General features: G+C 35.9%; 5 pseudogenes across 2 annotated transcripts; 2 read left to right on the top strand and 3 right to left on the bottom strand.

Annotated features, from left to right (window-relative positions):
• Positions 1–30,378: 30,378 nt before the first annotated feature.
• Positions 30,379–33,623, bottom strand: LOC114193661 (uncharacterized; annotated as a pseudogene). Its single transcript, XR_014984007.1, has 3 exons — positions 33,486–33,623; positions 32,819–32,922; positions 30,379–32,482 (listed from the first exon to the last, which is right to left on the bottom strand). The product of XR_014984007.1 is annotated as an uncharacterized LOC114193661 (transcript).
• Positions 33,445–35,072, bottom strand: LOC114193662 (pentatricopeptide repeat-containing protein At5g15300-like; annotated as a pseudogene).
• A 3,482-nt stretch (positions 35,073–38,554) lies between these two features.
• LOC114193086 (amino acid permease 3-like) lies at positions 38,555–52,648 on the bottom strand (annotated as a pseudogene). Its single transcript, XR_014983940.1, has 13 exons — positions 52,412–52,648; positions 52,191–52,242; positions 52,068–52,112; positions 51,487–51,694; positions 51,201–51,383; positions 50,652–50,779; positions 48,163–48,309; positions 47,748–47,981; positions 47,476–47,569; positions 39,824–40,038; positions 39,572–39,711; positions 39,045–39,289; positions 38,555–38,975 (listed from the first exon to the last, which is right to left on the bottom strand). The product of XR_014983940.1 is annotated as an amino acid permease 3-like (transcript).
• Positions 52,649–60,867: 8,219 nt separating this feature from the next.
• LOC114194049 (putative receptor-like protein kinase At1g11050 pseudogene) lies at positions 60,868–62,894 on the top strand (annotated as a pseudogene).
• A 9,043-nt stretch (positions 62,895–71,937) lies between these two features.
• LOC146884157 (uncharacterized) overlaps positions 71,938–72,089 on the top strand; it is a 13,240-nt pseudogene continuing 13,088 nt past the window's right edge.

Here is a 72,089-nt window from a genome sequence, read left to right as displayed (position 1 = left end):
TTCTCTTCTCCTTCATCTTTCTCCTTTGTCGTCTTTCTCTTCTCCTTTGTCTTTCTCCTTTGTCTTTCTCTTCTATCCACCACGAGACCTTGATGGTGTTGAAGGCAACACGGCCACCACAACGCAACAGTGACGGGATACAGAGCCACGATATGACTACACCACAGGGACAACGTAGAGCCACCACATCGCGACAAACAACGATGATTCTGATGAAGGGCTACCACCACGACACATGTTCATTCCTAATTCGACGTTTCAATCCCTAATTTTCAATTTGTAACCCTAATTTCGTGATTTCCCCATTGGAGTTGAAGGTGTCGCTGTGATTGATTGTTGTTAGATTGAGTTCCCCCAATTGGACTAATTTAGATTTCCTCCAATTCGAATGCTGTGAAAATTCATGTTTTTCTTTAGTAAGTAATGTGTTTGACAGATTGTAATGGTTTGCTGCAAAATTCTAATGATTTGGATATTTCCGTTGCACATTAAAGGATTGTGTTATGTTATGTTTTGGATATTTATGTTGCACATTAAATTCTAAGTACCACTTGTTTGTTCCTCGCTTCTGCGATCTAAAAGGCTGATGATGTTTGTTAAGGATTGTTTTGTTTTGAAAAAAATTAAATAATGATTCACTTGTGTCAATTTTTTGATTCGAGCCTCCACAATTCGAAATTTGATAAATAAAACGTCAAAGTTGCCAGGCTGGCCCGCTAACCCGTCAGTCTGTCAATCCACGGGCCGAATTAAATAATCGAACCCGTTTTTGTTTGTTGGACCAACCCGCTCGACCCGTTTTTTGCAGGCTAGAATTAGGCTGGCCAAAACGGACCGGATTAACCTGTTTTGACATTTTTAATATATACGAGTCAACCACTGTGGAAACTTTACAATTCTAGTTCTCGAAGATGATGGAATTACGGAAAGATAAAAGAGGAAGAAAAAGAGATCCTAATGTATCTATACACATTTTTTTTTTAATTTTAATTTAATTCACAAAACTAATTTTAACCACGCAGTGACACACATTATATTCAATAGAACGCCGTTTCATCATTTAGTTGAAGGGACTAAATCTATTATTTTTTAAAATTAGAAAACCATACAAAATCAAATTCAAGTGAGGTAAATTCTATGTTTACATTATAAGTAAGAGAAACGTTGTCTAAAACCAGCACCCGCTGCTATGTTTGTGGTAACACAATATGCTTTGTTCAAACAACTATCTTATCATCCCAAATATTGATGTTGCAATAATGGTCAGACAACAACTGAGGAACCTCTTACACGTGCTAGCCCAAATTGTCACAACACTCCTTTAGAAAGATAAGGGCATCACTATGAGCTAGAACTGGAAAAGAAAAAAAAACCAACCCCGTGTATTCAAAGAAAAATTGAGTGCAACGTAATATTTGTAAATTCCTGAGTATATTTTAAATTTTAGTTTCAGTAAGATAATTTTTTTTTTAAATCCATTTTGTAAATTCTATAAAATCATAGTTCATCATAAATTTATTATTATTAAAATGAGATTTTTCTTTTATATTACAAGTTCAGTATATTTATTTTATTTATTTAAAACAAATGAAAATATTTTAAAAAGAAAAGTTTAACCTAATTTGAATAAAATTCAAATTAACTATATGCATTTTGTCTATATATATAAATTTTCTGTATGCACTTAGGTTCAAGTTAACAACATAATATGATAAAAGGATTGTCTATATATATATATGAATGTTCTACGTAAAATTTAACATTCATATTATATAGTTGTAAATTAAACAATGAAGTTATAGACATTTGTACTTAATATTGTCTTGAAACTAATAATAATTTTTTATTATTATTATTATTATTATTATTATTATTATTATTATTATTAAAAACTGTAGTTGTAATCATGTGACACTTGTGTGTTAGAGTGGTAACTCTTTTAAGACAACTTTAAGAAAATGTAGTTTTATAAGTTCGAGGTTTAAATAATTATGTGATATATAAAAGTGTGAATTTTGGATATAATGTGAAACACATTATACTCTTGTTATAGGTTATTATGTTTCTCAACAATATCATTTGTGCCTATTAAAATTGAAGATGCTAAAAGCTAGAATATCAAAATGGTTGTTATAAAAGTCCAACAGTTATTTTAAGAGACAAATCACCTTATTATGGAAGGTTGAGGCGAAGAGTAAAAACTAATAGTGTTTAGATTATGAATTATAAAGAATAATTCATTCTTATAAATGAGTTATTTGAATAACAAACTCAAAAATAATTTGAAAATTAAAAAATTTATAAGAAAAATTGATTACTTAAAATTAGATGATATTATTCTTTTTCAACTTGACATTATTTGGAACATTTCAATTATCATTTTTTTTTCTATAGAAAATTCTCTATTTGGTTAAAGTCGGAGTGTCATTGACTTTTTGCGATTATTATCAACATAAATATCTTTTGAAATATATTTTACAGATAACTTCTTCTTTTTTCTGGTATAGGTTAATGTTATTTTTTAATAATGGTTAACATCATTTATTTTTGTACTATTACTAAACAATTTTTTCTATTAACGTTAATTAAAATTATTTTTAAGAGTTAGTCAAAATATATTGACGAAGAATAAGTTAAAGTTAATTTTTATCACTAACAAAAAAATCATTTTTTTCTCATTTTTTTACTATAATTAAATTATTTTTATTTGATGTTATTACAAAATGTATCAATTAAAAATAAGTTATTTTTTAATGTTAATCAAAATTCTTTTTTTTTTCACTCAAATCATAAGTATTATCTGACAATAATTTCTATATTGGTTTGTATCCGAAACAAATAATTTATCTATACACAAAAATTAAAATTTAATAAATTTAAATTGCATTATTTCACAAAGCATTTAATTCAATTTTAGTGTATTTAAATTTTCTAAAATTTATATAGTTTCCTATATGGTTAAAAATAACATTTCCCTGTATCCTACAAAAAAGTTCATTAGATTTGTTGTTAAAAGCTAATCCAAAGCACTAATCTACTTCCAACATGAAGGAGCAGTGAATTAGGATATAATGTTTTGTATGCAATAAAATTTGGTTTGATTTTTAATATAAAGGTACAATAGATCCCTTCACGCAACATAATCAAAACACATAACCACAAGAAAACAAAGATAAAGAAGAGTAGTCCCATAGTTTTCAAGGCTCAACCTGGTCTCTCTTCTTTATCATATTTTCTAATCTAATGTCATACGAATAAAGTTTTTTTTTTTTCAATGTTTTAGATTTAAATATGTTTTTTTATAAGTTTAACGTAAAATTACAATTTCATGTCTCAACTATCTTCAAACTTTAAAAATAATAAATGTAATCATTTTAATGTAATATTTCAACCCGAATTTCTTCTTCTAAACCAGGCCACACCAATTCCTCCGGGTCAGCATTTCGAGGACCCTTGGCGGATTCCTGTGAACCACAAAAGGACTCCAACGATCCACAGCGTGACTTTGGTGTAAGTAAAAATTATTGCATTCCTTGCTTTCCTAGTGCTTCTGTATTGTTGAAATATTGATTGAATGAATTTGTGAAGTTAACGATTTTCTTATTCTGTTTGTGCTTACCAGTAATTTCCCTTCTCTGTCTGTGCCTAGTGCGTATATATATTATAATTGTTGGTATTACTAATGGTTATTTATGCCATTTGTTTTTTGCTATCGGTATTCCTTTACTGATTGTTGGTGCTCAATGTATGCTATGTTATTAAATGTTTTTCTAAATATATTTGTTGCGTTATGTTATTTTTTCTGTTTAATAATACTCATAAATGTTGACCGTATTTTTAGGAAGAATATCTGAATTTTAACTGCAGTTAGGAAATTTCACGAAACTAGTAGTGGGTCAGTTTTTTTTTTTTTTTCGTTTAATTTGTTAGTCCTAAGAGGTATGTTAATGTACTCTGCTATGAAGTATTTAACATAATACAAGGGGAAATTTGAGAGGAAAAACAGAGCCATTATGAATATGGTTCGGTCCATGTTGATAGGGATATGTGTTCCAAAAACTTTCTGGCCAGAGACAACTAAGTGGTGTGTTCATGTCCTAAACAAAAACCCTACAACAACAGTGCAAGATAAAACTTCTGAAGAAGCATGGAGTGGAGTGAAGCCATTTGTGGATTATTTAGGGTGTTTGGATGCATTGCTCACGTCCATACACTAGACCAACTACACATTAAGTTGGATGGTAAAAGCAAGAGATGTGTTCTTCTTGGAGTTAGTGATGAATCAAAATCCTACAGATTGTTGTGTTCGAAGAAGGAAAGTCCTGGAACTAGAAGAAATTTGACGACACAAACCAGTAAGAGAATTTGAATGATAATGAGGCACAACAGCAGGATGTTGAGGAGAATGAGCTAAACAATGCAAAACAGGTAGCACAACAAATTGTAGAGCAATCTGCATAACCACCGAGTGCAGGTAATGCTGGAAACAACCGTTCTAACTCTAGTGATAATGCAGCTCAAGGGAGGACCAGGAGATATAGAAGAGAACATATGAAAGGGGAGATGGTCTATCAGATAATGAAAATAATGCTATGATGGTGACAAAAGATGATCATGTGACTTATGAAGAAGCTACCAAGAGTAAGACATGGAGAGATGCAATGAAAAAGGAGATGGAAGCTATAGAGAAGAACAATACTTGGGAATTAACAAAATTGCCAACAAGTATTGCCAAAATGGACACTATACGCATTTTATTATCCCTATCTGCTCAACACAGTTGGAGTATTTATCAACTTGATGTGAAAATTGCATTCCTTCATGGAGAACTCAAAGAAGAGGTATATATACAACAACCCATTGGCTTTGTGAAATTAGGTGAAGAAGAAAAGGTTTACAGATTAAGAAAGGTATTGTATGGGCTTAAGCAAGCACCAAGAGCATGGTACAACAAAATAGAGACATACTTTCTACACTAGAAATGATGAAAACATGTGCAATGATTTTAGATAATCTATGATGCTAGAATTTGACATGTCGGATCTAGGGAGGATGAGATATTTTCTTGGTATAGAAATCTTGCAAAACAATCATGGGATCTTTATGTGTCAAAGAAAGTATGCTAGAGATATTTTAACATGATTTGGTATGCAAGATTGCAATGTAGTAAAAAACCCAATTGTGACGGGAATAAAGCCATTCATAAATGATGTGGCACCTAAAGTGGATGCCACACAATTCAAACAAGTAGTTGGAAGTCTAATGTATTTCACAACAACTAGATCAAATTTAATGTTTGGAGTCTGATTAGCATATTTATGGCCAATCCTATAGAGACACATCGGTTCGCGACCAAATAGATACTAAGATATTTGAAGGGAACAACTTAGCTTGGTATATACTACAAAGAGGAGGAGAATACTAGAATAGCAGCATACATAGATAGTGATTTTGCTGGAGATATTGATGATAGGAAAAGTACATCAGGTTTTGTATTGTTCTTAGGGAGTGGAGCAGTATCATGGTCATCGAAAAAGCAACTAGTACTAACATTGTCTACGACGAAAGCTGAATACATAGCAGTTGCCTCTTGCGCATGCCAATGCATATGGATTAAGAGAATCATGGAGACTATCAATTTTAGTGATGATCATATGTTAGTTCTATGTGATGACAATTATATAATTCAATTATCAAAGAATCCAGTTTTCCACAGAAGAAGTAAACATATAGACGTACACTTTCATTTTTTAAGAGATGTTGTTAAAGATGGGAGCATTGAACTGAAGTATTACAATTCACAGTCTTAAATCGCTGATATTATGACTAAGTCGTTGAAGCTGGATCAGTTTTTAAACCTCAGAAGTATGTTGGGTTTGATTGAAGCATCAAAAGTAAACTAGATGCCAAGCAATTAGTTTAAGGGAGGGATTGTTAGTAGATGTTTTTCTGAATATATTTGTTGCGTTCTGTTATTTATTCTCTTTAATAATGGTAAGAAATGTTGACCGTGTTTTTAGGAAGAATATCTAAATTTTAGCTATCAGATACTGCAGTTAGGAAATCCCACGAAACTAGTTATTGGTCAGTTTTTTTTTCCGCTTAATTTGCTAGTCCTAAGGGTTATATTAATGTACTCTGCTATGTAGTATTCAAGATAATACAAGTAAGCATTTTCATAGCGGAAATTGATTCTTGCAGAAATGTTAATCTTTCGGAACCACTTACATGTTTAGTTCAAACTTCAATAACTTTCAAGAATCTTGCTCTAGATACCAATTGTTAGATTTAAATGGTGATTTAAGTCAAGAAGGGTGGGTTTGAATTGGATTTTAAAACTTTTTCAAAAGCTTAAAAACTCTTTTGGTTGAATTAAATAGACCACAAAATTCAAATACAAAAGTTACAGAGTAGTACATTTTCAACCGGTAGAAAAATAAAACACCGGACTAATTTGTTCTTGAGCCTATGAATCAATTGATTAAAATTTCAAATCAATCGGCTAAAATCCTGGGAAATTATGCAAAATGCTGAATTCACAGATTTAACTCAAACAAAAAACTTTTACACACAAGACTTGTTCCAGCAAAGAACGATTTACTTGGTTTTCTTGAGTTTTTAAAGTGAATAAAAGTGAGTGAGATGAAGGGAAGCGGATGACACAATTGTTTTATACTGGTTCACTCAATCACAGAGCTACATCCAATTACCAGGACAACCTGAGCCTGGTTTCCATTATATTAAAAAATTTTACAAATCACACACCAAGATTACACTTTTGAACAAAGAAACACACCAAGATTTTTGACTCACACAAAAATCTAGCCTAACACCTTGCAAGAATCACACTCATAAACTTGGACTCACACTAGGTAAACAACCAGAGCCACAAGAACTACAAAACCTGATGGTGGCTCTCCCTAGCCAACCATACACGAGTTCTTCAAGGTAATCCCAAGCCAAAATGCCTCCAAGATCAACCAAGATCTTCAATTTTCACCTTGCAGCTATGTAATGTAGAGAGAGTTTTCTAGTGATGAATGTCAACTTTTCGCCCTAAAAAACTCAAAATCGTGCCTCTGCTCTCGAAAACACAACTTATATAGTCTGGTCTTAAGTTAAATCAATCAGTTCAATTTTTCGTACAATTTGTTGATTTTACTTGACTTAAGTGAAATCAGTCGATTGGAAAATAATTCAACTGATTGAATACATTCAAACTAGATATTATATACAACAAACCTTTTAACCTCTTAAAACTCATTTTAACAGATTAAAAAGAATACACTAAGACTAACAAGACATCTAATTTATGTCATAAAGCCTACCAACATGATATAACATGTAATGACTGCATTTAACACATCATTTACAAATTTAATACAATTGAAACATAATCTTCAAGCGGATCTTCATCAATCACATGAGATCTTCATGCACTTGCCTTTATCAAATCTTTGCTTCAGGCTTGCTTTTGCCTACAATTTCCCCTTGGTTTGATGAAGCCAACATCCCCGAGTTGAATTGATGAGCTAAGATCCATTGAGAAACCTAAAAAAGATTTTGCATACAAGATACCAACATACAAATACATATCCAAGCAAAAACACATAAGCATTCAGATCCAGTTTGTAGTATTATTAAGTTCCAGTAGATTTAATTCTAGGTTTTCCATTTTACCCAATGTTACTCATTTTTAACTCAACTTTTCTCATTTTTCTTCCCCTTTGGATTCATCAAATTAAAGATAATACATATATCATTTTGGAAAGAGTAAAATTTTCATTAATGCATCAAATATAGATACTATCAGAGCATCTGATAGTGTATACAAACACTGTAGAAACAAAATAGAAATAGAAAATACAAATGAAGTTGAGACTGATATTATCAGTCGATTGAAAGCGAAAAACAACTGATTAAAATACTGGAACAGACGAAAAAACACACAAATGCAACAGTAATATGTAATGTATGACCTATGAGTCATCCCCTTCACTCATCCCTGGGGTTGTCTCTATTGTAGACAGTGGAGAGAAGGTCATGAACATTATGGAGTTGATCATCCAAGTCTTGAAATCTTGTTGTGCAATATGCATGGTGTGCATTTTGTGACATGTTTAAGTCTTGAAGTTGGTTGAGAACCACCCTTTCAAACTGGGAATATGCAGGTCCAGTGTTCTTAGGAGGTTGGTAGATCTCATTGGCCATGGGTTGTGGATCATCTTCTCCTTGGTTTGTTCCACTAGTTTTAGCCTCATGATCATTTGCTCCAACTTCAATGTTTGCAGCTTCTTCTCCTTCAACCAGCCATGGGTTGCCTATCTTGTGCATATTGAGTGTAGAAACATGGTTCAATAGGCCAGTGGACTCCTCAATCTCTCATTCCAAATCAACACCAAAATGCTCAATGAACTTGGATATGAGAACCACATATGGAAGCTTGAAATTAGTTAGCCTCTTGAACTTCAACATATGGTCACGGATGGTGTATGTCCAATCAACTACCATACCATTTTGGATGCAATACATCACCACCAAGTCACCTTCATTTAAGGTTGCATGATTGCTCCCCCTAAGCATGATAATATTGGTCACCACCATGGCTAGCAACCTTTCCTCCACACGAAGCTTTCCCACGTGGAAATTTTGAGTTTGCTCACCTTGATTGTTCACACATTGGTTGAAATATAGGACCTTATTGAATTCATCCATTGTAATAGTTTCTCCTTTGCGAACTTGTATACCTCTTTGCCTTAGGCCAGCCACATCCTTCCGTGTGTTTTTTGATCTCCATATCAACACCCTTGACACTTGATTTTAGGATGTCATTGCTGAACTTGAGGTTGGCATAGAAGACCTTCACTAAGTCCGAATATATCTTGCCCGAAAGTTTAACAAAAGTCTTTAATTTTTTAGACTCGAAGTGTTGCTCTAGAGTCCCAAAGTTCTCTCCCCTCAGCCATGACAGACGCAACACCTTAGGAAGGATCATTTGCTTCCTAGTAATCTCAATCAAGAAGGTTTGGATCCTATCTTCATACCCTTTGAACCATGCTTCAAGCCTTCCATGATTTAAGGCAGTGAGAGAGGATGGTGTAGGTGGGGTGGAGTTTTCTTCATTTGAATGGGTTGTTCTCTATCTGCGAGGCATGTTGAATCTAGGTCTGGCTCTTACTAGTAGATATAAGTGCCAATGCATGATGCTTATGCACGTATTTATAGAATCAACGTGTTAAATTTTGAAATCAATCAATTAATTTGCACAAATATTATGGATTCAATTCAGTATAGGGAATCACAACCAATTAAATGTAATGGAATTTGTATCAAAGCATTCAATAATGTGTTTCCCATGCGTTCTATGTTCTATCCACTAAAAAACAGTTCACAACACATGCATGGACATTGGAAATTGTAACATCCCGACCAGATATTACAGATTTAAATAATAAAATAAAGAAATAAATAATAAAACTTCATTTATTATAACTTATGTTCCCAAAATGCAGGAAAATTAAAACCTTATAGTAGTAATAAATAATCTTAAAATCTCTACTATTACTCAAACATAAAATCCATAATAAAAACCAAGTTTAATAATATAAAATATTACAACTGTTCCAAAACATAATAAAAACTTTGATAAAAATTTTCCCCCAATACTAGCCCCGTTCCGCTTCTAGACCTCACCAGATCCACCTGCAATATAATCTGCTACCGTGTACCGCGTACACGATCATCGCCAAACACAAGCAAATAGGTTGAGCTAACAGAATAAACATATAAATAAACCATATATTTTCATCAGATAGTCACACAAGTACACCAAAGGAATTTCTATCCTTTGATTCCATAACACACGGTCATTACCATGTCAACCGTGTTCTACGTCTTCTAGTGACTACCTAAAGATGTCTTGCTGCCACACCTATCGGCCACAACCGATAGAGCATGTGCGGGAAACCATGCTACGGATCACACACCGTAATGCTAGATGGAGTTCCGAAATACGAATATAATTCATAACATCCCAAGACTACCAAACTCGTTAGCTAATCAGTAAGGAGGGCAATCCATCTGGACCCTTCCGTACTGGCTACAACCAGCACACTCACACCGGCAACACTTGCCAACCCGAGCTCAACTCAAAGGTTCCTTGTGTTTATTCGCCATCCTAAGCTCAACACGAGGGATGCCATTTTGAGCTACACTTGAGGAATGCCACGTGCTTAACCCCTATCCCGAGCTCAACTCAAGGGATACGTTCTAAGCCATAACTCAAGGAACACCAACAAGCCGACCTTTAACGCATTACTAAAGCTTTGTAGATCACGCACATCAAGAGTAAGAACACCAATACTGTTGCAGTAAAATCGCCTGGCGAGGGACACGTACCGCCAAGCGTTGCCTGCTTCCAGACCGCCTAGAGGGTATGATGGGTTGAACCTTTGCTCTCATTAAGTGTTTAAATTTTGGGGATTTAATATCATTTTTGCTCTTAAGAATTGTATTTAGTTGCATACTTTATTATTGGATATTCTTGAGTTTAATAATGCAATTGTAATTTAATTTAAGTCCTTAAGAGTGTAAATTGTGAATATTTCAAGTCATAAAATAAGTCCCAAAATCAGAATTTTGGAGAGGAATAGTTTAGGTGCTAAATGCACCCCCAATTTTCATTTTGACACCCCCTTCTACAATTGGGATATCTATTTCTGAAAAGGAATATTTCTGGAGCTAAATGCACCTTCAGTTTTCATTTTGTACACCCCCTTTTATAATTGGGTTATAATTTCTAAAAGGGATATTTCTGGAGCTAAATGCACCTCCAATTTTCATTTTCACACCCCCTTCTGCAAATAGCCATTTAATTATGAAAAGGAATATTTATGGAGCTAAATGCACCTCCAGTTTTTATTTTCCACACCCTTCCTGGAATTAGGTCTTCTGACTCTGTTTTGCATCCCTTATTTTTACTAATTTGCACTCCTAATATCACTTATCCTCCACTCAACTAGATTACGCCAGGTGGCAATCCTTCATTTACTAAAGTAACCAATTAAAGTTTGCCACGTCCTCAATCCTCCACTCATTAACATAACCACTTACAATTTGTCACGTCATCAATCCTCCACTCACTAAAATACCTAACAAAAACATGACACCTCATCACCTTCTCTTCATCACACCATCAGAAACCCTAACCCTAATTTCTTCTCCTTTCTTACCCTCACCATGCCGCAGCCGCCGCACCTAAGGCCAACCGTCACTGCACCGTCGTCAGCTTCCTCCTCCGCGCCTGCAACTCGCCGGGATAACCTCCTTTCCGTCAAGGTCATCTACCATAACCCAAATGACCTCCATTTCTTGTAAGATTCGAGAGAATTAAATAATTAATTAAATAATTATTTAATAAATGCGGGTAATAGGAGCCTTTATGGCATTTAATACAAATATTTTTGATGTGGAAAAATACTATCTCAAGTGGTTGAGAGTACTTTGATTGTGTGAAAGGACTTGGGTTTGAGTCCTATGTATGCTAATTGTATGTTTTTTTAATGGTGCAATTTTTTGTTATGTATTGAATGGGATTAGTGATAATGTTATTCTAAGATTAGAGGAATTATCACGAAACATGACTTGGTTGAATTGGTTGTGCCTTGACTTTGTAATTGCAGGGGTGTGTGTTCAAACCTTGCTCAGAACGAAATTAACCCTTTTATTTTTGCTAATATAATTGCAGTATGAATGTGAAAGGGTGGAAAACCCTAGAGGCAGCCAAGGGAGTTAGGAAAAAACAGCCCATAATGGTCTATGAAAGGCAATTATAGACATTAAAAGGGCATTTTCGTTTTTTTTTTCATTAACCACAAATAGGGATCATATAAAAAGGCAAAATAAACAATTAGAATGGTTTTTGAGACTAAGAACTGAGATAGTGGTGAGGAGCACGAGTTCTGAGTGGAAAAGGGGTTTTTATAGAAAACTTGTGTGTGCCTTACATATGTGAGAGCTGAACTGTGGTGAGTAGCCAAAAAGGGAGGCTTTGGGAATCTTAAAGCAAAGGTTAGAAGATAATTAGGAGCAAGGAATTTCCAGGTAAGGGGATCTATTTTCGTGTATTAGGTTATGTATATGATTAAGAGTTCTATTCTCATAATTTTATGCTTGCTTGCCATGAATTCTCGTGCCTATGTGTTGTGAATTGGAAAGATTGTTATTTGGATGTTTGTTGAACAATACCTTATACCTTGGTATGAATATGATAGAGGTATTATTTGTGTTGTATGATATGTTATGTTCAATCACAAAATTGGTGGTCAAATTAGGTTTAAATAATGTCCATACGACTTGTGCATTGTTTTGGATTGCTTGGTAATGTTTGAATGTGGTTTGGGTATGGTTTTTTTGGTGTTTTTGTGCGTAAACAGAGGAGATGTCTGATATTTTCGCTCAGGCGAGTGAGGCTCTGCTAGGTGAAAATAGCAGAGACTCAACTCTGAAACTGCTCGAGCGTTTCGCTCAAGCGGAGATCCCAGGTTTTGGGTGACAAACCATCTCGCTCAGGCGAGAGTTACTCGCCTCAGCGAGAAATCGTGAAGTTTGTGTGGTGATGTTGATTCGCCGCCTAGGCGAGGGAAAAGTGTTCTGGACAAGGTGTATTCTCGCCTAAGCGAGAATTCATACACTGTCACTGTCACCTACTCGCCTAAGCGAGAAAGCCTAGCTTAAGCGAGTCAGGCTTGATCGCTTGAGCTAAAGCTTCTAGCCTAAGCGAGATTTGTGGTTTGTGGGTGTGGTTTGGATGCATTGGATGTGAACTTGGGTCAGGAGGTGTTGTGCAATGAGCGGGTAAGTTCATGGATGGTGGTGAACACGTGATGAAATGGGCGGGGAGGTTCATATCCAGTTACTCTCATGTGACGATACGAGCAAGGTAGGTTCGTATGGTTCAGCTCACACTTGAGAGATGTTGCGTGCGGGGAGGTATGTAGCTGGTGAATCACGTGTGTCGGACTACGGACAGGTAGGTCCATAGAGTAGGACTACGAGTGGGGAGGTTCGTAGAAGCAGGACCACAAGTGGGCAGGTTCGTGTGAGCATCATAAATCCTGAGTCCAAGGGTAACTATGTTATGTGAATTGAAGGTTGAAAAGCCTTGGAGAATTAGGAACTTGGCCAAGAACTAACTAGAATAGAACAAATGGGTGTGCTATTGTTATTTCTGATATATTATATGTTATTTAATCATTTATAAGCTCACCCTTTTTGTTTGTGCTTGGCAATGATCGTGTAATTCTTTACACGAGACCAGTTGATGATACAGGTGATGTTGCTAACACTTGAGACAGAGAGAGGGGATAGCTTGGGATTCGAGCTAGGAACCTATTTATGTTTTTTGTTATTTTTATTTGATTTTGGAAATTGTAATATGACTATTTCTTTTTATGTAGCTTTAATTGAGTTTTTTTTGCGCTTGAATAATTTATGAATTTTCCCGCATTTGGGAATAATAAAAGTTTGATGTTCTTTTCTTAATTATTTATTTTAAATAAGTAATATCTAGTAGGGATGTTACATTTCTTCTTCGTTGCGCCTCCCTCTTCCTCCGTCATTCATGCTGTCGGAAAACCTCCATTGACGCGTCACTTGAGCTCGCAAAGCCTTCATGCTCTGTGTCTGCAACTCGCCGGAGCAACCCAAAACCACCGGCAGCACCGCACCAACGCGCACCAGCACCTACGACAACCTTCATTGATGGAGCACGAGACCTTGAAGTGCGCATCAGCACCCGTACTCGCGCCACACCTTCTTCCTTGCAGGAACCGTCGTGCTGACGCTGCCACCACACGAAACCACCACATCCGCACCTGTGCTTGCCAGAAAATGCAGCCACCACTGCTGTATCATCGGAGCTCGCGAGCGTCATCTTCTCCGTGCATCACGTTGGGATCGCCATGGCTGAACCTTGATCTTTGCGGCAATGTTCATCGTAGCACCATGCTCGAACGCGAAGTCGCCACACTCGATCCCTCAATGGTAGCACCACCGTGACCTGCTGTCGCGAGCCATTCACGCGATCACCACTGCATTTCTAGAACGTGAACCCATCCCCACCTTTTCGCAACAGCCATGGACCTAGCCCCTCCAGCATTTCCGCCGCCACCGCGTCAACCACCGTAACCTTTGCATAGCCACACACGACAGTCAAAGCCTAATGGAGAGAAAGGGACTACTCTGACACGTGACAACCTCTCAATGGTTTGTCAAAGAGTCAAGACTGGTCAACCAGTCAACTCTGGACAAGTGATAACACTGTCGTTGACATGATCAAATTAATACTACTAAATTATAGCAACTTCAGTATTGCTGAGATAGTAGTCAAGAAAATAGAAAGGGTAAAGTAACCCTAAGTCGTCTCCCAACGAACACGGAATTGATTTTTAACAAGTTAGTTCTTATAAAATCTATACAAAACAGTTAGTCAAATAAAATAATAAAAATATAGGGGATAAAGATAAAAAGATAAAATAGAAAAGATAAAAAGTGATAAAAACAATAGTAAAGAAAATAGATTGATTCCATTGCTTTTGCAAAATAGATTTATCATCGGTTATTTAAAGATTATTGCTCAATTAATTATTGTTGTAGATTTACAAATTAATCAATGTAAAGTCTCAATTAATTTGTTGGCATTCTCACTTTTAACCAAAGTACAGTCTCAATTAAAAGTGAGAACTTTTAGATTATCCATAGTAAATTCAACCAAAGTACAGTCTCAATCAAATTTTACTATGCCTAATCATGTCTATTCTTTTATCTCCTCACCAAATAAAAAGCTTAATTAATCAAAGTAAAGTCTCAATTAATTTTTGTTAGAGTAAATACCTTTAATCAAAGTAAACTCTCAATTATTAGTAAAAACTCATTCAAATCACATGAAGTTTCTAAATAAAATCAAAGTAAAGTCTCAATTAGATTTAAAAACCCTTGAACTCATATGATCAACATGCATATAGATTTAAAATCATTACTTTTTACATGATTCAAAGATAAAAGACATAGATGAATGAAGACCTCAACAATAATAAAAAGAACAAAGAAATTAATTGATCTAACCTCAAAATCCAATTAAGAAATTACAATGGAATCAACCCAAGAAGTTTAGAACTCCATGAATGCAAAATAAAAATAAAGATATAAGAATGGAGAGAAGAAAAAGGAAACAAATATTAAGCCCCCCTAAGGGTTCCAAAACTCCGAAGTCCTGAGCTTATTCTTTTTTTTTCTGCTTCTCCCTTGATCTCTTTATATAGGAATTGGACTGGGATTTTCTGTTGCTAAAACCTCTCAAATATCTTTTAAAATAAAGATAAAGATAAATATTCAAAGATATTTGGAGAGATATAGACTATTTAACAAATATAGTTGGTCAATAATTTATGATATAATTAAATAAATTAATTATTTAAAGATATCTGATAAATTATCACCAAATAATATTTGTATTAATTTTCTAAATAGCTCATTTTCAATTTTGTAGTCCAATTTTGCAGAGACATCCAAAAATATCAATATTTGCAATTAAATCCCTCTCTTTTGACCAGATTTGACTATTTGACCAGCTTTTGAATGCTTGACCAGATTTGACTTTTACTGTGCAATGATAGGATGACACGTGGCAGCTCCTTCTCCCTCCCAAATTAGGGTTTCACTCTCACACTCTTCTCCAACCCTTGATGATGGTTGCGACTGCCGTTTTCCGACGATGAACGTTCGAACTGCTGTAGGTGCGTTCTTGTTACAGGTGGTGGTGCAGGTTCGTGGTGGCTATGGTTGCGCGCTCGTTGCTGCTGCGCGGTGGCTGATGGTGGTCCAGCTCGGTGCTGCGTTCGTTACTATTTCGCTCATGACGGTGGTGAGAAGATGGTGGTGCTGAAGGTTGGTGCCTGTCGCGATGCTGCACGTTCCAGCCGCACTTCCATGGTGGACGGCACGGTGAAGATGATGGTGCAGGTTCGTGAACGGTGCATGTGCGAAGCTTCACCGGCGAGAAGGAAGATGGTGGAACTGTGGTGGCCGGAGGCGGCGGCAGCTGCCGTGGAGGGTGGTCATGGTGGCTGAAATTAGGGTTAGGGTTTTATGTGAGAGATGGAGGAGATGATGACGTGGCAGTGTCTAATTAGTGCATATGTGTTTGCAAGGATTAATGCCACATGTCAGCATATGGTTAGCCTGATTTAAAAGGTGGGGATTGCCACATGGCAGCATTTGGTTGAATGGACTTTAAGTGGTAGGAGGGGTGTAAATAAACATATTAGGGGGTGCAGAATAGGTTTTTGGTGAGACCCATTTAGAAAGAGGGGAGTGTATAAGTAAAAACTAGGATGCAGAAGTGATTTTTCCAGAACTTGCTAATATCAGCCTTATTTAAAGGTGTTCTGTAGTTTCAATCAATTTATTTTCCCACCTTTAAATAAGCTTAATCTTAACTTCAGCTGCATCAACAAACGTTAAAATATCCAAAAATAATTTATGCAGCTAAAAATCACTTTTTAAGACATTTTTATCACACAAGTTCAAATAGCCTAATTATCAGAATTGTTAATTAAATCACTCTTTAAGCACATAAATTCAATTAAATACCCAGAATTAAACACTGAATGAGGGCAAAAATACGCACTCATCAGCAAGGGCGGGTCAATGTTGGTCAAACATGCTATTTTACACTATATTTGGTAGGTGGTTCCTCTACAGGAACCCTAAATGGCCAGAAAAGGAAAGAATCATCTGGCAGCAATTCATTATCGGCCAAACAGTTCTGGAAATTTCCAAAAATACTAACTTAATGGAATAAAATCTCAGGCATAATCATACTAAATATAGCATGCCAATCCGACTTAATCGTGAAATTAACACATAAAGTTACTCTATTTAGCATTTCAGACTTAAAATCAAATTAACGCGTAGAGTTACTCTATTTAGCATTTTAGACTTAAAATCAAATTAACACGTAGGGTTACTCTATTTAGCATTTCACACTTAAAATCAAATTAACGGATAAAGTTACTCTATTTAGCATGCCAATCAGATTTAAACATGGAATTAACGCGTAAGGTTACTCTATTTAGCATGTCAATCAAACTTAAAATAAAATTAACGCGTAAAGCTCTCCTAACCTGGATTCCTTTGCTAAAAATGGAGATTCTTGGGAGTTCCTCTTTGATCACTCTCCAATTTCATATTCCTCTGACTATGACACAAAGACAAGCACATAAACCCTTCATCTCACCCAAAATTTGTCTTTTAATGACACCTTAATGCACTAAAACAAAAATTGCCATTAACTAGAGTTTAATTACCATTCAAGGTCCATTTAATGGCTATTTTCCAACCTCCCTTCGTTGCCCATTGTCAACTAGGGTTTCTCTACCCTTTCACCTTCATGCCAAACTAATTTTAGCAAATTACAGAAATCATGCAATTAAAGTTTTTTATGATCAATGCAATCTGAAAAGTTGGGTTTTAGCTGATGTAATAGTTGTTATTTGATGTTACAACAGTCCAAACAAGGTCATGTGATTGATAATTTGACTGGGTCAATCAATTAAAATCAATTCGAGCAAATCCACATCAGCATAAGTGAAACCAATACATAAAAATATAGAGTCAGTCGATTAAAAATGCACTAGGTCACATTTGTTGTGTAATGACAGTTCTAAGTGAAATCTATATGTCATTTTCACAAATTTAACTGACTAAAAATTTCAGATCACACGAAATTCACACTATAACAGTTTAAGTGAAATTTATATGCTGTTTTTTGAGGATTAGTTTATTGAAACAGTGTCAGAACACAAATTATGCAGATTTTGACAATTGAAGTGAAATCTATGTGCTGATTTTGACACTGGTAGTTCACATATTATGCATAATTTAACACTTTAAATGCAACAAGCACATGGTCTAATAATAATAACAATCCAAATAGATATCAACACACATTCTTCATGTTTAGAAAACTTAATTTAGTTCTAAGCTTCTTGAATCTATCACGTGCAAATGGTTTAGTGAATAAGTCAACCAATTTGTTTTTAGTTTTCACAAACTTTATTTCAGTTTCACCTCTTTGAATATGATCCCTTATGAAATGATACTTGATTTCAATTTGTTTAGTTTTGGAATGCTGAATTGGATTCTTAGTTAGGTTGATTGCACTTGTATTATCACAATATAGTGGTACCTTTTCTTGCTTTATGTAAGACCCGAGAAAATTAAATAATTATTTAATAAATGCGGGTATATGAGCCTTTATGGCATTTAATACAAATGTGTGTGACGTGGAAAAGTACTAGCTCAAATGGTTGGGAGTACTTGGTTGTGTGTGAAAGGACTTGGGTTCGAGTCCTATGTATGCCAATTATGTGCTATTTATTTGTTATATATTGAATGGGATTAGTGATAATGTAATTCTAAGATTAGAGGAATTATCACAAAACATGACTTGATTGAATTGGTTGTGTCTTGACTTTGTAATTGCAGGGGTGTGTGAAAACCATAAAGGCCATGGGCAGCCAGGGAAGCTGGGAAAAATAGTCCATAACGGTGTCTATGAAAGGCAATAATAGACATTAAAATGGCATTTTTGAGACTGAAAACTGAGAGAGTTGTGAGGAGTACGAATTCTAAGTGGGAAGGTGAGTTGTAGGATTGAGAGCAAAGCTGAATTTTGTTTTGGGGGAAAGTAGAGGAGGGTTCTTAGTTATCACAAAGACAAGGTTAGACAATCATTTGAAGCAAGGATTTCCAAGTAAGGGGAGCTAATTTCGTGTCTTATGTATGCATATGAATGAGAATTTTGTTCTCATGATGTTTCTGATTGTGGTCTTGAATTTTCGTGCTCAATGTGAGTGATTTTGAGTATTATTATTTTAGATGGTTGCTGGAACAATAACTCATGCAATTGTATGGAAATAATGAGGGTTTCACTATATTGTATGATTGCTTACACCAATCCTGATTTTGAGTGGTTTATTTGAGTTAGAACATGTTTATGCGAATTGCCATTGCTATAGAATTATTTGGTGATGTTGGGAAAGTGGTTTGGCAATTGTTTCTAGTGTGGTGAGTGCGTAAACAGGAAAAACCTCTGATATTCTTGCCCAAGCGAGCTAGGCTCGCCTAGGTGAAAGTGGCAGCGACTCAACTTTGATTATGCTCGAGACTCTCACTCAAGCGGAGAGCACAACATTTTGGACGACAGAGTATCTCGCTTAGGCGAGAGTCACTCGCCTAAGTGAGAAATCGTGCGAGACTGGCTTGTTTTGCTCGAATCGCTGCCTAAGCGATGGATTTCGGTTGTGGGCGAGGAGTAATCTTGCCTAAGCGAGGGAGGTCTCGGCTAAGCCAGCCGTCGCGAATTTTCAATGTAGTGCATTCGCTCAGGCGAGAAAGCCACCTTAAGCGAGTCAGGCATGATCGCTTGAGTGAAGACTTTTAGCCTAAGCGAGATTAGTGCACTTTGTGTGTTGTTGAACGCATTGATGCGAGCTTGGATCAGGGGATGTTGTGCCATGAGTGGGTAGGTTCATGAATGGTTGTGAACATGTGATGATATGAGCGGGGAGGTTCATATCCAGTTACTCTTGTGTGAGGATATGGGCGAGGTAGGTTCGTATGGTTTGGCTCACACTTGAGAGATGTTGCGTACGGGGAGGTACGTAGCTGGTGGATCACGTGTGTTGGACTACGGACGGGTAGGTCCGTAGAGTAGGACTACGAGCGGGGAGGTTCGTAGAAGCAGAACCACGAGCGGGCAGGTTCGTGTGAGCATCATAAACCCTGAGTCCAAGGCTAACTATGTTATGTGAATTGAAGGTTGAAAAACCTTGGGAAAATAGGAACTTGGCCAAGAACTAACTAGAATAGAACAAATGGGTGTACGGTTGTTATATTTGCTATATTATATATTGTTTAATCATTTATAAGCTCACCCTTTTTGTTTGTGCTTGGCGATGATCGTGTAATTCTTCACACAAGAGCAGTTGATGATACAGGTGATGCTACTAACACTTAAGACGGAGAGAAGGGCTAGCTTGGGATTTGAGCTAGGAATCTATTTATGTTTTCTGTTCTTTTATTTGGTTTTTTTTGAAATTATAATAAGACTATTTCTTTTGTATAGCTTTAATTGTTGTTTAGCGCTTGACTAATGTTTTAAATTTTCCCGCGTTTGGGAATAATAAAAGTTTGATGTTCTTTTCTTAATTATTTATTTTAAATAAGTAATATCTAGTAGGGATGTTACACTTTACACCATAATTCATGAGTTAATGCTTAAGCCAAATTATTTGTGCACATCCATGTCAAGTGATGAAGGAATGACCCCAACCAAGGATGGAGGCACATGCTTAAGAAGACTAAGCATGTTTATAAAGGAAGTTTACTAATCATTCATCCCTTTTATTTGTGTGTGTTATTTTTTATTCCCTAAGTTGACTTAGTTGAATCAACTTTAGTTGACTTGTTGACCTTTGACTAGGTTTGACTTGTTGACTATAGTTGACTTGACTTAAGCCAACATGCTAATCTATGTTTATTTGCTTTGTAAGTTAATTAGGAGTAAGAAAACAATGCTAGGTGGCGCATGGTGATTGGGGAGCATAAATGATGTGGAAGAGAGAGTAAAGCAAAGACATAAAGCATAAAGTAAAAGGCATGAAACAAATGTACCTATGTACCTTTGGTCTCCTTTGTTTTTAGCACACTTTGGCCACTTTTTTGGAGACATATGAGACACATTCTTTGTTTCCTTTTGTGCTAGAACGAAATTAGTCTTGCACACACCATAGTTAGCTTTTTTGTCTCTCATTTTTTGTAACCTTATTTGACCTAGTTTCTAGAAGCTAGGGTTAGGTTTTTATAAAGCCATTCTTATGTATCTTTTATTTGCTTAGAGGCCCATAAGTTCTTCTATATAAGGGGTGCTCCTAGATGTGTAAAAGGGTTGAACATTTTGAAGTAAAAACACTTTTGTGTCTCAACCATTTGTGAGAGTTTCCTCCTTTGGGAGTGAAACTTTTAAGCCTTATCTTGCACAGCAAGTGGCGGTACACATCCACTCATCTTCAAGGTTGCCATGGCTTCTAGCCTAGCCTTGTAGTGGCGTGCTTCTCACATTTTTACCATTTCTTTCCTTTCCGTTTTATGTTTTCTTCTTCCTTTAATTGTTCTTGGTTTTCTATGGTTTATATGCTTTCCATTTCCTTTTTGTTTTGAATCAATCCATCATCTTCTTCTCTTGAGCTTTGTGAAAGGAACCTTCACATCTAGATAGCTTGCTATCTTAATGTCCAGTGGGGATTTCACTTAGCTTTCTTAATCAACTCACACCATATTCAATAATCTTAAAAAGGAACAAGATAATCCTTCATCATCAAGCTACTATATACTCAGCTTCAGCAATAAAGAGTGTTGCACATACTTGAGTCTTGCTATTCCATGAGATTAGAGTTGATTCAAGTAGATGACATGTACCATTGGTGCTTTTCGAATCCAATTTGCATCCTGCATAGTCAGAATTTGAAAAACCACTAAGAACAATGTTAGAATCACTAGGATACCATAATCCAACATTGGTTTTCCCTTTTAGATAATTAAGAATCCTCTTTGCAGCTTTAAAGTACGATTCCTTTGGATTGGATTGAAACCTTGCACACAAGCATACACTAAATTGAATATATGGCCTACTAGCTATTTGATATAGCAAAGAACCAATCAATCCTCTATATTTGGTTGAATCAACTTGTTGTCCAACTTCATCTGCATCCATAAGGAAATTCATGGCAGTTGGAGTGGCAGCCTCTTTGCAATCCTCCATTTTGAACTTTTTCAACAGGTCAAAACAATATTTTGACTAGCTCAAAAATGTCCCATGCTTGAGTTGCTTCACTTGCAGCCCTAAAAAGTAGGTTAGCTCACCCATCATAGACATTTCAAATTCCTCATGCATAGCTAAACAAACTCTTCATACATGGAGTTATTATTTGAGCCAAAGGTTATATCATCAACATACACTTGAACAAGTATCACATCACTTGCATGTTTTTTAATGAAAATTGTTTTATCAACAACACCTCTAGCATAACCTTTTGATAAATAAAAATTGCTTAGCCTCTCATACCATTGTCGCAGTGCTTATTCAAACCATACAAGGCATTTTTCAATTTGAAAACATGTGGTTAGTATAAAGGTGATCTTCAAAGGCAAGAGGTTATGATACATACACTTCTTCATTTAAGAAACCATTCAAGAATGCACTTTTCACATGCATTTGAGAAAATTTTGAAATTACACATGCAAGCATATGCCAATAATAATCTCACAGCTTCTAACCTAGCTACATGTGCATATGTTTCATCAAAATCAATACGTTCCTCTGGATTATAACCTTTAGCAACTAGCCTAGCTTAATCCTAACTATGTTACCATCTTCATCCATTTTATTCCTAAACAACCATTTAGTACCAATCACATTCATTACATTAGTTCTAGGAACAAGAGACCATACATGATTTCTTGTGAATTGATTAAGATCATCTTGAATAGCAACAACCCAGTTACTATCACCTAATGCATCATTCACATTCTTAGGTTCAATTTGAGACACAAATGCAACATGGTCAAAGAATACAAGCTTGCATCTAATGGATACTCCCTGTCTGATATCACTAATTATGTTGGCCTTTGATAATCCCTTGGGTTTAATCCACTCCTTGGGTAAGTTGTTATTTGTAGCTTTTTCATCCGACTGAATTTCCTTTTCAACTGACTAATTTCCTGCAGCAAATTGCTTTTCCAACAACATATCTTCATCATCTATAGTCTTATGCCTTTGATTTATCAAATTGTGCTTTAACCCTTCAATTAGAAGCACGTTGTGGATGTTGAATGAGGCTCCATTACTTATGACTCCACTTCTAAGTATCCTTCCTTTGTTGTTGTCACCATAAGTCACAAAGCTTTCATCCTTTAGCTCCAACTTTGCAAACTTAGACTTGTCACCCATCATATGCCTCGAGCAACCACTATCTAGGTACCATAGGTCTTTCTTTTCATGTTTTAGGACCTACAAAACAAAGTAGCATTACATGGTACCCTTTGATAGTTTGGGTCCAACATGGTTATACCTTTCTAGATCCTTTTGGGATCCATTTCATAAACCCTCTTGGAATATTATATTTTTTAGCATAGCAATTCTTAAGCACATGACCTTTCTTCATACAATAGTTGCGAGAAATGAATGACATAGCATTTAACTCATTTTTGGAAAAGAAACTAGAGAACTTCTCAGCTTTCTTTTCAAGGATAGAATTATAACCAAGTTCAGCCTTCCCAAAAACACAATTTTGAGAACCAATAACAGCTTCTAGGTTTTCTTTTCCTCTTGTGAACTTTGCACAAGTTTTCAAAAGATATTTCACTTGATTTTTCAAAACAGTGCAATTTTCACAAGGTTTTGTAGCTAGCTATTTTTCAGAATAATCGATTGAATTATCTATAAATCATTTATAAATGTTTGAAATTAGTTTTTAAATTGGTTATTTCTGATTCCAGTTGACTAACTCTGTTTTTCAGCCAATTATATATTCCTTTTAGCTGATTGTTCCTGATAACAATTTTGTTAGCCTCACTATACAAGTCTTCAAAGTCATGCAACAATTGATAATAGTCATTTTTATCTTTGGATGACAAGGAACTCACTTGGCTTGATGAGGATGATTCATATCCAGTCATGAGGCATATGTTTGCTTCCTCACTTCCTTCTTAAGATGAACTACTTATTGAATCATCATTGTCCTCCTAAGCTATGTAAGCACGTCTTTCCTTAGTCTTTTTCTCCTTTTTCCTATCACCAAACTTCTCCTTCTCTTTGTTATTGTTAGGACATTCAATCTTGATCAGTGACAAATCTTGATTAATATTTTAGGGGAGCCAAAATAATACAATCAAATTTATATATTTAATTATTGTAGGCAAAGATAATGAATATACATAATTTAGTATAACCATAACTATATAAAGAAATAATAATTATTGTCATTTGTTCTTTTATATTCTTGAACTCATCAATAATTGGACCAAAACTAAAATTTCCAACTATTTCTTTTTCAATGTAAATAAACAAATTGTTAGCAAAAAATTCACCTTCCATCTTTATTCAACAATCTTGATTTGATAATCTTCATTAGAAAAAACAATTTTTCTATTATAGTAATGACTCACCTGTAATTGCATAAATTATAAAAAAAAATTAAAATTTTTTGGCATACATAATTTAAAAAACTTTAAAAAATTAAAATTTTTGGGGGACCATGGCCTCGTGCCCCTATAATAGTATGCCAGTGATCTTTATATGTCCTTACTTTCCACAATTATAACATAAGAAATTTGAAGTATTACTTAAATCATTTTGTTTAGAAATGTATTTCATTTGATTACCTTTGTCGCTTTTCCTCTTAAGATACTTTTCAAACCTCTTAACTAGTAGATTCAAGTTCTTATTGTCACTTGATTTAGTTACCTCTTTCTCGGGTTCATCACTTCTCTTGGATAGTCTTCAAGGCTATGGTTTTCACCTTTTTCTCACTTGATTCAAGCTTACTTAACATTTGCATATCAATTTCATGCTCTCTTAGCTTGCCAACCAAGTAGTTTGCGGTGATGATGGATAAATCCTTTGATTATGAGATGACAATCACCTTAGGTTGCCAACTTCTATCAAGACACTTTAGTTATGATTTTCTTTTAACAAGACTTTTTAAAATAACTTTCAAATATATTTTTTTAAATTACTTTTAAATTACACAATTAAAATATAGTTTTAAAATTCCCTAATTTATAATTAGTTTTCAAATCTTATCGAACGATTTTTCTCAAGTTTACTGTTCCTATAAAATGTTTTGACAAATATGTGACCAGCGTATTAGAATTTGGGTCAACTATAACCCTTTGACGTTCCAAACTTTCCTCTTCCATCTTTATAGTTTTTTTTTTTCATTGTATCCTTTTTAACAATTTAGAAATTAAAAAAAATACAATTCAAAAGCAAAAAATGACTTTTAAATTATATAATTTAAAAATTAAAAATAATTTTTAAATTAAATAATTTAAAAGTTATTTTCTTAAAATGACTTCTAAATTACAAAATATAAAATTTATTTCAATTTTAAATTATGTAATTGAAAAGTTAAAATGACTTTGAGATTGTATAATTAAAAATCTATCTTTTATTTTAAAAAAATAACGTTTAAAATATACAATTCAGAAAAATTATTATGAAAAAAAAGAAAATCATATGGATGCAGAAAGAAAGTGGGTATAAGAAAACCTGCACCACTTTTGCCACCTATTTTAACGATATGAATGAGAAATTTAATATTGAAAACTAAACAATACATAACTTATATTGCGTCTCAAATGGACAACTGATGACTATTTATTTTGACATTACTATATTTTACTATTGTTTTGATGGTCTAAACTGAAGTCATACATGGACGTCGTTATGTTAGGATTTAAGGTGAGGTAGAAATTCTCATTAGATAAAGTGAAAAATATGAATGATATATAATTAGGAGATTTATAAATTTATTTTCTTAGAATTTTAGGTTAGAAATTTTTTATATAGACTTTACTTTTTTTTTACTGATGTTAAATCTTTTTATGTTCCCTCTCAAAAAAATATCACGGTGATATCAGAGTTAGGTTTATCTTGACGAAGGTTCGATTTAAAATAAATAAAAAATTCTAAAGTTTAAAGATTTATTATAATAAAAATCTTTCATTTCAAAAGAAAGTGTATTCTATTGTAAAAATTGTAAAACCACACCGTAAAAGAATAGTTATTACTAAAATGCTTACCCTTGAGAAAAAAATTCTCGATATAAAAAAACTCACACTCACTGACGGACCATTTTATGACGTAGGGAAGTCATGCTCCCAAAAACAATTCATATATATTTTAAAATTACTTATATTTTATTATATTATTTATATTTATTTTTAAATATTTTCTTAAAATTTCATGCGTAATCTCTTTCTTTTTTTTTTTTTCTCTTTTTAATCTCTTCTTTTTTCTTTGTTTTGTTTTTCCTTTTTGTACCTTGATTATTTTTCAGCTTTCTCTTTTTATCTCGATTTTCATTTTGAATTTCTCATCCTTTTTAAAATTGCACTACAATAAAATTAAAGAGTCAATGAACATTTTAGACCAATTAATTTCTTTTTTTAATAAGCTCATTTTATAAATTTTTTAAGCAATTTGTTTGCTTATTGCATGTGATAAATTTATCGATTGTGTACTATTTAATGATGATAAATTTATTTTTTTTCTAGATAGGTGAAAGATAATAAATTTATATTAGAAAATTTATAATAAAAAAATTTATTCTTTTTTTTTTTCAAAAAAAAGTTTGTGAATGAAGATGGAAAAAATCGCATCAATGTCAATTAAATTTGAAAAAAAATTAATATGACATTCCTAAAATTTTTATTCAAGTTCTATCACCGCTCACACTTGAATTATCTAATTTAATATTTTAGGTCAGAAAATGACATATATTCTCTTTTATGAACTTGCTCACTATTCAATGCGATGAATCTTCGATTTCAGACTTTATGAATCAATAAATACACAAAAATTCACAACATTTATATTTGATCATCTAACCCATATATAATTTGTGTTTAAAGTTTACTCGACGCAACGATAAGTTTTGTTTGCGTATTTAATATAGCAAGTAAAATTTTGTCTTACATTTTTATAATTTAATTATGTGAGTTATACTGTCTTCATATATTAAAAAATCACACACATATATAATTGAATTTTAAAAATAGTTATTCAAATATATATTTGAAATTTCTATCAGTTCAATGAAATTTAAAAAAAAATATTTAATTGAAATTTTTATTCAAATAATTATTTTAAAATTCATTAATTATAATATTAAATTTGAAATTTCTTTGATGATTACATTTTTTTTAATATAAAATGTCAACTAAAACAATTACAATTTTTAAATTTTTAAGTGTTTTAACAACCAAAATCTTTTTTATAAAGACACCAGTGTAACCTTGATTTTTTATATTGAGATTGAAAATAAGTAGAACTCAAATAAATTTTTTTACAAATATTTTTTTAAATGATGAATTAAGGAATAACTTTATATTTTACATAATTTTATTTGATTCTGTAACGTCCCATTTAATTTATAAACGCAATTAAAGAAAACGTCACACAATATTAGTACGGTAGCGTAGTCCTGGGGTCCTTAACACAACCCCGACAAAACCCGAGCACACCAAGATGCCAAAGGAAAGCTGAATACGAATACAACATAGAGTGTAGCGTAGAAATACAGAAAGAGATACATGGGTCATAGCCCTAAATAAAACACAAAGAAAACTCCAGCCCAGATGGCTAAGCAGCGGAATCACCATTCACTTGTTGACCACGAGAACCTCGCCCATCTGCTCCCATCAACCAAGTTGATGATCATCGCAAGGAAAAACAGCCACATACAACACAACCATGCAACGAAACGGGTAAGCTAGAGCCAACAACATATGCATCATACAGTCAAATATATTTTCATCATCTCACATCTATATAACAACCAAACAAGTTATGACTCTTCATTCAATACACTACGACTCGACTCGACTCATCCGGATACGTATAACTTGGTCGGATTCAGCGGATGCTTGCACTTGTGGTGGATACCTCTGCTCGTCCCTGAGCTGCTCATCTCCGAGCTATGTGTTACAAGTGTTACGATGAATCAAATCTCCCTCACCACAAAGTTAGCCCTTAATGAATTTCAGGCCTCCTGCTACTCTCACCACAGGAGTCAGTCCGCTCTAAGTGAGACTAACTGGCCTCTTAGAGTGTCAGGATGCAATCTTACCTTGAATCCTTACCTAGTTATACAGATGGGGCACCACCATGAACACCCACTACCAGGGCCATGGAATTACGTCCCGACCACTAAAGCGCGACCCTGAAAGCCTCACCTAGAGACCCCCAAGGAATTATGCACTGACACATACAAAACATAATCATGCAGTCCAAACGATAGTAACTGTACCCGCATACCTCAATTGTGCCAACCTTTAAAGTCCACGCCTTTCATGATCCAGGCCCAACCCATTTCAATTCGTCATAACCATTCATACTCACAGGACCTTATCTCATCTCATTTTCATGCCATGTTAACAATAACCAACTCACGTAGTTCACATGCCAACTCCATACCAGACCCATCACCCACAATTCATAATTCATACCAAACAGGCATAATACTCCATTATATACATGTTTCTCATCACACAATTCACACCCAAAACAATATCAATCATCCAAAGATAAACAAACACCCAAACAGCGTACAGCCTCGCCCAACCCCTCGCTCAGGTTGAAGGGCCTCACTCAGGCGAGACGTGCTCGCTCAGGCGAGCCCCCCTTCGCCTAGGCGAGGGCTCAAAAAGGAGAGCAGGAGCACATGCGGGATCTCGCTTAGGCGAGGCCCCTCTCGCCTGGGCGAGGTGCTCGCTCGCTCAAAACGTCGAGCTGGGCGACCTTTCGCACAGAAACCCTAGGCGAGCTCCCTGTTTATCTCGCCTAGGCGAGACTGACCCGCTTGGGCGAGATTTACAGGTCTCGCCACTGGTTCATCTGAAACAGCCATGTTTTCCAAGCCAACCAAACATACAGAGTGTTTTCACGCATCGAATCGAAAGATTAAACCATACAAGTAGCAACCAACTCAAACATAGACCAAAACGACTGGAAACTAAGAACTCTAACTTCCCGTACCTGGAAAAACTTAGCGAAGACCTCTACTTCGTGACCACGAGTACGGCAGCTCCAAGGATGCACTTCAGGGCTGTGGTGAGAGTGGAACAGAACCAGACAAGTGGGTTAGCCAAGGTTCTTACAACAGATCACGAAAAGGTTACAAAAAGGGAACTAGCACGAACTCGAAAGTCACTTACATGGAGTAACGGAACTTCCTGGCTCACGTAACAGCGGAGGCGGAACCCTAGCAGAGGGGGGTTGACGGCTGCGACTCAAAGTTCTGTGAAAGAGTGAAGAATGAGACCTAGGTCAGCTGAAAGGGACTTTATCTATTGGGCCACCCCTTTAGGCCCACTTACAAGGGCAACCCCCTTTTGTTTAGGGCAGAAGTAGTAAGATGGATTTTCATGGGCCTTACAGATTCTAGGATAAAAATTACAGTAACTTTGTAATTAAAGGTAACTATGTTAAGATGAAGGAGGTAATATATTCCTTAGGCATAGTTGAATTTGGAGGACAAAGTTAGTTTAAAAACCTTTTATTTATTTATTTTTTTAAGTTTTCTTCATAATATTTTCAGTAAATGAAGGTAATTTTTTTAATTAATTTTATGTTGTCATAATTTGGTTGCGACATAGGGATCTTTCTGGTTTTGATCAAAACAATAATTGACGCATATGTTTAAAGTGGAAGATGGGTGAAGAATAGAGAGTTAGGGACAGTGCAAATAATTTGACCATACATGTTTCCTGCAAATGCACAAGTTTTTGAAATGTAGAGTAACACAGAATCAGGATTTCCTGAGATGAACTCATGCAATCTAATCAAATATTACACCATTGTTCACAAAATTACTCGCAATGACTAAACCGATATTACTCCCATTTTTTCAATCTACGTTCTCCATTATAAGCATTTAACAATTCCAATTAATAATAAGATATTGAATTAAGTTATTTAATTCGAATGTTAATTAAATTATTAAATAAAAAATTGGCCAAAAATTGTTGTAAGAGTGGAGTATAAATCTTGAAAGGGTGTCAATATATATAACTTCTCAATTGTCAGTGGATGTATGAAATGTCATCGTGAAAATATAAATTGAATTAGAGATTTCTGATACATAAATTGCATTAGAGGTTTCTGCTTCACTTCTAAGTTTAGACCAGGGTAATTCTAAATAAATACGCTATCGGCAATGAAGAAATATAGGTTAATATATAAAATCTCGGTTTTCTAATATCCATAAATAAAAATCATAAAAATAAATTATAATATTATAATATTATTTTTCTATTAATGCGGTCACATATCTTTTACTAACAAAATATGTTGTTAACCAAACACTTTCTAATTATTCTGGAAATAGAAAAATATCCGCACATACTTTAATTTTTTAATCAAACATATTTTAAAACTTCCAAAAGAGTTATTCCTAATGTTCTACCTAGGAATAAAAGTAGATAACATGAAACAAACACTCTAGTGCTTTCTTCCATTACGTGGCCGAACAATTGATGTTCTACCCAGGAATTTGTTCACATCATACTTATAGTTACAGGTCTAAAAGTTACATTATTTCACCGTTCAAACAAACATTTTCCAACAAAAATCAGTCTTTTTCAATGTAAATGATGTAAAACTTACCCAAACAAAATGAAACGGACTTCAAACTTCAATACAACAAACGAAATGAATGTCCATTCATGCTGTCAAAACCGTAACAGTAACTCCAACTTGCCAACATTCAACTACTACTCTACAAGGTAACGCTGTATAAAACTTATCCAAGAGAGAAAAAGGCCGAAAGTAAGATTTGTAAACATTCTAAATATTCCAAATCAGTAAAATTTGTTTCATGAAGCCCAACTCTAATACACTAATAATGAAATTTCTTTCATGTCAAGACATGCTAGAAATATTATATAAATGCCCTTCTATATCTGGAATGAAACCTTTATCCAACATTTCCAATCTTACAATATCGTAGGTAGTTCGATTCGGATTCAAACCTTTTTCCAACATCTCATTAAGAAGCCTGCTTGCATCCTCTAGCTTGCCTGTACTACAAAATCCTTCAATCAGTAAATTATATATAGCAACATTTGCCCGCTTCCCTTCTTTCTCCATCTGGGTCCCTGACCTTCACTGCTGCCTTCACATTTCTCTCCATGCAATATCCATCCATCAGAGTATTATACGTTTTATGATTAGGTTTGACACCAAGGTTGACCATTTCACCAAGTAATTTTTCTCCCTCACTTGATTCATTGTCTTTGCAACATCCATCTATTAAGATGTTATATGTTATAACATCAGCTTTCGGGCCATAGGTCAGCATTTCATTAAGAAGATCCTTTGCAGCTCTCCCGTTCTGGTTCCTGCACAAGCCTGCAATTAAGGTATTATAGGTTGAAACATTTGGAAAAATCCCTTCTTCTCGCATCGATTTATGCAGAGCAAATGCGTCTTCCACCATCCCGTCTTTGCAGAATGCATCAATCAATGTATTAAATGTTATTGCATTGGGTACCAAACCTTGCTTAGCTATATCATCAAAGAGTTTTCTTGCTTCCCACGTCATCTTCATCTTACAAAGTCCATTCATAAGAACATTATAAGTAACAATATTTGGCTTCAAACCTATGCCATCCATCTTATCCCACAAAGCAATGGCCTCATCCAGCTTCCCGTTTTTAGATAAACCATTTATCAGTGAGTTATAAGTAACTAAATTAGGTTTTAGTCCCAGTCTTTGCATCTCTTCTAAAGCCTTTTTTGCCGACAAATTCTCATCCTTACAAAAACCATCAATAAGAGAATTAAAGGATCTCTCATTTGGGGAAATTTTATTAGCAAGCATTTCCTTCAAAATGGCCTCAGCTCTGTACATTTTTCCAGCACTTCCCTTCTTGGAATGCCCACCAATCAGAGTGTTATAAGTAACGACATTTGGAGAAAATCCCCAGGCTTTAATGTCTTCAATGACATCCTCTGCCTTATTCAACTTACCAGCTTTACAGAGACCATTGATATAAATATTAAATGTTATCAAGTTAGGCATAACTCTCCTTTTTATCATTTCCTTGTACACGTATTCCATTTCTCCTGTTTCATTCTCCTTCACCAGACCACTCAACAACGAATTGCAGGAATTCAGTGATAACTTATATCCATAATCATGAGATCGCCTAAATGTTTCACAGGCAGCACGAATTTGTAAATTTCTTGCATATGCTAGGATCAACATATCAATTATTAGAGCATTTGTACACGGCCGGACACTGACCGACAAGAGAGAGTGAAAAACAGAAGAAACTGTATGTTTCTCGTTCTTCACAAATTTATCCAAAAAGGACCTGACTTTAGAGTACCTTTTTGAATTTGCTAGAAGATGTAAAATTTTGGCAGTAGTTTCAAGACCATATGAAATTCTAAACTCTTTCTGAGACCACTGAAAGAACCTTAAAACAAGCTCTGAATCAACCCTCGCATTGAACAATTGGTCAATGAATATTGCAGGTTTGGTTGTTTTAAAAAGGGGTCTGAGCTCTGACCAGTGTTGTTTACTCAAAAGCTCTGAAATTGTAGATATGCTCAACGACTGAAAGGCTAAACCTGTGAGTTAAAAGAAACAATATAGAGCACAGGATGGATAACTAAATTATCAGCTGATGAGGAGAGATGATTGTCAAAGGGACACACATTAGCATTATTCAAGAATATTGAGTAGTTAAAAATATTCTCATTTATCAAGAATTGATGGAAACAAAGAGAGAACAGTCAAAAGAAAACATATCCGCAGATAAAATTTTGATGTAATAATAACAAAAAAAAAAAAATATGAAGGTTTATAAAAAAAGAATCAAATCCTAAGCATCACATGGATTATTTACTATATTATACATACGCTGAAGCACAGTTACAACTTAAGGATGGAAAAAGTTTTCTTACCTTGAACAGATCCAGTAAATTTGTCTATAACCATTGCTCAATGAATCCTTCCCTTGAAGGTCAGTTAATAAATAGTAGAGATCATCATTGATGGCAAACATAAACTGCAATGAGTTGTGTTTGTATCAGAAACAGAATAATACATCAGAACTAATAAGAAAATCACAGCTAGTTGGTATATATCATCAGATCAGAGGAAATCAAATTATGCATATTTTTTATTCACTAGAAATGATTGAATTTGTTTTCGACGATCGGTGTTTCATTAATATTTTCTTGTTTAATGGTTTAGTACACTTTGTATAATAATTTACAGCCCATTACTCATACAACAAAACACAGATTATATCTCATAATCGTTTCAAGCCGCAATATAAAACCAAATTATACCGAAAACAAAAATAATGTGAATGGAGGAGAGTGACATAACAAAGCCAAAAAAAATAGAAATATAAATTATTACAGCATAACACAACAAATGAAAGAAGATAAATTCAGAAAAAACAAATTATATCAGAGCACACACACCCAAGTGGACGAAATTGTCAATTAACATTGTGATGCTTTAGCACTACAATTCTATTAAAAAATATTATAACTATGAGAAAGCTAAGAAATATCCAGTATAAAAAGAGGGTTAAATAGTTTATTTAGGAAAGTTTATCACATTCAGTCATATCAATTTGGCTGTGTCCAACTTGCTTAGAAACATGCAAGTCAGTCATTTCACTCCTTATTCGCTCAACCTCATCCCATCTCTCAGCTTCAGCATAAATGTTAGATAACAATACATAATCTCCGTCTGTTAGACTTTTCAGTTTGGCAAGTTGTTGGAATGACACCTGAGCCAACTCCATTTTCCCTTGTGTCCTACAAGCACCCAACAATGTTCTCCATAAAATGGCTCTATTTTGGAAAGGAGAAGTCGTGATCATCTGATGTGTCTCTTCGAGCAAACCAAATCTACTAAATAGATCAACCATGCAACCATAATGCTTGATTTCGGGCATAATTTTATGCTTCTTCACCATATGATCAAAATACCATCTTGCTTTATCTACCCAACCCTTGTGACTACAAGCAATCAAAACACCAACAAATGTTACTCAATTCGGCCTAACAGTACCAAGCCCGCATTCCATCTCTGAAAACAACGTCAGAGCTTCCTCACAGTAACCATGGACAGCCAAACCAAAAATCATAGCATTCCAACAACTTGTAGTCTTTATCTTCATCCCTCTAAATACCTCCCAAGCTGAACTCAAATTCCCACATTTAGAATACATATTCAGAAGGGCATTTCCCAAATACCCTTCAATCTTATGCTCACACGCTTTGAGAGACTCGTGTATTTTGCTTCCCATTTCCAGTGCACCAGTTTCAGCACAGGCACCCAGAACTGAAATAAACGTCACTTCAGTGGCTTACTTCAGCATTTTGCATCTCAGAAAACAGTGTCAATGCTTCTGCATAATCCTTAACGGACACAAAAGCAGCAATCATAGAATTCCAGGACACAACATCCCTCTCAGGCATAACTTGGAACACCATTGTTGCACCCTCAATATCACTTGACCTGATGTACCTTCCAATGACAGTGTTCCATCAAACAACATTCTTGAGTGGCATCTATTCAAGAAGGTAATCAGCTAACTTAGAATTGTTGACACGATGGTATGCCAATATCATGATATTCCAAGAAACCAAGCTTCTGTTACTGATTTCATCAAACAAGTGTTGGGCAACATGGACCAATCCACATTGAGAGTACATGTAGAGCAAAGAGTTCTGAATAGTGGGGTCTTGATCAAACCCCAGTTTGAGAACAGTACAGTGAACTTCACCCCCTTAGGAAACGATAGTGATCTCATCGCACTCAACAAATTCTCGAGCAAACTTGTATGCTCTAGAGCAAGCCTTGAGCACAAAGTTGTAGGTGAAATGGTCAGATACAACATATGAGGTCTGCATGTGGCTTATATAGAGCTTGAAGAGGGAAGGAAGACTTGGCAAAGGCTCGAATCATAGTGTTGCAAAGGAAGGAGTAGTTCATAGAAGTTTGTAGGAAGAGGGAATGAGCATGGCAGAGGTCTCCCATAGGAGAAAGTGCAGAAAAGAATATTAACCTATCAATGAAAGGAGTATGGGTTTGAAAGCCTGCTTTGGTAATAATGGCTTGGACTTGTTTCAGTTCCAACATGGAACAGAGGTGCTCAAGCACATACCTTATGCGCGAAGAATATGTTCCCAACATTCGTGCTGTGTCTCGCTGTCACTACAAGTATTCATATAAATAAACTATAAGTATTCATATGAAAATTGAGAGTGGTATTTATATGAAAAAAAAAAAAAAAGATTCTATAAACAAGACTGAGTATCGTCAAGGTTGAGGATGTGGAAAGTTGAAAATCCAAATTACTATGGATTTGAACTAGACATGGGTGAGTGCATAGTCCGGTTTGCCTGTTTAAGCCGCACAACATTCTAAGAAAAAAAAAACGCTTTCCTATTAAACCCAACTGCAAGCACCCTCTTCGGAACTTCTTATGCTAATCGGCATTCACATTGCAATTGATTCATATTTCAAAAATTAGGAGCAATAAAAAGCTACAATAAATGTAAGCAGACATTGAGCACCAACAATCAGTAAAGGAAAACCAACCTAGGAAGCTCCGACCTCGGAGCCGCGCTTCCCCGCTTCGGAAGCGTGTCGGACACGGACACTCGTCGGAAGCGTGCACGACACGGTGTCCGACACAGTTATTTGAACCTGACACGACCTTGTTTCTGGACGCGCGGAGAAGACACAGAATGCATGCATGGGAAAAGCGCTTGAGAAAGGTTGAAGTTCACACTGCGGACACGGTGGCCTTGCAGTTGCAGAGGGAAGGGGGCGTGAAGGAAAAGAATAATCTGAAACAAAAGCTTAACTTTTTTTCTTATTAATTTAATATTTTAGTTAGATTATTTGGTAAGGAGGTTTGGTTTTACGATCCCAATCCAATCCTTTTCACCAATCAAAATTTCACTTTATCAATCTTTTATTCTTTTTTTCAATACAATTATGCAAAGAAATTTCAATATGTTTTATTAATATAATTATTTTAGTTTAAATAATTGAATTAATTAAAAATATCAAACATATATACTTAAAAATTAAATTAATGCTAGAATAATTTTAAAAAATGATAATAAACATTATTTTAAAAATTAATTGTCACAAATTAAATAAAATAAAATTACAAATATAAAAATCAAATAATTAACAATATTAAAATATCAATACTTATTAAATAGAATTTAAATAATTGAGAAATTATACATATTAAAATATTTCTATTTATTTCAGAAATATTATATATTTAAATTAATAAATATTAAAAACAGATTTTAAATATTTAAAATAAAAGATTTAAATAAATTGATGATCCTTACAAATGAATCGAAACACATTCTTCAGAACAAAATTGCTAATCAATTCTTACCGATTTCTTATTAGCAATTAGAAAAGAGAGAGATTCATGATGTGAGAAATTGGTTTCTAAATAGTCGATTTTGTAACATTCCAGATAATGGAGTTTTAAAAAGCGACAGTGATTTAAAAATAATGAGACTTAATTATTTTAATATTGAAAGGTTTTAGTATAAATAGAATTGTTATAAACGAGTTTGATTATTTTAAAACACACTATCTCTCTAGAAACTACTTTTCTAGAGTTATCTGACTTCTCTCTAGAAGTTCTGCCTCTTTGGTCGTCTGATTGAAGAACCGAGACCATAGGATTGATCCTCTCGGCGAGCTCTTCAAATTGGACCGATCAGTTTCTTCGTTCGTGTAAGTTGAGTTTCCACTCTCTTTTTTAGTCTTTTTTTGTTTTCTATTGCATGCGAGCCCTCTTCCGCTTGCATGCGGCGTTTTAATCATTAGTATGAGTCTCTGCTGATCAGTGATCATAACGGTATGTCCTGATCGTTCTTGTGATGTTTCTATGTGTAGATAGAGCATCCTGTGGAGTTAGAGGTGTTGACGTTTTTAAGGCATTGACGTTTATAAAGTTGTCTAAACAGGATAACAAGTAAGGGAAGCTAACTGTTTTACTTGTATTTAGTATAGAAATCATTCTGATGACTTTGAATTGCATGATTGAGTGTTGTATGAGTGCTTGAACTGTGTAATTGAGTGTATGATTGGATTGTGATAAATTTTTGGACTGTTGCATGTGAGAACAGATTGGGAATCTGGTAGTTTCGCCTAAGCGAGCAGCTCTCGCCTACGCGAAAACACCAGAAACTCATCCCCTGTCTCTGCGCGAGATCTCGCTTAGGCGAGCCAGTCTCGCTTGAGTGAGAGTCACTCTCGTCTAAGCGAGACAGCTTAGCCTGAGCGAGAATTCGCCCAGAGTTTGGATTTTTCTCTATTTCGAGCCTCGCTCAGGCGAGAATGACTCGCCTAAGCGAGAGAGCCCTTTCGCCTGGGCGAGACCTTTCAGCTTGGGCGAGAACCTCTGCAGCTGAGTGTTATTTCTCTGTTTCTAATGGATGAAGCTATGTTTAAATGTTAAAATGTGAACTTAGTTATGATATGCATGAATTGTTATGACTGGTAATATATGTGGTGAAATTGCATGAAGTTGGAATATGAGAAGAAGTGGTTGAATTAGAATTTCAAGGGAAATTCAAAAGAGTATGTTAGTGTGTGTAAGGACGTGAGGACTCCGTATGGGTTGGTATCCTGACGCTCTAATAACCATTAAGGTTCATGTAGAGTGTAATGGATTATGTCGTGAGGAGTAGCAGGAGGTCCTAGTCTGTGTACCCTATTCAGTCACAGACGCGAAGGGGACTTACCTTGGGACTGGTTGGGTGATAACCCCTTGTGTCCAAACTCTGTAGAGTTTGGGAACCTTCACAGGTGCAAGCCACCCAGAGATCCAATGTCGCTTACATAATCCGGATATCGAGTCTAAAGTAATATATATGCATTGTGTTTGTGGTGGTCTATGTGATTCTGGTGAAAATGAGAAAGATTGCATGATTTCTATTATTAATTGAACTGTATGATTCCTTTAATCAGATTAGCTTACCCTTGCTTTCTGTGTGTTTGTCTCGTGTTGTATGTTTTCCTTTTGCGATGATCACCTATTCGGTGGGAGCAGATGTGGTTGCAATGTCAAAGGCGCTTCTGGAGGATGAAGAACCATCGTTTTAGGTTGATGAGGAGGTTTCCAATGAGAGCTTTAGCAATGGTTAGTTTAAGTATAGAGTTTATTAGTTTAGTTTCAGTGTATAAGTGATATATTTTTATAGTCATATCTTTTGTAAGGTTGTATTAATATATTGTGTACACTAGATTATCTGTTTTGGAACCATGATGAAACTCCCTATTTTTATTAGCTTTAAACTGCTAAAATTGGGATGTTACAGATTTCTTATCTTTAGAAGATTTGGTTAACTTCGTAAATTAATTCAAAAGTAGGTTATTTCAGTAAATAAAAATAAAAGAAACTGGATATTAGGAAATATAAATCCAGAAAACCTATAATTTGAAAGCTTATGTATCTGGCACTCTGTTTTTTTTATTTGGAAATTAGGAAGCAGAACAAATTACACGACATGAACACTCAGGAATAAACAAGATCACTCCCTATAGATTTCAAATTAGCAAAAAGTCACCTCTTTTTCGAAAATTGCTGATGAAATCTCTAACAATGATGTTAACAGATAAATGGCAGTCAACTAGTAATTGGTCATGAATGGCTTGTAAACTTTAAGATCATCAACAACTCCAGCAATGGAACCTACTGCAGCTACCATTGTCAAGACGAAGCATGCAGCACTAAGCATCTGCAGGCATATCCATTTTGTGCTCCATTTTGGTAATTTAGTTTGAACAATATACATCTCCACTGGGAAATACACGGTGAGTGGCCAATATGCAATGGCACCAATAAGCCCCACAATGTCATTGAAGAATGGTAGCACCATTGCTATCACAGTACATCATATCACAAAACTTGTCCTCCAAACCAACCTGAAGAGGTTCAGCTTCAAGGGTTTGCAACCAGGGATTGGTACTTCAAATTCCTTCACCGTAAAATCACTCTCTGGGAATTTTTGTGCTGCGTTGTTTTCAATAAATTTGAACAAGGGATTGGTACTTCAAATTCCTTCGTCATAAAATCACTATGGGAATTTTCGTGCTGCGTTGTTTTCAATAAATTTGAACAAGGGTTGGCAGTAACCTTGGTATGAACCAAGAAGGTGGACAACAATGACAACATTGGCTATGTCAAGGAGCCAATATGGGTTATAGAAGCCAAAACCAGTGAGCAGGTTTCCAGGGCTTTCATCTCCAAAAGCTGCATAGCCAAAGCCACCACATAGCAGATAGAAAATGGTCATCACTAAAACACTCACCGAAGTAGCCTTCGACATTGTCTTTGACTCTTCAGGAGGTGATTTGATTGTGTCCTGTTTCATAACAACCTCGGTTTTAGTTTAGTTTAGACTTCAACTTACAATATGGAAAAAAACATTGAAACTAATCTTTAGATACTACTGAGTTATTTCTTATATCAAAATTAGAGCTTCATTTCAAGAATCCATATAATAAATGTTCACATTTAGAATCACACAAATTGTTGATGTAAAGTTTCAATGCTGATTGAAACCATACAAGTTATACCTAAGAAACTATGTTTTGAACAGTGAAGTTCATATGAATGTAATAAAATTCAGAAAAAGTAGATGTACCTGAATATCCATAAGGACCATTGAGTAGGAGTAGGCAAAGGCTATGTTACCAAGAGCTTGGAAGCTCCTCCAAATTTTTTGGCTTTCTAAAACAGCACTAATACTTAAACTAGTTAAGCTTCCTTTAACCATTCTGTTTCCTGTTACAAGCACAACTCAAGTCAAATTTCTACCCTGTAATAGTACAATCCTCAACTGATAATGATGTAGTAAATGACAATTTTCTATAACATCACATGAATAGAAACATACCTACAACTTTAGCAATTCCAAGACCAAGTCCAATTATAGAGTATGTGAAAGACATAACAGCAGCCACAATAGAGAGCCACCATATCTCGTTGAATTCTGGAATTTGGGATAAAATAATTTCGGCAATTCCAAATGAAATCGTGTAAAAATTGCTGTTGATTTTGCATGGATCTTTTTCTCCGCTGTTATGATAACAATTAGACCTTTTAACTGTCCTGTTTCATGAACAACCTATAACGAAAGATGATAAAAGGTGACAGTGTTTGGCAATAATCAAAAGGTGTTCATTTAATAAAAGATCATCCAATATTTATATACAGTCAGTATCCTAAATACAACCCCTTTTATTCTAGAATTCTAATAGCAGAAAGGACAAAATAACAGAACGTACAAAATAACAAAATGTACAAAATGCATGTGCAAGATTGCAAGTTTGTTACAAAATGAATATTGTACAAGTTTGTTAGCCTCCCGCAAGCTGGAGAGGAGTATCAACCATTTCTAGCTTGGACAAGTTTGCATGGAATAGCCGAGGGGGAAGAGCTTTAGTGAAGATATCAGCAAGTTGCCGAGATGATGGAACTGGAAGAAGTTTCATTAATCCTGCTTGTACCTTTTCTCGAACCAAATGGCAATCTATCTCCAAGTGTTTCGTTCTTTCATGAAAGACTGGATTTGCAGCAATGTGTAAAGCACATTGATTATCACAATAAAGTGTTGCTGACTTAGAACACTGGATTTTGAGATCATGGAGAAGGTAAGTTAACCATTGCAACTCGTAGGTACTAGTAGCAAGGGCTCTATATTTTGCTTCGGAGGAAGAACGCGACACAGTATTCTGTTTTTTGGTTTTCCAAGAAATTAAAGAGTTCCCTATGAAGAAACAATAACCTGTGACTGATCGGCGTGTGAAGACGCAAGTTGCCCAATCGGCATCACTAAAACCAATTAGGTGGATAGGAGAATTCCGTTTGAAGTAGAGCCCCTTGGTTGGACAGCCTTTCAAGTATTTAAGAACTCTTATTGCAGCACCTAAATGAGACTTTGTAGGATTTGCCATGAACTGACTTAATTGCTGAGTCGCAAAAACGATGTCTGGACGAGTCGTTGTAAGGTAAATCAAACGACCAACAAGGCGCCTATAGGAGAGGGGATCATCAAGTAATTCACTCGAATTATCTTGCTTTAAACGAAGAGAACTATCCATAGGAGTGGAACTCGGTTTACAACCAATAATCCTGAATCTGAAAGCAACTCAAGGCAGTATTTTCGTTGAGATACAAAGATGCCATCATCAGACCTGCTTACTTCTAATCCCAGAAAATATTTGAGTTCCCCCAAATCATTAATTCGAAAATTGGATTGAAGTATATGCTTGAGCTTTGTTATTTCAGTGGAAGAGTTGCCAGTTAAAACAATATCATCAACGTATATCAATAAACCAGTAAATTCCCCTTTTTCATGCTTGATAAACAAACTGTGATCGGCATGTGATTGCGAATAACCAGATGAGAGAAGAAGGTTAGAGAGTTTCTCATACCATTTCCGACTTGCTTATTTTAGGCCATAGAGAGATTTTGATGAGTTCAAACTTTTGCCTTCATTTAATATTTAAATTTGGGGATTTAATTGAATTTTCTATGCTTAAAGATTGATTTAATTAGGATTTGTGATTATTGGATTTATTGAGTAAGTTTGGTAAAAGTGGCGTAAAAATTAATTTTAGTTGCATAAAATATTATTGGATATTCTAACGTTTGTTAATGCAGCTGGAATTTATTTTTGGTCATTGATAGTGTGGATTTGAAATATTCAAAGTTACAAAATAAGTCCAAAATCAGGAAATTTTGGAAAAGAATAAATCAGGAGCTAAATGCACCCCTAGATCTTATTTGCACACTCCTTCTAAAGTGGACCACCAAAAACCTGTTCTGCACCCCTAGTTTTTACTAAGTTGCACCCCTCCTACCATTAAACTCCACTCAACCAGATCATGCCATGTGGCAATCCCCACCTTTTAAAATTAGCCAACCATAACAAGCCACGTGTCATAATCTTCCACTCACCAAATTGACCAGTTAGATCTTGCCACGTCATCATCTCCTCCATCTCACACATGAAACCCTAACCCTAATTTTCCTCCTCTCCTACCATCACCATGGCAGCCGCCGGCCACCATTCACGGACCTCGCTGTCAGCCGTGCCACCACCATCCTCCGTGCCTGCAACTCGCCGGAGAATTCAGCAGAAACGTCGAGAACCATGGAAGCTTCCATCTTTCTCGCGAGCACATAGCAGCGTTCTCCATCATCACTGCAGCGCGCCTCCATACCATTCTCCATTCTTGCGGCTGACGTTGAACATCACCACCGCAACTCCGCCACGTTCCTGCAACACACATCCATGGCAGAGAGGAGAATGCGAACCATTTGTGCACACAGCGAGCCACCTTCGAACAGATCCACGCTGCAGCAGCACGACCATCACGTAACCACAGCCATGATCGAACCTTCACAGATCTGCACTCGTCGGATCTGCATCTGAACCATTTTCCATCTTCTCCGAGCACCACCACGAGCAATTGCACCACACATGGAAACGCAGCAGCATCTGGATCTGCAACCAGAATTCGTTGCGCCTTCCACCAACACAAACCTGCATCGCATCATCATTGGCACGGAGAGCAACCAGAATCCAGACCGCACCACCTGTAGCAGCAACGCGAGCCACCACGCTAGCGAATCCGACCACCGCGCCTTCGTCGGAGAAGAAAACCAGTCACGGCCGCGCAGCCAAAGAAGAAACCATGGAGGCAGAAACCCTAGTTTGGAAAGAGAGTGCACTCTGCCACGTGTCAGCCTGCTATTGAACAGTCTAACTGGTCAACTGGTCAAAGTCAGCAGTCAACTTTGATCAAAACTGCAAAAATGGTTAAATAAGAGGGGCAGAATTGGAAATTAGATAGGAATTAAGTTGCTAATTAATTAAATAAAAATAAAAGATTTTAGCAACTGACATATAAAGCCTAAAGTCCAGTTAAAGCCTATATAAAGAGACTTAAGGGAGCAGAAACGACTGACAACTTAAACAACTTAGAACTCTCTAATTTTGGCAAACACCGTCATCCATCACATCTCTCATTCTCTCTTTTCTTTTATTTTCTTTCCTTCATCGTTGATTCCACTGTAATTTCTTAACTGGATTCTGAGGTTAGATGAATTTATGTGTTTGTTATTTTGATTATTGTTGTGGTTTTTGTTTATTTATGTCCTTTGCTTCTTAATCGAATAGAAAATAATGATTCATCTACATGCATGCTAATCATATGAGTTAAAAGGTTTTTAAATTAAATTGAGACTTTACTTTGATTTTATTTAGAAACTTTCATTTGATTAAATAAGTTTTTGCCAATAATTGAGACTTTACTTTTATTAGAGGTAATTACTTTAACTAAAATTAGTCAAGACTTTACTTTGATTAATTAAGTTTTCTATTTGATGAAGAAACAAAGGAATAGACCTGATTAGGCATAGTAAAATTAATTGAGACTGTACTTTGATTGAATTTACTATGGACAATCTAACAATTCTCACTTTTAATTGAGACTGTACTTTGATTAAAAGTGAAATGCCAACAAATGAATTGAGTCTTTACATTGATTGATTTGTAAATCAACAACAATAATTAATTTAACAATATACTCTAGATAACCAATGAAGAATCTTATTTAGAAAAAGTAGTGGAATTGACCTATTTACTATTATTGTGTTTACAATCTTCCGTGTCATTTTCTTTGCATATCAAAACCCCCTATTTTTATAGTTGTTAGTTTTAATTGCATTTTTAAGAATCAAATATTTGAGATCAATTCCGTATTCGTTGTGAGACGACTCAGGGTTATCTTAACCCTAACTATTTTGTTCACTACGACAGCGATATCAGATTTCTTGAGCTTGCAACACTGTAAGGATTTATACCCATATAGACCTTGAGGAATCTTCATGTAAACCTCCTCGGACAAGTCACCATGTAAAAAGGCATTACTAACATCCAGTTGCTGCAATTTCCAATTGTTTATGGAAGCTAGGGCAAGGATAACTCGTAAGGTGGTCATTTTAACCATTGGAGAAAAAGTCTCAAAGAAGTCTATCCCTTCAACTTGAGAGAATCCTTTCGCAACAAGCCTTGCCTTATATCGCTCCACACTCCCATTTGGTTTCCTTTTGATTTTGTAAACCCATCTACATCCTATGGGCTTGACATTCTTAGGAGTTTCCACAATCTCCCAAGTTTTGTTCAGCTTTAAAGCCTCAATTTCATCCTTCATGACTTCTTTCCAACACGACTTCAAAATTGCTTCTTGATAGTTTAGGGGCTCAATCTCAGAAGTTAGGTTCATGACATAATGACGCTCAAACTCATTAATGGAAGAAAGAACAGATTGGATAGGATACATGCACGTTGACGATGATTGATTTGGTTTGGTCTCTAGGTTGTAGCAAACAAAATCTGCAAGTCAAACATTGGGTTTAGAGCTACGAGTGGTTCGTCTTGGTATGAAAGGAATAGGGTTTGGATGAGGTGAGGAAGAGATATGTGGCGAGATTGACTGGGATGGAGAAGTTGATGGCGAAATTTGTGGAGAGGATGAGGTTGTTGGGGAAGATAAGGTTTGAGGTAAAATGGGAGTCTGTGATGGATGTTGGTCCTGAGGTGTAAAATTATTGTGGTGAGGTGTAAGTTGGAGAGGATCAATGTCATGGAAGGTCTTTGTTTGTGGAGGAAATAACTTTTCTTTTTCTTGGGCCTCGAGTTTGTTATTAAAAGGAAAATGGGACTCATAGAAGATAACATCTCTAGAGACAAAAATGTCTTTATTTTGTAAGTCTAAAATAATATAGCCTTTTGTGCCAAACTGATAGCCGAGAAAAACTCCTTTTCTAGACCTAGAATCAAATTTTTGTTTGGGCCCAGTGGTTGCATAACATAAAGAACCAAAAACTTTAAGCATGGAAAAATCAAGTTTTTGGTTATGCAAAAGTTCGTAAGGAGTTTGTTTCTTTGTAACTAGTGAAGGTATACGGTTAATAAGATAAACTGCATGTTTTATTGGGCAATTGAGATTGAAACATGAGAGCACATGCCACATTACGAATATGTTGGTGTTTTCTCTCAACACGCCCGTTTTGTTGAGGGGTATAAACACAACTGGTGTGATGTATAATCTCTTTTGAAGCAAAAAAATCTTTAAGAAAATTTTTTTGACCATTATCCATCCGTATACATTTTATTTTTGAATCAAATTGATTTTCAATTAAAGAAATAAAATTTTGAACATAAATTTTCACTTCGGATTTTGATTTCAATAAGACAATCCAAGCATATCTACTAAAATCATCCAAGATAGTTAAAAAATATTTTTCACCATGAATGAAGGCCTTAGAAAAAGGTCCCCAAATGTCTATGTGCACCTGATCAAATTTTTTTGAAGTTCTACTATCACTAAGGCAATAAGGCAATTTTCTTTGTTTTGCAAAATGACAAATGTCACAATTTTCATTAATATGTTTTGGAATAAAAGGGAATTGTTCACATAACATATTTAATCGGTTTCCCGAGAGATGTCCTAATCTATAATGCCAAAGGTTGGAGTTTGAGATGGTATTGGTAGCACTTTCATTAATGGAAGGTTTGGTTGTTGAAAGAACCTTGGCTTCTTTGTTGACTTGCAGATGATATAGACCTTGTTGAAGATTAGCCAAACCAATCATCCCTAACGTACGCTTGTCCTGGATGGTGCAAAAAAAAATCATGAAAGATGAGAATATATTTATGAGTCAGTATGAGTTTGGATATGGATAAAAGATTAAAATGAAAAACCGGAACAAACAAAACATTGTGAATGATAAATTCGTGAGAAAAAATGACTGTTCCAGATATGTGGGCACTAACAATGGACTTATCAGGTAAACTTATTTGTACAGGTTTAATGTTAGAATAATTTGAAAAATAATTTAGAGAAGATGCAACATGATTTGTTGCTCCTGAAACTATGATCTAGGGAACATTGTGAATGGTGTAAGAGGTATGGTGTGTGTTAGTGCAAGAAATAAAGGAGGTACCATTAAACTCAATTTTTTTGATCATTTGGAGTGTTGATGAGATTCACTCTATTGGGCTGAACGAGAGAGTTGGGCCCAGTTACATCAGAAGCATTTTTTTGTTGTTGTGGTTGGAGCAAAGACATTAGGGTTTGATATTGGGCCTGAGTCAAAGTGATGGGGCCTCCCTCCTTCTCGGAACCGTTGCCTCCCTCAGTCGGTTCAATCACAGCTGCATTGTTAATGGAGGAGGAAGAGCTAAAGGCATCGCGGTTGAACTTTGGCCTTCCTGGGTATCGAGGATGACCAGGGGGATAGCCATGCTTTCCCTAACACACGTCAATGGTGTGTCCAGGACGATGACAATAGGAGCATTTCTTGGTAGAGGCCCCTTTGACAGCGGAAGGAGGACCAAAGCTACGCCCTTTGCCGGAGAAAGAGTGATTAGTTACATTCACAAAGGCGTTGGGTTCAGTAGGTGAAGACAAAGTGAGTTGTCGTTCCTGTTGGACAACCATGGAGAAGATGCGGTTGATAGCGGGAAGAGGATCCATCAAAAGGATTTGGGAACGCACAACAGAGAAGCGTTCATCCAGACCTTTGAGGAATCGAATTATGAAATCCTGTTGGTGGTAAGTTTTGGCAAGACACAAGCAAGAAGAAAAGGGTCTGTAGTTATCGAGTTCTTCCTAGAGGTATTCAATGTGGTGTAAAACTCAGAGACAGAACGAGTTCCTTGAGAAAGTCCATATATTTCTTCCTGGAGCTCTGCGATTCTTAGGAGATCGCCTTGCGAAAAACATTCGCAAAGGTCATTCCAAATGTCTATGGCACACTCGAAGAAAATAGCGCTTTGGGTGATGGAAGGAGTAACCGAGTTGAGTAACCACGACATGACAAGGGTATTGCACCTTTCCCAAGCAGAATAAAGAGGTTCTTCAACCTTAGGAATAGGAATGGTGCCTAACAAGAAAGCCATCTTATTTTTTGAGATTAAAGCCATTTTAATGGCACGTGACTAGGACAGATAGTTTGTGCCATCAAGGACAGGGGTTATGGAGACAGAGGAGGGTCCTTCACTAGGATGAATGAAGAAGGGACTGGATGGGTTCATGGTAGGATCAGTGGCTTCATTAGAGTTCTTTGTACTGGCAGGAGGAGTAGAAGACATTTGGAAGGAATAAGCAGAGCTCCAAGAGGGAGCTTTGATACCATATAATGAAAGATGATAAAAGGTGACAGTGTTTGGCAATAATCAAAAGGTGTGCATTTAATAAAAGATCATCCAATATTTATATACAATCAGTATCCTAAATACAGCCCCTTCTATTCTAGAATTCTAATAGCAGAAAGGACAAAATAACATAACGAAACAGAAAGGACAAAATAACAAAACGTACAACATAACAAAACGTACAAAATGCAAGTGCAAGATTGCAAGTTTGTTCAAAAGGAATATTGTACAAGTTTGTTACAACTGAAAACATCAATCAACACATTTGTTCTTACACTTTGATCCACACAACAACACTTGCATCATTCAAAACTCACATCATGCTTATGGAAGCTGCAATGGTGTACCCTATTGCCACTCCAAAAAGGTTCGCATACTGAACCCATGCACACAACTTAGCATTCATTCTACCTTCAAAACCCAAGAATGTTTTTCTTCAGTAAAAGCATGAATATGAACAAGAAAGTCGAGACCTTGAATTGATCTGCCAACTTTGATATAAACTAGTTTTAATTTATACTTTTTCCGGAAATGCTATGAAAAAAGACATTACAAATGGTACCATAATTGAGTTGGGTAGCATGCATACCTAGATGGGATCGAACAACATCCATGTAAGTGTAGTTTCTTTTGCCAATAACTTAGTCTCCAGTACGGTAACAAGCAGCTAGAAGAAGTGAGGTGTAATAAGTGACCACAGAGAACAGAATCATTGTAGCAGGACCAGCAATCCAACCAAGCTGAGCAATAGCCCAAGCCAGAGATAACACTCCAGAACCAATAACAGCAGTTATTATGTGGGCACTTGCAGTCCAAACAGTTCCTGTCTTATGAAGCTCAAAGTCGGTGTGTTTGAAATGACTACTTACCAATAACCAAAACAATTTGTTTTGTTTGTTTTAGAGACAAAAAAAACGAGTTATTTAAAAATAACAATTAGATGACATGAAGTGAAATTGATGAACTTCAAATACTTGGACTTTGGAGGATATTTGATTACTTACCAGTTCTTTTGAGACGACCATCATCATCAAAGCATTGGAACCTGCTAGTTGAATCGTGCCATTGGAGGCTTCGAATGCATCTTCATAAGTTCTACTTGCACCTTTTTCCAACATCATGCTTTGAGAGAGACACCAACCCAAGTTTGGCTATAGAGTCCAATATATGCAGCCTCAGATTGTGCTCACTATTCAGTAGGATTGTTATGTATGATTATAATCAGTTAAGTGACTCTCAATTAGCCAGTCCTATTTATACTTAAGTGTTGTTGGATTTTGTTTGAAAATGGTCTACTATTTGATTGAAGACAATAGGGGTCACTGATACAGCACAAGACAAAGAAAAAAAAAAACACTAATTCAAGTTTCTTTGGATGGCTTAACACAATGTTGCCAAGGAGAATGATATCTCTCTTTCTTTCTTTTTTTTTTTCTTAATTGATTATCAATTAACTTTCAAGTTACTTTTTTCTGGTTAAAATATTTCTTTTTTTCTCTATTTTTGTTCAATTTTTGTCCTAATATTATTTCAATCAAGTCCCAATTTTTGTAAATTTAGTCTTCTCTTTTTAACTTCTTCTTTTTTAACGCGGTTTGAATAATTAAATATAATGAACCGTGACTCTCTTGTCATTTTGTATTTTTTTTAAATTTTTTAAAAAATGTCTACATGGAAATCTAACATCATGTCACATATCAAAGTTGATATTTTATATTTAATTTGGTCCCTATATTTGTTATTTTGTTCAATTTAATCCAAATTTGTTTAAAGTTGAACATTTTTGTCCCTTTCAAAATTAATACCAAATTTAATTTTTATATAAAACTTAGAATGATATTTTTATTAAAATTCACATTTTTATTAAATATTTATTGTTTAAAGTTATAATTAGTTTAAAATTACAACGAAAATTTTAAGGATGACAACTAACACCTAAAATTTTAAAATTAGTCTTCATTCTTACAATTTTTCATTCTAATTTTAAACTAATTATAACCAAAATATTTAATAAAAATATGAATTTTAATAAAAATATCATTATAACATTTATATAATAAATAAATAAATTTTGTTTTAATTCGAGAAGGGACAAAATTGTTCTATTTTAAACAAAATTGAGATTAAATTAAATAAAAATAACAAATATAAGAATCAATTTGAATATAAAACATTGACTTTAACACGTGACACGCTCTCTGCTTGATTGATTTTTTTTTTTAAATAAAAAAAAATTGAAAAGAAAAATAACACTTCGGTCATTGTTGGTCTCTCGCTTGAATGGTCTACATTTGTGGTTTGTGCTCCTTTTATTCCAACTAAGAAAGAAGAGAATGATAATTTTGCTGTAAAATACCGTTTTTGAATTCTTCATTTGCAGACATTGATATAGATTGTTATTTCATATGACAAAAAAAAAAATAGAGTTTGGAAAATCACCGCTAGATTTGTCAACTCCAGTGAAGAGTTGATTCACATATCCACTAAGTCGCTACATGGTTTTAGTTCAATCTCTCTCTAACAAAAATGAAGCTACTCTGTTTGGCATGTAACTTTCTCACTTTCTCTCCCCGCATATTCTTCTCTTGTATTTTAAACAAAAGTTTGATGTTGACCTAGCTTTTGTCCAATGTGATTTCATTTGCACATAACGTTTGTCAAAACGTAGGGGTTGACCAAAGTCAAATGAAGTAGTGTTGTATTTTAACGATATTTGTTAAGAAATATTAAATATCGAAAATATATTTGTTTTATTCTAAACTAAAAGTCATTTTTATTTGATAATTTTATTTTCTAAATGTTTACTAAGACTAAATTATGCTTCTAAGTATGTATTATTTAAAAAGAAATGATAATTCTATAAATTTTAAATCAAAGCACCAAATAACAATTAGATTATAAATATTCAGATAATTAGATCACTTATAAGCGTATATTTTATCCTTGTGCTTCTAATAACTAACTTATACATTCTTATAGCTAATCCATGACCTAGTTTTGAGTTTTTTCTTTTACAGCAATATTTAGTGTTTTATTTGGAATTCGAGTTCGAGAGTATACAGCTAATACTCGTAAATTCAAAATTTACCAACTAGAGTATCAGATTCATACAAAATAAGGAATTTTTAAAACTTCTTCCTTTATAAAGCTATCGTCAAACATCTTATACCTTTCAAATCTCATAAATTTTTTCTAGCTTTTAAACTTTTCACACTATTATTCATGTTCAAATTTGTGTTAACCCACAGCTAACAGTTGAGTATTAGCGGAGAAAAAAGTTAACAAAGGAACCGAACTATAGCAATTAAAAAAAACAGTTTAAAAAAATTTAAACAACCCGTTAAAATCAAACATTAACCGTAATAAAACATGCTAACAAACTTTGTCAAAGTTAAAAGAAAAGGATAAATGATAAAAGAAATTTCAATAGCCTGTTTGATTAGAAAAAAGGATTTAAATCAAATAAAAAAGCAATTGGGATTTACTGGCTTACTTGTATTTGTTCTCTGTTTCCATCTGTAATGTTCAATATGGTCCAGTAAGTTTCTTTCTTGATGTTTTTCGTATGATTATGTGTTAACAAGCCCAACAAGCCTGGAGAGCACCATGATTGACGATAGTCTGATGAAAAAAGTTCACCAAAATCAGGAAGTTATAAAGTTAAGACTACAACTTTGCCGAGTGCACAGTTCCATTACACCAATATTTTAGCCATATTATGGCAGCAACATATTATCACTTTTATCATATTAGACTAGAAAAATTAAACTATAAAAATTGAGTAAAGGTATTTTAATATTTAAATTTAAAATTTCAAGATTCCTAGGACACATGAAACATGCAAAATTAACCTATCAACAATTTAGGATAAAGTTCCTTAAATAATTTAAATTTTCAAAATTAGTTATGCAACATCAACTTCTATCACTTCACAAACGTTGAATGAGAATACAGTTCGGTTTTTTATTTTTATCCTTTTCTTCTGCTTGATGGTTGTGATCTCAATGCATATTAAATTGGCTATTTCAATGGAAATATTTACCTCTTAAACTTTCTAGTCTCTCCAACCATACCCTGCACCTATAGCACCATAAGCACCACCAACCCATACTATAACCAACATGAGCTGAATAAGTGGGAAGTGAGGCTGACTTTTGTTGATTTGCTGCCCCAGATGAGTTCTGATCAGTTTGTGGCTTCGCTAGTGAACACTCCAATGTTTGTCCTGTTCATCCCCAAAGAAAACAACGCTTACCATTCGTAATAGTCTAGTCCACTATTTTTAAAATATTAGAAAGAATGTATCATAAAACAATAAAACAAACTACCATCAATTTCATATTTCTCTATGTTCTTCAATGCCTTCATGGCACTTGATGTTTCAGCAAAGTGCACAAAACCGTATTTGCTCTTTTCTTGGCCAGCTTTAGAAGAAGGGGCAATCACTTTTGTGATTTTTCCATAGTGTTCAAGCAACTCCTTGAGACGATCCTGAGTAATGTTTCCTGGAAGGTTCTTTACATACAATGCTTTTACCTGTAAGAGGCATTGAAATTATAAAACTCTAAAGCATAACTAAAATATAAGAAGTATTCCATGAGGAAAACCACAGCAAAATAAATCCCATTCTCACAACAGCTGCACGGACAATATAACATGAAACAGAACAACCAAAGATAGAGGAAATTTAATCCCATGGACAGCCCAACAGTAAGACAAAGAAACTCACACTTTTTAAAGTGTGAGTTTGTTCAAGTTCAACCCTCTGAGTAGCCCCTCATTTTTTTATGCCAATTTTTAGAGTTAACAATTACCATTCATTCACACAATCAACTAGTAAATTTTAGGGAAATGTAAAAGCAGAAGGAAAAATCGAGGTCAAATTCAATCTGATGTCAACAGTGCGTACCTCCATGACAACCAATATGACGAACACAAGCAACATTTGTATTTCCTGAGAGAGGGGAACAAGTAAAGTAAGTAATCTGTAAGGAAACCAGTGTGAGAGAGAGAAAGGGAAAGAAAAATTTACACGACGAAGGAGACATTGGATGGGATGAGGCACAAGAACTTCGGAAGCAGAGCTGCGAATGATGAAATAGGAGAAGAAAGTTAAGAAATGGAAGAGGTAATAAGAAAGCATGCGATTCAAAATCTCAGAACCCTAACCAATAACAATTTCAAACGCAAATATGCATCAAAATAAACAAATGTGTTACACAGTGCTCGACCTCCACAAAAACAGTTCCCCACCTCCACAGAAACAGTGCTGGACCTCCTCATCAGCGGGTTTAAGCTTCTCAGATTTTGAGGTGAAGATTCGGGCTTCACACACCGGCTGAGTTTGGGAGGAGCTATATTAAGGCTTCGTACTGGGTTTGGGAGCTTTGTGATAACAGGGATATAGGGATAGGATGGAGAACGAGGAACAGGGAAGAAATATAGAAAAAAAAGGAACAACTGAATTCAGTTTAATGAGGGAAAGTTACTTATCTACTTGGAAATGAATAGAGAGGGAAGGTAACAAATTTAAATTCATTTATATTTTATTTATCTTAAAAAGTGTTGGCAGACCGACGCTTGAATATGTTTTCTAATGATATGTTTCATTAGCGTTCGTCAGACCGACGTTATAATTGATATATTCATTTTTATTTTTAACGTGGATTAGGCTGATGTAATTTATTTATTTAATTAATATTATTACTTTAATATTTTGACTGTCATAAATAAAATAATATTACTTTTTTAGCATGGCACTCTACTCTATTATTCATATTTTATTTTTTATCATTTTAAATTTGGTTTGACCGAAAGTATTTTTTCTCGACAACAAAAATTGAATAAATAAAAGAATATATATTAATTTTATGGAGTGTTTTAAAGTCACTCTTTTATGACAGCCAAATACAAACATTCTTCTAGTGTTTAACTTGTTTTTTGTTGTTGTACTTTAAGAAACATATAAAACTTGAAACAAGATTTAGCATATTCCTATTTGTGGAAAAGAAGAATTGCATAAACTATGGACTAATTTGTTGCACGTGACAGAAGACTTAAACTAAATAATAAATATGGTACATCATTTAATGTAACGTTGATAAAAGATTTTTGTGTTGCACGCTATAATATTATCTTATTTGTATGCAAAAGACGAATTGAATTTGACTACTATCATCCAAAAATCTCTTTTTCCCTTGTTCATTTCATTTTTTATCTCTTGACTTCTAATAACTTATACATTTTTATAGCTAATTCATGACCTAGTTTGAGTTTTTTCTTTCACAACAATATTTAGTGTTTTATTTGGCATTCGAGTTCGAGAGTATAATGCTAATTATAATCGTAATTTCAAAATTTACCAACTAGAGTATCAGATTTATACAAAATAAGGAACTTTTAAAACTTTTTCCTTTTGTAAAACTATCGTCAAAGATCTCATACCTTTCAAATCTCATCAACTTTTTCCAGCTTTTAAACTTTTCATGTAAAACTTAATTAAGGATCTTTAAGATTTATAATTCTCACACGATAAATCATAATAGAGCACTAACCTTGATCTATGAGAGATCCTGTGAATATGCGTTCTTCAATTTATAATCTTGTGTGCTCTTCAACCACCGTTTCCCAATCTATCTCTTTGCCTTTCTTTCTCTTCTCACACGTACTTGATGGGTTACAGTGAAAAGAACCTTATGGCCAGAGACAGAACCTCAATTCCTTTTTATACCAACGTCCATCAAGTTGGTTTTTATTTTATCTTTATCTTTATTTTATTTTATTATCACTTCCCATAATAATAACCAATAAGTCTCTATATTTATTAAATCACAATTGGGCCCATCATAATATTTCAAATGAGTCACTAATAGAATTAATTCGTCAATTAATTCTAACATTCTCCCACTTGACTCATACAATGTCATAACATTATGTGATTTAATACATAAACATAATGCGCAATAAAAGACCTTGCATAAATTGGTTCCATCATTATTCATAATTAAAGATACAGAAATAATAAGAGTCATGGCGGTCACACATCATTTGATCGACATGATCCCTTCCATGTACTACTATATCATCCATTTCTCCTTAATATGACCTTAAAAACGAGAAGTCCATAATGGGTTCAAACACAATGTCATTTTACAAAGTAATAACATAACATAATTTGTTTTCTTCATCATAATTTGCATGCATAAACATAAAGAAGAAAACACAGATTTCAGAAATTTATACATTAGGGAGCTCAAAGTGTCACATCAACATTAAAAACATTAACATTCAACATTTAACATTCACTAGTAGACATAATGCCCATATTCTTTACATGACCAGCATACAATTTGGGCGGTAACCCTTTTGTTAAAGGGTCAGCAATCATAAGATCTGTGCTAATATGTTCTATTGACACTTTACGTTTCTGAACTTCTTCTTTAACGGCAAAGTATTTCAATTCCATATGTTTAGCACCTTTAGAATACTTGTCGTTTTTAGAAAAGAAGACTGCTGCGGAATTATCACAATAAATTTTCAGCGGCTTGGAAATACTGTCGACTACTCCAAGTCCTGAAATAAAGTTCCGCAACCAATTAGCCTGAACTGTGGCCTCAAAGCATGCCACAAATTCAGCTTCCATGGTGGATGCAGCAATGACAGACTGCTTCGCACTTTTCCATGAAATCGCTCCTCCGGCTAAAAGATACACATAACCAAATGTAGACTTTCTTGTATCCACGCAGCCGGCAAAGTCTGAATCTGTATAACCTATCACCTCAAGGTGATCAGATTTTCTATAAGTAAGCATGTGATTCTTTGTTCCTTGTAGGTATCTTAAAACTTTCTTTGCAGCTTTCCAATGCTCCAGACCTGGATTACTTTGGTATCTACCAAGCATACCAACTGCAAAGCTAATATCTGGCCTCGTACAGGTTTGAGCATACATCAAACTCCCAACAACAGATGCATAAGGGATATTTTCCATCTGTTTCCGTTCCAAATCATTCTTTGGACATTGCATGAGACTAAACTTGTCTCCTTTCTGTATTGGAACAGGAGATGCTGAACATTTATCCATTCTGAATCTCTCTAAAACTTTATTAATATATGCATTCTAAGACAAACCTAACAATCCTTGTGATCTGTCACGAAATATTTCTATTCCTATCACATAGTATGCCTCACCCATATCTTTCATTTCAAAGTTATTAGAGAGAAACCTCTTAGTCTCACTTAATAGACCAAGATCATTCGTCGCAAGCAAGATATCATCAACATACAGAATCAGAAATATAAACTTACTCCCACTGACCTTCAGATATATACACCGATCAACGGTGTTTTCCTTAAATCCAAAGGACACAATAGTATCATTGAACTTAAGATACCATTGTCGAGAAGCTTGTTTAAGTCCATATATCGATCTCTTAAGTTTACACACCATGTGCTCCTTTCCTTCTTCAGCGAACCCCACCGGTTGGTCCATATAGACATCCTCTTCTAAATCCCCATTCAGAAAAGCAGTTTTAACATCCATTTGATGCAACTCAAGATCATAATGAGCTACTAATGCCATGATAATTCTAAAAGAGTCTTTCTTAGAAACAGGCGAAAAAGTTTCCTTATAGTCAACGCCATCTTTTTGAGTAAAACCTTTGGCAACAAGACGGGCCTTGTAACGTTCAATATTGCCTTGAGAGTCACGCTTAGTCTTAAAGACCCATTTACACCCAACTCTCTTGCATCCTTCTGGCAATTCCACAAGGTCCCATACGTCATTATGTGCCATTGATTTAAGCTCATCTTTCATGGCATCTAACCACTTATCAGAATTATCACCATTAATGGCTTCTGAAAAAGAAATTGGATCATTATCAATACTTAAGTCATTTTCTGACTCTTGTAGATAAACCACATAATCATTCGAAATAGCAGACTTTCTATCTCTGTGAGATCTTCTTAATACTATTTCTTGTGGTTGTTCTACTATTGGTTCATTGTTAACCTCGGGATCATTAATTTGTTGTTCTTCTTGATTGTTGTGAGTTTCTACAACATGTGGAACAACAACTCTTGATAAAGAAGTACTAGTTATAGGAACTTGTACTCTAACTTCTTTAATCTCCACATTTCGTGAAGCTTCACTCCCACTGGTTTCGCCATTTTCAATGAACCGAGCATTTCCAGTTTCAACGATTCTAGTACTATGGGTAGGACAGTAAAACATGTACCCCTTTGATTTTTCTGGATAACCAATGAAAAATCCACTGATTGTTCTTTCATCCAGTTTCTTTTCTTGCGGATTGTATATTCTTACTTCTGCCTGACAACCCCAAACATGCAGGTGTCTCAAACTGGGTTTCCTATTCGTCCATAACTCAAAAGGAGTCTTTTGAACATACTAGGAACCCTGTTCAACAAATACATGGCAGTCTTTAAAGCATACATCCACAATGATACGAGTAAACATGAATTACTTAACATACTCCTAACCATATCCATTAAGGTTCGATTACGCCTTTCTGATACACCATTTTGTTGTGGTGTGCCTGGCATTGTGTATTGAGCACAAATACCACGTTTCTCAAGGAACTTAGCAAACGGACCAGGGTGTTGTCCACTTTCATCATATCTTCCATAATACTCACCACCTCTATCAGACCTTACGATTTTCACCTTTCTGTCTAATTGCCTTTCCACTTCATTTATATAAACTTCCAAGGCATTTACTGACTGAGATTTCTCATGCAGTAAATAGACATGTCCATAACGCGAAAAATCATCAATAAAGGTGATGAAGTACTTCTCTTTATTGAAAGAATTTACATCAAACGGACCACATATATCGGTGTGTATGATTTCAAGAAGCTGAGTGCTTCTCGTGGCTCCTTTCTTTGTGTGTTTAGTTTGTTTGCCTTTAATACAATCCACACACACATTCAGATCAGTAAAATCTAAATCCGGAAGGATTTCATTCTTTACTAATCTTTGCATTCTTTCTTTGGAAATATGTCCCAAACGTTTATGCCACAAGTAAGCAGATTGTTCATCCACTAAACTACGTTTAGTGCCAACATTGTGATGCAAAGTCATAAGAGTTTCAGCATATAAATTATCCAAATTCAATTTATATAAACCATCATAAAGTGTACCAGATCCAATCATAAAAGTACGCTTAAACAAACTGAAACAACCATTCCCAAACTTAAAAGAATATCCAGCAATATCAAGCTTAGACAAAGAAATTAAATTCCTAGTGATACTAGGTACATAAAAAGTATCCATAAGGTCTAAGTGATATCCAGTGTCGAGGATTAGACGATAAGTCCCGACCGCTTCCACTGGAACTTTCTCTTTATTGCCCATGAAGACAAACTTCTCATTTGGGTTTATGGTTCGGGTTGTAAGAAATCCCTGCATCACATTAGAAACATGAGTCGTACATCCAGAATCAATCCACCACGTATTATGGGGAACTTCAGTTAAGTTTGATTCAAAACATACATAAGCATTATGCTCACCTTTCTTTTCGAACCAAGCCTTACGCTTTATGCAGTCCTTCTGGAAATGTCCAGACTTCCCGCAGAAATGACATTTGTCATTTTTCTTCTGGATTTTGGTTGAGGACTCGTCAATCTTCAGTGGTCCTTTACCCTTTCCATGTTTCTTAGCAACTTTCTTTCCAACAGCTCCTTGATTCTTCACATATTGAATAGAGTGGCTTCCTAAGTTCTTCAGTCGGGTCTCCTCCTGAACTAGCATACTGTGTAATTCATGCACATTCCACTTGTCTTTCATGGTGTTATAGTTCATCTGGAACGGACCATACTCAGACGGTAATGAGTTCAGAATGAACTGCACGAGAAAACCTTCATCCACTGCCATGCCTAAAGACTTAAGTCTTGCTGCGATATTTGTCATCTCGATCACATGCTCATGCATAGTACGCGAACCGTCAAACTTCATAGTGGTCAACGTACTCATCAGTGTCCCAGCGAGAGACTTATCAGCAGTTTGGGAGCGCTCTTCCACAAATTTCATAAATTCTTTTGCGTCATCAGTTTTGGGAAGAGCTGACTTTATATTACTTGCTATGCTCATTCTCATAAACATTAAGCTAAGTCTATTTGATCTTACCCAGGCTTTGTAATGGGCTTTCTCTTCATTGCTACTAGCATCCGTGATAGCAGCCGGCTTTTCAACTAGAAGAGCTAGATCAAGATCCAACACACCTAAGTGAAATTGGACTTGCTCACTCCAGTCAGGGAAATTCAACCCATTAAAGACTGGAACAGACGAAGCAAGCGCGTGTAAAGATACCGGAACAGAGACTGCAATTAACACATGCCTAACATTAATGCTTTGAGTCATAAAACTAAACGTAAAAACAGATTCAGATATAAACAATCATTCTATGCATACTAATGTTCTTCTTTGGGAGATCCACTAATACACAAACATAAACATAATGATGCTAATCACATTATAACATTATTGATAATTAAAATATGCATCAACTAGAATCATCTACTACCTTTGGGTATATAAATAAAACTAGTGACGCATACAAAATTATCTACAATCATGTTCATTAATTATGAGAACAATTAATCAACCTTTGGGCGATCCTTAAATGTCTTATAATTAATGAATTTTAATTAACCCATAAATTTAATTATTCATAATTTAGCATCCATACTATGGGTAATTAAAATAAAAAACATTAATAATTTTAAATCATATAAACTTTAAAATTTTGGCCACTTTGGTGACTAACAAAATTTATCATACTTAATTTCAAATAAATAAATAAACATTTAATTGCTATAGACTTTATATAACATCCTCATTAATTTTAATTTAACAATAACAAACATAAATATTATTGCAAATTAAAATAAAATTATTAATTATTTATATAAATAAAATAATTAATATTTATTTTATTGGTAACATAAACCAATAAAAATATTGCTCTCAAATTCAATTAACTTAATAGGATTTCAAAACTCAAAACGTAAAAGTGAAAATATCTTTTAAATTCACAACCGCACACCTCATGAAAGCTTGCAATCAGCGGTTTGCAATCCACGTAAAAAAAAAAAAAAACCAACTCGTACACGTTCACACAGCATTTCAATCAATGAAAGATAACACTTTCAGTAACAGCCACTTTCATACGTAACAGGGTTTTTTTTTTTCTTTTCTTTTATTCAATGCCAAAAAAAGATAAAAACCATTACAGTAAAGCACACACAGTAAAGCACGCATACTGATAAATGGCAGCAGTGGATACAATATTTTAATAGCAATATCATCATTCATAAAATTAAATTAGGAGAAAACATCATAAAGAGAAACATCACATAATAGGAGAATCATAAATCCTACAATCAAGCTCTGATACCACATGTAAAACTTAATTAAGGATCTTTAAGATTTATAATTCTCACACGATAAATCATAATAGAGCACTAACCTTGATCCATGAGAGATCCTGTGTATATGCGTTCTTCAATTTATAATCTTGTGTGCTCTTTAACCACCGTTTCCCAATCTATCTCTTTGCCTTTCTTTCTCTTCTCACACGTACTTGATGGGTTACAGTGAAAAGAACCTTATGGCCAGAGACAGAACATAATCTTGTGTGTTCTTGTGTGTTCTTCTTGATTGTTGTGAGTTTCTACAACATGTGGAACAACAACTCTTGATAAAGAAGTACTAGTTATAGGAACTTGTACTCTAACTTCTTTAATCTCCATATTTCGTGAAGCTTCACTCCCACTGGTTTCGCCATTTTCAATGAACCGAGCATTTCCAGTTTCAACGATTCTAGTACTATGGGTAGGACAGTAAAACATGTACCCCTTTGATTTTTCTGGATAACCAATGAAAAATCCACTGATTGTTCTTTCATCCAGTTTCTTTTCTTGCGGATTGTATATTCTTACTTCTGCCTGACAACCCCAATTCCTTTTTTATACCAACGTCCATCAAGTTGGTTTTTATTTTATCTTTATCTTTATTTTATTTTATTATCACTTCCCATAATAATAACCAATAAGTCTCTATATTTATTAAATCACAATTGGGCCCATCATAATATTTCAAATGAGTCACTAATAGAATTAATTCGTCAATTAATTCTAACATTTCACACTGTTATGCATGTTTGTGTTAACCCACAGCCACAGTTGAGTATTAGCGAAGAAAAAAGTTAACAAAGGAACTGAACTATAATAATTATAAAAAAGTTTAAGAAAATTTAAACAAACCGTTAAAATCAAACATTAACCGTAATAAGACATGCTAACAAATTCTATGCTGAATAATGACAAGTAGTTTTTACTATTTGAATTCTGTGATGAAATTACTCTTCTTAAAGTTACCTTTTAAAATTTGTTGACCCCTTTTAATTACATTATACATATTTGTTTGTTTTTAATTTTGAATTTTCATTTTTTTTTTCACATATACACATACATTTAGAAAATATTTCACGAAAAAGACTAACTACCACTCTTACCCAATGAAAACAAAGTCAAATGCGACCACCAAACACCACACCACCGGTCAATTAACCGCCAGAAGCGACTTTTTAAAGCAAAACATAAGTTTTCGAAGTGGCTTTAGACCCATTGAACTGACCAACGCAATCTAAGTTTGACTGGTACAACATTGTTTCTCTGATATCTACGTTAAAACGCTTCAAATCTAATGTTTCAAAAACCATTGTTTAAACACCATAGATCTCAATGGAAAACCACGTCACATTACTCCTTCTCTTCCTCTTCATCACCATTCTCTTACCAGGTGCTGCTCCTTCATCTTGTCCAATCAACTTCACCTACGTTCAAACCTTCCCCTGGAACACTTCAACTTGCACAAACACAACCAACACACAACCCTGTTGCTCAACCCTCAAAACCATCTTCCACATAGGCCTCTCCCAACATCTCAAACAAACATCTTTTTTTCAACTTCCCAATGAAAACACTTCCTCCATTTGCTTACAAGATTTCCAAGAAAAGCTCACAACCTTGTCAATTCACCCATCTCTGGTGTCTTCTTGTTTCCCTGACCCCTCTCAGTTCGTCACAAACTCTTCCACTTGTGCAGGTGTTGTGACTTCTCGAGATTGGGAACAGAAGGTGAACTTGGTTAGACTTAGCCCGGTGCAAACTTTCTGCAAAGACCTTCATGACCAAACTAGCTGCCACAATTGCATAGCAGCAAGCTTGAAAGTGGCTCTTCAACTTACTAGTGATAACCCAAATGCTACAGAGAGGGATTGTTTCTCCTTCGCATCGCTGTATGCTGCAGCGGTGGTTAATCCAGAAGGCACAAATGATGTCACCACGATCGGTTGCATATTGGGCGTGCAACTTTCTAGCGAAGTGATGGCAAAAGGGTCATCGAATAAGAGAGGAAAAGTTCTGAAGGTGGTTTTTACGTTATTGGGTGCTGCTGTTGGGGTTATTATTGTTTTTGTGGTGGTGGTGGTTATGTACAGGAAGTGGGAGAGGAGAAGGAAGGAAAATGTTTATCACAGGGAAATCGAAAACGGTGTGAGGAACAGTGTTTTGACGAACACTGGTGCGAAATGGTTTCACATATCGGAGCTTGAGCGTGCCACTAACAGATTTTCGCGGAGGAATAAGGTTGGTCAAGGTGGTGATGGGGTTGTGTACAAAGGGAAACTTGCGGATGGCACTTTGATTGGTGTTAAGGAGAGTTTGAATTTGCAAAGTAAAGGGGATGAAGAGTTCTGCTATGAGGTGGATATCATAAGCAAAATAAAGCACAGGAATCTTCTTGCTCTTCGTGGTTGTTGCATTTCAAGTGATAGTTTCAAAGGTAAGAGGAGGTTTCTGGTTTATGATTTCATGCCAAATGGAAACCTGAGTTACCAACTTTCAGTTGGTGGATTAACATGGCCACAAAGGAAGAACGTGATCCTTGATGTGGCTAAGGGGCTTGCTTATTTGCACTATGAAATCAAACCACCGGTTTATCATCGTGACATAAAGCCTACAAACATACTTTTGGACTCCAAAATGAATGCTAAATTGGCAGATTTTGGGTTGGCCTTGCAAGGTAGTGAGGATCAGAGTCCTCTCACCACAAGGGTTGCTGGCACATATGGTTATGTGGCACCTGAGTATGCTTTATATGGGAAACTCACTGAGAAAAGTGATGTGTATAGTTTTGGTATTGTAATTTTGGAAATCATGAGTGGAAGAAAAGTGCTTGATACTTTGAATTCATCTGCTGATGCAATCACGGATTGGGTGTGGACACTAGCAGAATCGGGAAAGATGAGGGAAATTTTTGATGAGTCAATAAGAGAAGGGCCAGGGAAAGTTATGGAAAGGTATGTTCATGTGGGAATGCTTTGTGCTCATGCAATGGCTGCTTTGAGACCTACCATTGCTGAGGCTCTTAAGATGTTAGAGGGTGACACTGATGTTCCTGAATTACCAGATAGGCCTGTGCCTTTGGGTCATGCGTCCTTTCAATCTTCTCTGTTGCATGGTTTGCAAGGAAGTGGAAGATCTATGCAACATGTTTCATCCTATTCATAACATTTGGTTTATACTCAACATTTCTTAGGCGTAGAATTAACCCTTAGTGAGAGTTTTTTTTTCTTTTTTTTTCATACAACAATTTCAATTTGTGACATGAAAAGATTCAATTTGTATCACTTGATAATTAAAGTGTAATAATTATTTATGTCAAGGATATGATTCATCGTAAATTTGAAAATATACACTACTAGATATATAATGTTTAGTAACACTAAAAAATTTTACTAAATCATGAGAAATGTTACTGATAATGTTTATTAACATTTCATCACACGTATTCTCTATGTTATTATTGATTTTATGTAATATTTATACATTTTAATAAAGACATTTATATAAATGTTACTAAAAAATGTATTTAATAAAAGTGTAACATTTTTAAAATGTTACTGAATAAATTCTGCATTTTTTTTTTTATAGAAAAGTAACATTACAAAACTGTTATGAGAAACTTTTAGTAACCTTTATTGAGGTACCAGAGACTTTAAGACAATCTCTCCTAAGGTGAGCTCCTCCACAGCTATAACACTGCAGCTTTCTAGATGAAGACTGCAAATGACTGTAGGGCTTCTTCTATTGCCAGGTGTCAAGAGTGTTCTTCCGCGATCTAACCACTTTGTTGGGCCCCATTTCCAGCTACTCCACCGATTTGGCCTGCTCAACCAATACTAGGAACTCCCTGACCCTCAATGGTACTAGGAATTTGCGCAACTCATGCTTTCGGTCTGCATATGCCTGCACCATCATGCTCCCTTGCTACAGTGTGAGGAACTCAACTTCCCTCTCATGTTTTGCGTTGTTAGGGAAGTGCTCCTCCAAGAACCTCGTCCTGAAAGTAGCCCAAGTCACTTCTTCTACACGAGTCTGCATTTGTTGTTGCATCCTCATCCACTAATACTCAACATTAGTCACCAGGAGGAAGGTGACGAAGATGAGTTTCTGCGCATCTATGCAGTCAATCACCTTGAATATCTTCTTAGACTCCCTCAGCCACGCATCTACCTAATCCGGAGTGGCCTTGGCAGTGAATTTAGTCGGTCTGTGCCTCATGAAATCCTCCATGGTCGCCACCCGAGTTGGTGGAATCATAGCTCTCAATTGCATTACAATAGGCTACATCGCGTCAACAATCTGATGGATTGTGTGTGCAATCTCATCCGCACCAGCATTATTCATTTTCCTCTTGTTTGCCATAGCTCCACATTTTTCATCTATTCACATCAAACAACTTGAGTTATGACTATGCAAACAATTTTAACAATTAATATCAACATATCAGTCTCGCAACCGAAACATGACAAGCTCACTCCCCAAAGACCCCAAAATCTTTTTGAAATCAAAGCTCTGATACCAAATATAACATCATGTCCAAATATTACTAATTAAAATAAAATAATATGATAATAAAATTCACAATTAATATTCAAACTCTTCCCTAAACGCGAGAAATTTCAAAACTTTATTTAATACTCAAAAACCAAAGTATGTAAAGTATCTCAATGTTCATAAAATCCAATAATTTTTCATAATTGATAGTTTACAACATAGTAATTATATAAAACAACTCCCCATGCTAGCCCCTCTTCGGCTCTATGTCTCACCAGCTCCACATGCAACATCATCTGCTCCCGTGTAACGAATTATACGATCATTGTCAAACACAAGCAAATAGGGTGAGCTAACAACATAAATAACTCAATGATAAAAAATAAAGTGCACACACACTCATCGAAGAATCAATATCCTCCAACTCCAGATAACATGACCACCGTCATGTTCATCCACGTTGTACATCCTCAGACAATGATGACCTTAAGATGTCCTTTGCTGCCATAAGCCACAACTCGTAGATATATGTGCGGGACTTTCTTGTTATGAACCACCATTTGTAACGCTAGGTGGAGTTCCCAATATGAACCATAATTCGTACTCTCGACACAAGATCAACAACACCATTGGCCACAACCTGTGATTGCCAAATCAGGTGGAGACCCTCCGTAAGAGGCACAACTCGCACACTCACATCAGTTACCAATATCACGAGGCCACAACCTGGGATCGCCATGTGTTTACCCTACATTCCGAGTCACAACTCAAGGAATGTCATTCCGAGCCTCAACTCATGGAATGCTTCAGCAAACTCCATACTTAAGGTATCATACAAAGCCTTGTAGACCACACACAACTCCAAAGTGAACAACCCTGACCACTATGCTATCATTTGTCACTGCCTAAACGCCATTGGGTGAAATTCAGTTGCAGATCGCCTGGCGGAAGCCTCTCGCCGCCAGGTGCCACACGCCTAAAAAATACTAGGTTTTTTTTCAGAAATTGTCTGGTGGAACCACTCTCATCGCCAAACGCCACTAGCACCAATGGCCACTATTTTTGCCACTATCGCCTAGCAAAATTAACCCCACCACCAAGCACTGTGCGTTCCAAGTACTTCCCGATTTGTGGCTATCGCTTGGCGATCACCTCTAAGTCGCCAAGCGCCACACCAGTACTACGTCCTATACTGGTTTTTAGGCACTCCAACAAGTTTTAACACATCAATCACGCAATTGCATACGTCTAGAGCACCAAATTCCTCCCATGTTAACACTACATGCCCTCAATATTCCACTCCATAATGGATACCTGCCGTTCTATGCAAATTCATATATACTCCACTATTTCAATCCCACTTTATCATTCCGTTATTAACTGATAAAGAATGCCTAATCTTATCAAGTATAACAACAACATTGTCCCAACATTACTCAATTTTCCATTTAATCCCCTACCATATTATAACTATACTTTAACAATTAATTTGACCATATGCTACACTTAGGCAACTCAAAAGAGGTCTCCAATTCCTAAGTCTCGTTTTGCAGGTTGTAAGACCCGAGAAATTTAAATAATTAAATAATAATTATTTAATAAATGCGGGTAGTAAAAGCCTTTATGGCATTTAATGTTAATTGTTGTGACGTGAAGAAGTACTAGCTCAAGTGGTTGAGAGTACTTTTTTGTATGGGAGGACTTGGGTTCAAGTCCTATGTATGCTGATTGTGTGTTATTTGATTTATTATTGTTTTTAATAATGTGCATGATTATGTTGAGTGATAATGTAATCATAAAATTATATGAATTATCACGAAACATGAATTAGTTGAATTGGTAGTGCATTGACTTTGTGATTCCATGGTGTGTGTTCAAACCTTATTGAGAACGAAATTGACTTCTTTATTTTTGCAAATATAATTGGGGTCTGAATGTGAAAAGGTGGGAAAACCCTAGAGTCAATGGGCAACCAAGGGAGTTGGGAAAAATAACCCATAATGGTCTATGAAAGGTAATTATAGACATTAAAAGGCCATGTTTCGTTTTTTTGCCATTTACCACAATTAGGAACCATATAAAAGGGGAAATTTAGGTAATTAGGAGGGTTTTTAAAAGTCTGAAAACTAGAGTGAAAAGAGAGCACGAATTTGGAGTGAAAAGAGAGTTAGAGACAATCAGGAGACCTGAATTTTTGGAAGAGCAAAGAAGGGTTCTTAGGGTATTACAAAGCTAAGGTTAGAAGACCCAATTGGAGCAAGGAGTTCCAGGTTAGGGGAGCTTTATGCTTTGATTTTATGGTTATGAATGAATTGCATGATTTTATGATTGTGCACCATGAATTTTCGTGCTCAATCTGATGTGAATTAGAGATGAATTGTTTTTCATGTGGTTTGGAAAGCATCTTATACTCTGGTATGAATATGATTGGGGGTTTTTGTGATGTATGATTGTTTATGCTTCAATCTCGAATTTTGATGGTCTAGTTGGAGTTAAATCGTGTGCATATTACTGGTATCCTATTTTGCATTGCTTGGTAATGTTGGAATGAGAATTTTGGGCTTGGTTTTGGTGTCTGTGTACGTGAACAGAGAAGGCTTCTGCTATTTTCGCTCAAGCGAGCAAGGCTCGCCTAGGCGAAATTAGCAAAACTCAAAGTCTAATTCTGTTCAAGCATCTTGCTCGAGCAAGAGCAACTCACCTAAGCGAGAATTCGAGGGGTGCGAGGTGTTGATTGCGCATCTCGCTCAGGCGAGGAGCCATGGGTTGGGCCATTGAGCATCTCATTCAGGTGAGAGGTACTCGCCTAAGCGAAAAATCGTGACAGGATTAGTGTGTTGCTGCTTGTCTCGCCGCCTAGGCGAGGGACTTTGTGTTGGGCGAGGGATGATTTCGCCCAAGCGAGAAGGGCTCGCCCAAGTGAGACCTCGCGTTAAGTTCATGTAGCACTCTCGCTCAAGCATGACGGTTTAGCTTAAGCGAGACAGGCCTGGTCGCTAAAGCTAAGGTTTCTAGCTCAAGCGCGTTTAGTGCAGTTTGTGTGTGTGGTTTGTACGCTTTGATGCGGATGTGGATCAAGAGATGTTGTGCCATGAGCGAGTAGGTTTATGGATGGTGGTTAACATGTGATGGTATGAGCGGGGAGGTTCATACCTAGTTACTCTCATGTGAGGATATGAGCGAGGTAGGTTAGTATGTTCCGTGCTCACATTTTAGAGATGTTGCGTGTAGGGAGGTACGTAGCTGGTGGATCACATGTGTTGGACTACGGGCGGGCATGTCCGTAGGTAGGACTACGAGCGAAGAGGTTCGTAGAGGCAGGACCACGAGCGGGAAAGTTCGTGTGAGCATCATAAACCTGAGTCCATGGCTAACTTTGTTAGGTGAATTGGAGGTTGAAAAGCCTTAGGGGTATTAAGGAATTGACCATGGTCTAACTATGATAATATAACTTGGTGTATTTATATTATTTAATTGATGTGTTTTCTTATATTTTTGAGCTTACCTTTTCTGTTTGTGCTTGGCGATGATCGTGTAATTCTTTACACGGGAGCAATTGATGATATAGATGATGATGCTAACACCTGAGACGGAGAGAGGGGTTAGTTTGGGATTCAAGCTAGGAACTTATTTATAATTTTTGTTATTTTATTGGATTTTGAAAATTGTAATAAGACTATTATTATAGTTGTAATTGATCTTTGACGGTTGGAATAATTTTTGAATTTTCCCGTGTTTGGGAATAATAAAAGTTTGATGTTGAAGTTACATTTGGTATCAGAGCAAAAGTTTTTAAGATTTTTTGGACTCTGGGAAGTGAGCTGATCTCATTTCCTCTGTGGAACTTTTTGTATGTTATTGATTGTTAACAATTGCATGTTTTCTTATATATAATTGGAGTTGTTTAATGTTAATAGCTGAAAAATGTGGTGTGCATAGGCAATGGAAAATAGGAGACACAGGAATAACGCTGGTGCTGATGAGATCGCGAATGCAATTCATAAGATGGTGGACGCGATGCAGCCCGTTGCAACGCAGTTAAAGGCGATGATTCCCCTTGTCAGGCCTGTGACGATGGAGGATTTCATGCGTCACAAGCCGTCAAAGTTCACCGGCAAAGCCACTTCAGATGAGGCAGATGCGTGGGTACGAGAATGTGAGAAGATCTTCAGGGTGATAGAGTGCACCGAGGCTCAGAAACTCACCCTTGCCACCTTCTTGTTGGTGACAAAGGCATAGTATTGGTAGATGGGGATGCAGCATCAAATGTAGACCCGTGAAGAGGAGGTGAACTGGGTTAACTTCAGGAGGAGGTTCTTGGTGAAGTACTTCCCCGATAGTGCTAAGCATGAGCGCGAAGCTGAGTTCCTCACCCTGTAGCAAGGGAGTATGTCGGTACGGGCATACGTGGAGCGATTCGAGTACTTGGCGAGGTTCTACTCTCAAACAGTTACCGAGGAATGGCGTTGCAGGAAGTTCGAGGGGTGGCTGAAACATGAGCTGTGACAATTTATTGTGCCACTGGGGGTCAGAGAGTTTCCCGTCTTGGTTGAGAAGGCCAAGAGCGTCGAGCAACTAGAGATGAGGCCTAGAAGGGTCAGTCGACCCCAGAAGACCAGCACTGAGGGCAGACAGTAGAAGAAGCTCTACAGTAGATCCCAGTCAACTTCACAAAGGTTACGATGCTATAACTGTGGGGGAGAGCACCTAAGGAGGGATTGTACTTAGCCGGCGGGCAGTGGGGGGAGGCAGTGCTAGTACTCGCAAGTTCTATGCTTGTGATCAGCTGGGGCACTTTGCTAATAAGTGTCTTAATAAGAAGACCGCCCTTGGATCACGATCTCAGCCACCTTCCTCTGAGAGACCGAGAGCAGCAGGCTGGGTATTCGCCATGACCAGCACAGAGGCCACTCGGTCAAGTAATCTTATTCTTAACTACTGCTTTTTATAGGGTAACAGTGTGCTAGTGTTGTTTGACTCAAGAGCTTCCCACTCCTTCATATCTCACGATTGTGTGAAGAAGCTGGAATTGTCGACTCGTGACTTGGGATGCGAGTTAATAGTCTCGACTCTAGCACCTAAATAGGTTTCAACCAATTCTGCTTGTGTTAGATGTTTCTTGGAAGTAGAGGACCCAAGATTCAAGGTGAATCTTGTATGCTTGCCTTTGGAGGGTCTGAATGTTATATTGGAAATGGACTGGCTGTCTATCAACCATGTCGTAATTGATTATGGACGGCGTAGAGTTGTATTTCCAGAAATAGAAGGCATAGGTTGGTATCGACACAAGAGGCCATGAGGGAAGTGAGTGAGGGAGCTACTGGCTTCATGATAGTAGCTCATACTGAGAAGAAAGGCATAAAAGAGAAAATCAGAAGCATACCAGTGGTGGATGCGTTTACCGACGTGTTTCCAAATGAAATACCCGAGTTACCACCAAGCAGGGACAAAGATTTCACAATTGATCTAATCCCTGGAGCGGGTCTAGTGTCGGCGGCTCCTTACAGAATGGCACCAACAGAGGTTGCAGAGTTGAAAAAGCAGATCGAGGGTTTGCTAGAGAAGAAGTTAATCAGACCCAGTGCATCGCCATGGAGGGCTCCAGTGTTACTAGTGAAGAAGAAGGATGGGAGTTCTCGGTTGTGTATAGACTACCGGCAGCTGAATAAGCTTACGATAAAGAATAAATATCCACTACCAAGGATTGATGATCTACTAGACCAGCTGAGGGGAGCAAATGTATTTTTCAAAATTGACTTGAGGTCTGGATAACATCAGATCTTGGTCAAACTGGAAGATATCCAAAAGACAGCATTCAGATCGAGATATTGACATTACGAGTAGGTAGTAATGCCATTTGGAGTGACTAATTCTCCAACTGTCTTCATGGATTACATGAATCGGATTTTCTGCCCCTATTTGGATAAGTTTGTGGTGGTGTTCATAGATGACATTCTAATCTACTCCCATAATAAGAAGAAGCATGCAGATCATTTGAGAACTGTGTTAGAGGTATTGAGAGAACATCAGCTATACGACAAACTGTCTAAATGTGAGTTTTGGTTAGAAGAGGTACAGTTTCTTATGCACGTTATCTCTTAACAAGGTATTGTAGTAGACTCGAGCAAGATTGAGACAATGTTAAAATGGGAAAGACCTTAGACTATAACTAAAGTTAGAAGCTTCTTGGGGCTGGCAGGATACTACAAGAGATTTGTAGAGGGGTTCTCTAAAATGATGAGTCCTTTGAATCAGCTCACTAGAAAAGACCAACCTTTCTCCTAGGCAGATAAATGCAAAGAGTGTTTTGAGGAAATGAAGAGGAGATTGACTACAACTCTAGTACTTGCTATTCCAAACACAAGTAAGAAGTTTGAGGTATACTGCGATGCGTCCTATCAGGGTTTGAGGTGTGTACTGATGCAAGAGAAGAGGCCAGTAGTCTACGCTTCTAGACAGTTGAAAGTGCATGAGAAGAACTATCCCACCCATGATCTAGAGTTGGTTGCGGTAGTATTTTCTCTTAAGACATGGAGACACTACTTGTATGGCTCCCAATTTCGGGTTTTCAATGACCACAAAAGCCTGAAATACTTGTTTGATCAAAAGGAGTTAAACATGAGACAATGACAATGGATGGAGTATCTCAAGGACTTCGATTTGAGTTACTTTACCATCCTGGTAAAGCAAACATAGTGGCAGATGCATTGAGTCGGAAGAGGATGCATATTTCCGCAATGATGGTGAAAAAGTTAGAACTGATTGAGAAACTCAGAGATATGAATCTAGGTATGCAACTGGAGAGGATTCAATCAGGTGCAGTGTTTTGACATTGACCAGTGACATTTTGGAGACTATCCGAGATCAACAGAAGAATGATGTTAAGCTGCAGCAATTTGTGAGCTGGTTAGGTACCGAGAAAAGGAAGGATTACAGGATGGGATCAGATGGCATCCTGCGATTCCGCGATAGAGTGTGTGTACCTGGGAATTGGAGGTTGAGAAAACAAATTCTTGAAGATGGACATAAAAGTCGTCTTAGCATACATCCAAGTATGACTAAGATTTATAGGGACCTAAAACAGTCCTTCTGGTGGAATGGAATGAAGATTGATGTCGCCGACTTTGTGGCGTCATGCTTGGTGTGCCAAAAGACAAAGATTGAACACCAAAGACCAGGTGGTACCTTGCAGCCACTGGACATTTCGCAGTGGAAATGGGATAGTATTTCCATGGACTTCGTGACTCATTTGCCACGATCTGCTAAAGGGCATGACTCAATCTGGGTAATTGTTGACAGGTTGACTAAGTGTGCCCATTTCCTGGTAATTAATCAGAAGATATCAATGGACAATCTGGCCGAGTTGTATGTTAGAGAGGTAGTCAGATTGCATGGGGTGCCGGTAAGCATCGTATCTAACAGAGACTCGAGTTCAGAGTCACTGGTGTTGGGTCCAGAGTTCTTACAATAGACTTCTGAGAAGGTCAAAGCCATTCAAGAGAGAATGAAGACAACTCAGAGCAGACAAAAGTCCTATGCAGATAAGAGGAGGAAGCGTTTGGAGTTTGAGGCAGGGGATCATGTGTTCCTTAGAGTCACGCCGACGGTTGACATTGGAAGAGCTATCAAATCAAGGAAGTTAACTCCGAGATTTGTTGGGCCGTATCAGATCCTGAGGAAGATAGGCACGACAGCGTATGAGATTGCCTTGTCACTGTAACTGGCAAACCTACACAATGTATTTTACGTTTACAGTTGAGGAAATACGTAACAAATCCCTCCCATGTGTTGGAATCGGATGACATCCATATCAGGGAGGATTTGACAATGAATATTGGACCGGTCAGAATAATAGACTCTTAAATGAAGAAGCATAGAGGAAAGGAGATTCAGACAGTGAAGGTTCTCTGGGATGAGACTACTCAGGAGATGACTTGGGAGATAGAGGATCGCATGAGGCAATCCTACCCGCACTTGTTTCCTGGTAAGTTTAATTTTCGAGGACAAAAATCTTT

This window comes from Vigna unguiculata, chromosome 8 (assembly GCF_037176805.1).
Source record: "Vigna unguiculata cultivar grain cowpea cultivar isolate G323 ecotype 2 chromosome 8, ASM3717680v1, whole genome shotgun sequence".
NCBI classification, from domain to species: domain Eukaryota; kingdom Viridiplantae; phylum Streptophyta; class Magnoliopsida; order Fabales; family Fabaceae; genus Vigna; species Vigna unguiculata.
The sequence above is the reverse complement of the archived record's forward strand: the minus strand, read 5'-3'. Positions and strand labels throughout refer to the sequence as shown.